General features: G+C 42.5%; 1 protein-coding gene across 2 annotated transcripts; it reads left to right on the top strand.

Annotated features, from left to right (window-relative positions):
- Window positions 1–6,113: 6,113 nt before the first annotated feature.
- KRCC1 (lysine rich coiled-coil 1) lies at window positions 6,114–48,833 on the top strand. Of its 2 annotated transcripts, XR_012904439.2 has the most exons (10): window positions 6,114–6,312; window positions 27,148–27,254; window positions 33,232–33,339; window positions 33,429–33,603; window positions 34,317–34,595; window positions 35,674–35,773; window positions 36,759–37,714; window positions 44,152–44,350; window positions 46,365–46,498; window positions 48,001–48,833. XR_012904439.2 is itself a non-coding variant. In XM_075930960.2 (7 exons), exons 1-7 carry the CDS (start codon window positions 6,168–6,170, stop codon window positions 37,555–37,557), a joined length of 1,713 nt encoding a protein of 570 aa, XP_075787075.1. In that variant the 5' UTR covers window positions 6,114–6,167; the 3' UTR covers window positions 37,558–38,115. The 2 variants fall into 2 exon arrangements, 1 of the variants encoding a protein (XP_075787075.1); XM_075930960.2 differs by lacking the exons at window positions 44,152–44,350; window positions 46,365–46,498; window positions 48,001–48,833 and having other exon boundaries at window positions 36,759–38,115.
- The last annotated feature ends 18,265 nt before the right edge of the window (window positions 48,834–67,098 follow it).

The raw sequence follows: 67,098 nt of genomic DNA on the forward strand, positions 1-67,098 counted from the left end.
ACCCATGGAATCACACTCAGCTAAAAATGTACGCTTCTTTCTGAAATATTCTTACATACTGGTATGTTCTCCTTTATATCCTTTCTCAGTTAGCAAAACTTTTGTGCTTTGGTCCCAAAACTCACTATTGTGCCATACAGGGGGCTTGTGATATGTTGAGGAGTCGGATGAGATGATCTAACAGTCTCGTCTGGCCTTTAAAGCTATAAAGCGCTACAAAACTATGCATGGCACACTGAGCAGCCTCTGATGGTTTCATGTGTAACCTGCTTGATCCCCAGAACTCACACCGAGTGGGGAGTGATGCATAAGGAGCAGCTGAAACATCCCAAAGGGGCTGGCCAGGGGCAGGACATTAGCCCTGAAGGGCAGTGGTAGCTTGTGCAGCACCTCAGTTTATTGGTTAAAGAAGGTCGGGAGGCTCTGATCTCACAGCCAGTCTATGGCAACAGCCAGATAAAACAGGCTGCGGGGCAGTGGCAATCTCACAGACTTTTTTGAGACCCAGAGAGAATTCAGGGTGACATACATGAGAGCGAGGAGGAGCCTCTTTGGAGTTTTCTCCTTTCCTACTACTCATTTTTCTAAAAGGCAGATGATCCTGCAGAGAAGGGAAGAGCCTGTGAAAGATTTGGTACTTACGCAGCCTGATCCACCTAGAACAGGCCAAATCCAAGGCTCAGAAAATACTAGGTTAAGGATGGAAATTTTTTCCCCATCTAGGCCTTTGTCTCCTAGAATCACTGTGGTCATTTGAAGATTATCTTTTTCACTTTCCCTTTTTCCTGCTTCCCTTCCTGTGCTAGCAAGTAAAGGGATGCTCTCTAGCCTCATGCTGGGAAGCCCTCCCAAACAGATGGAGCAGGAAGAGTGCTCAGAGAGTAATCCCCACTGGTGACCTGAAATGGTCCCAGGTCATCTGGAGGGAACCTTCAACCTCCCATCCCTCAAAATCTCAGTGGCTGATCTGAGGGTCTAATGACAGGGAGGAGTCTTTAGATGTTGTTTTCTTTTCAGGCCCAGCAATAAAGCCAGAACGAATCCTTTGATTGGTGATTTGTTCTTCTCTCATTGATTGTCTCTGAGCAGTTCCCGATGCTCTCTAATGTTCTGGTTCTTCTAATAGATTTGCTGAATAATCATTATGAACTGTTGTTGGTCTGTTGCTCATTTGGAATCTCTTTATTCTGACCATTTGCTATGTGAAGCTGCAGGTTGATGGCTAGTTTGAAAGTCCAGACTCTTGTATCCTGTTCCTATCCTTGCCCCCTGACTGGCCGTGTGACCTAAGACAAAACCCTTCACTTTTCTCAGACTTTGTGTCTTTCTCTCTGTCAGGTAAAACAATCCTTTCATACTTGTCTCATGGCGGAGGGAGGTTGGGAAGCTGTGACGATGCATTTGAGAGGGAACTATCGTGTTAATATAGATGACCCATGGCTGCTCTCCCTTCCTTTTTTGGTTCTGCACGAGATCTTGGAAAGCCTTCTGAATTCCATTCTGGCAGGGATGACTGTTGCCTGTGGGAGAGGGGGCGTAGGGAGGGCATGTGTGGACCCATGAATGTCTGAGAGGGGCTTCCCTGGGTTGGTGAGTGGGCAGGACACACCCAGCTACTGCCTGCCCAGATCCTTGTTGGGTTCCCTGAATGGGGACGGGGTTTACCAAGTGCCATCACAAGTCAGGGAGCAGAACCTCCGCCCCTCCCAAAAACTATTGTGGTGAGGTCACATTTTCCTTGTCATGCTGCAGTTTGACTTCCCCTTGGAACAAACCCATATGCTGCAGCCACCAGACCCAGTTACAAAGGACATCCCCAAGGGGAGGGAAATAGACGTTTAGTCTGTCAGCTCCAAAAGCCCCAGGCTGCAAGCAACTAGTTCCAAGAAGCCCCAGCCCCACCTCCAGCCTCATCCCTTCTGCTGAGGCCCTGCCCCTTTCTGGCACATGCCCCCCCAACCACGGGAAGGAGAGGTGAGTGGGTGGGTGCATGCTCACCCCAGCTTCCCTAGCCCCAGGGCACCAGAGGAGGGAGAAGGGTGCGTCGCACAGCCCAGCCCAGAGTACTAGGAGGGTGGGTGCTGGGGGCAGCAATCCTCTGCCCCCAGAACACCTACAACACGTGTTCTGGGAGTAGAGTGTGGGAGGGGCCATGTCCTTCCCCCACCTAGGCTACTGTTATAATTAGCATATGGCAGTGTTTCCCAATTCTATTTGGTCATGGAAGCCCTAGGGTTGCCTAAAAAAAGGCCCCCTACGCTATTTGTTGAGAAATAAAAAAGACCTGCTGCCACTTTTCGTCAAGCAAAAAACAAAAACAACCCAGGTCCTGATGCAAAAAAGCTGTCTCTTTAAGAGGGGGTAGGGGAGTGCCAGCTCCTCATGGAACCCTTACTTTCACTTCACGGAACCCCAAGGTTCCGTGGAGCACCAATTGGGAAACACTGGCATATGGTATCTTTTTCAGGGGAAAATGCAATGCGTTGCAATTATTGAGAATACAGTAGAAAAACAGTTAGTATATGCTCAGACACATATACAGGTCCTGCAGATGGCGCATAGTTACCAATAGTGGCTCAAGTTCGTCTTTCTGGCCAGGCAAAGTTGACTGAATGAGGAATCGGGGTTCCTCTGAGACTCCTCTGAGGTTTGGCTTTGCAGTACTGAACCCAGAGTATTACTGGCAAAAGCTTCCCTTCTTATACAAGCAAATTCCCTTTTGAATCTATGGGTATTGCAGTGTCATGCCTCAATCATTTATCCTTAAAAGGTGTTAAGGACATTTCAAGATTGCAATTTCTTGGCCTTTGCCCTTCTGAGACACTGGTTTCTGTAAATCTGTGTTTCTGCAAGTGTTCCGCAGAATCACTTTGCAAAACACATTAACTGGCCTCCCCGGATCTATCTTAGTGATTAACATTATGTTTTTGTTTGTCTTGTGGTGTTTGTCTTATTGCTAGCATTGTTGTGTATTGTGTTAAAAACAATACTGCATTAAGCAGAAAAGGTTTAATAAGCATTAAGCATTTTAACTGTATTTACAGCAGTGTTTCTGAAAGTGTTCTGTGGAATCACTTTGAGAAACACATTAACTGGCCGCCCTGGTTTGTTTATTTACCGGCGCCACAGCCAAGAAACCTTGCGGCTCCCATTGGCTCCACTTCGTCCTTTGTAGCCAAGAGGAGCTGCGGGAAGTGGCGTGGGCCAGGCCACCACTTCCTGTGGCTCTGTGGCCGCTGCACCAGTAAATAAACAAGCCAGGGCAGCCAGTTAATGTGTTTCTCAAAGTGATTCCACGGAACACTTTCAGAAACACTGCTGTAAATACAGTTAAAATGCTTAATGCTTATTAAACCTTTTCTGCCTAATGCAGTATTGTTTTTAACACAATACACAACAATGCTAGCAATAAGACAAATGCCACAAGACAAACACAAACATAATGTTCATCACAAAGATAGATCCATGGTATTTTAGGGTGTTAAGCTGGTACCAGCTCTTCCTGATTTTCTGAAAGATAAAAAAAAAAGAACATTCTTCCATCTCTTTGGGGGTAGCACATCATAGCTTAAATACTCCTTTCTTTTACAATATCCTTGTTGATTCCTCTGTTTGCCCACAACTAACCCCATATTTACCTATGTTTTTATTCTGTGGGCAGGCCAGATGCTAATGACTTCTGCCCTTTTAGGGTTTAGTGTGAATTATCCCGTTGCTCAATCAGCAAATTCATAAGGTGGTGTACCTCAGTTTCCCTCTTATACTGCAGACCAGGTTTGAAATAGTTTCTCTGCTGTGCTAAGCTTCAAGTTTATTCACAGGTAATAACTGAAAAGTATTACTATGATAGTGATTTTGGTTTTTTTTATCATAAGGTGTGTTTCCAATTACCGTTACGACATTCTTAAAGGTTTTTCTTTTTTTCAGAAGAAAATCATGTGCATTAGACAGCATTACAGAGTTACTCATGAACCTTAAATTTAGCCCAATGTTAAACAGTAACATTAGCATCAAATCTCTTACAAGTGGGTGTTTAAGTATTTTGTTATACCTTGCCCTTTTATTTAGACAATTTAACTTTGAGGCCAGTGTGTTCAATGTCATCTTGAAATCTTTGCAAAGACTTCAGTTTAATTATAGCCTGGGAATTTGTGTGAATTAATAGGTGGGAGTATCATGCATATAAGCAGACCTCCTTTTGTATCCGTTTTCAGGTTTTAGCACTGTGCGTACACACACATTTTTTTCTACTTAGGGTTAACCTCTCACTTTTAGGTTTAACTTTTTTTTAACCTTCCTTTTTGGAGGATCACAATCTGAACTTTTTTTAAAATTTCAGGTAGTTTGTTGACTTGGTATATTTATTATCGTCAGCTCCTTTATGCTGCTATCTAGGTTATTTGCATTTACAGATACTTTCAGGCTTGCTTTTAGATCCAAAGATATCAGTAGCTTTGTCTTAAAAAGGGACACAATAACTTTAACCTTAAAAAGGGATACAATAACTTTTGCCTACACTACCGGATGCCCATGCTGGACTGGTCCTATCAGCTGCATTCTGGGAGAAGCTGAACAGCTGATAGATGAGGAGGTAAGCAGCTGGATAGGCTTAGAAGTGTGAAAGACCTGTGGCCTTTCACCTGTAGGCTATAGACAGTCATTCCCATCCCATTGCCATTCAGACAGCAACAAGCCTGCAGAGGAAAGAGAGTCAGAGCAGGTGCCATTGGGATTGGAGATATATTCACATCTGCAGACAGGATGGGTACAGCTTGTCCCTGAGAAGTTCAGAAGCAGTGCTTTAGCAAGACTGTTTAGTTACAAAGGTTCCATCCCCAGGAGAAGATGCCATTGGCCATTGTAAGGGCAGGAGAATCCCCTCATTAGATCCGCCAGCCTTTCATGGGTGATGGCTGGGGGGGGGGGGGGGGGAGGTGAGGAGTTTGGGGTGTCCCAACTCCCAGCCAGGCTTCAGGGAGAGATGGATTCTCTTAGCACAGTGGCCCCAGCTGGACTGCAGCTGTAAGCTTAGTACATTCCTGCCCTTCCTGACTGATAGCCCTTGATGAACCTATCCTTCATGAACTTAACTGGTTCTTTGTTGAACCCTGTTCCAGTTTTGGTCTTCACAACATTCCCTGGCAAAAAGTTCCACAAGTTGACTGTGCATTGTGTGAAGTTTGGAGGGGGGCACACTTCAGGGAGACACAAGGCCTAGGGCGGTTTGGGGGTTTGCAGGAGGCCTGGCATTGGCAGCAGTGCGCGACCTGACCCCAGCCTGCCCCACCCTGTCTCTTCCTGCCCCTGTAGTGCAGGGTAGCAGCTGGTTCCCCACCGCTGCTGCCTCATGCTGCAGCCTCCTTGCTCCTGACACAGAGCCAGCAGCACCGGGTGGCAGCCAACCCCCCAGCACGGGGGCATCAGCCTGCGGGTAACCGTTCACAGGAACCAGAAAGCTCTGGCTTATCGGTTAACTGTGTAAACGATTAACCTAGTAGAGACCTCGTCTTCACATGCTGCGCTTTCCAGCAAGAGTCCTGGAAAGAGTCCTGACTGTCTTGGTTAAGGGGGTCCAGGAATGGAACACGGAGGGGCTGGGGGCTGGTTAAGGGGGTTCAGGGTCTCAAAGGGGGTGGGTGCTAATTAAGGGGGGGCTGATCTCTTAAATGGGGATTGGCGCTTGTTATGGGAATCAAGATCTCTTAAAAGAGGCTGAACGTCTGTTAAGGGGGCCCCAAGATCTCTTAAAGGGGACTGGGCTCTGGTTGGGGGGCCCAGCATCCTTTAAAGGGGGCTAAGCATTAGTTAAGAAGGCTCAGGGTCTCTTAAAAGTGGGTTGGATGCTGATTCAGGGGGCTTAGGCGCTCTTAAAGGGGGCTGAGCCCCGGTTACGGGGGGGGGGGGCCCAGGATCTCTTAAATGGGGCTCGGCTCTAGTTATGGGAAGCCAGATCTCTTAAAAGGGACTGGGCTCTGCTTAAGGGGGCTGACGGTCTCTTAAAGGGGGTAGAGTGCTAATTAAGGGGGCCCACTCTGTCTTAAAGGGGCTCGGCGCCGGGCAAGGCGGCCAGGCCTCCTTAAGGGGCAGGGCGCGGGCGGGGCTGGCTGGTGAAGGGGCCGGGCAGGCAGCCGGCCGGTCTCTGCGCAGGCGCGCTCGCTCGCTGTAAGATGGCCGGGCGGGGCGCCGCCATCACTGCGCAGCTAGCGGGGAGCGCCCGCCCCACCGGCGGCCCCATGGCGGCGGCCCCGGCGGGGGGGGAGGCGGGGGGTGGGGACAGGGCCGCGCGCCCCGTGCCCACTGCCCAGAGAGAAGGTGAGTGAGGGGCCGGCCGGAGCCCGCCCGCCCCCCGCTCGCCACAGGCAAGGGCCGCGGCCTGGCGGGCAGCCGCACTAGGCAGGGCGGGGAGCCGGGCCTGAGCGGGATAGGCCCGTGCGTGGGGAAGGGCAGGGGCTGCGCTGGGGGCGAGGGGGTCGCACGCGGGGAGGGGACGGGCTGGGGGGCGCACGAGTAATGGGTCGAATGTGGGGGAGTGCACGCGGGGGGGCGCACGGGAAATGGGGAGGTTGAATGTGGGGAGGGGATGGAGTGGGGGGGCGCACGGGAAATGGGGGGGTTGAATGTGGGGAGGGGATGGAGTGGGGGGGGTGCACGGGAAATGGGGGGGTTGAATGTGGGGAGGGGACGGAGTGGGGGGGCGCACGGGAAATGGGGGGGTTGAATGTGGGGAGGGGATGGAGTGGGGGTGCACGGGAAATGGGGGGGTTGAATGTGGGGAGGGGATGGAGTGGGGGGTGCACGGGAAATGGGGGGGTTGAATGTGGGGAGGGGACGGAGTGGGGGGGGCGCATGGGAAATGGGGGGGTTGAATGTGGGGAGGGAACGGAGTGGGGGGGTGCACGGGAAATGGGGGGGTTGAATGTGGGGAGGGAACGGAGTGGGGGGTGCATGGGAAATGGGTTGCACGCAGAGAGGGGATGGAGTGTGGGTGCATGGGAAATGGGGGGGGTTGCACGCAGGGAGGGGACAGAGTGGGGGGGCTCATGGAAAATGGGGTCTTCACGTGGGGAGGAGACAGTGGGGGGTACATGGGAAATGGGGGCCTGCACGAGGGGAGGTGATGGAATGGGGGCATGGCTGCACTGGGCGAGAGTAAGGAGGAAAGATATCAAAGCCACGTGCAGGGGCGTGGACTATATAGAGCAGATAGGAGCTACAGGGACTGGGAGAGGAACAGGAAAGGCCTACACTGTGGGATGGTGTTACATGTGTGGGAGAAGGGCATGATGGAGACTGTTGAGGAATGGGCTCTACACAGAAGGGTGGGGGCACTGAGGAGATGGGGTGGGTGGGGGGAGTCTGTACTGGAGCAGGAAGTCTGACCCTTCCCTTCTGGGTGCTGCTGTAATACACTCTCACACATACATACACACAGAATAAAATGGTGGGGATGTTGGGATAGGGAAAGGACTGGCAAAGGGGAGGGGAAAGAGAGAGAGATGTTCAAGGGGAGGCTGGGGGAAGGGAGTGTTGAACATAAGACCAGTCAACCAGTTCATACCATTTGTCTGTCTTGCTGTGCCTTGGTCTTGGGACAGTGGACAGTGCCAGATGCTTCAGGGGAGGAGAGGACGGAGCAGGGCAATTACAGTAGTCCTTCCTCTATTGTCCAGGTCCAGCTTTTGGAATACAGACTTAAGCACACCCAACACATGGGGCTGTGTCCCTGACCATTTTAGCTGAAACCCATTGATGGACCTATCCTCCAACAACTTATCTAAATCTTTTCTGAGCCCAGTTACGGTTCTCGCCTTCACAGTGTGCTGCAGCAATGAATGCCACAGATTGGCTGTGTGTTTTATGAAGGCTACCTTTTAATGTCATTTGGTGACCTCTGGTTCTTGTATTATGTGAAAAGGTAAACAACACTTTTCTCTTTGCTTTCTTAACACCAGTCATGATTTTATAGGTCTCTAACATATCCTCCCTTTAGTTGTCTCTCTTCTAAGCTGAACAGTCCCAGTCTTTTTAACCTCTCATATAGAAACTGTTCCATATCCCTCACTCTTTTTGTTGCCTTCTCCGTGCTTCTTCCAATTCAAGTAACTTTTTTGAGGTGGGATGACAACTGCAAGCAGTATTCAATGTGTGAGCATACTGTGCATTTATATAGTGGCAGTATGATATTTTCTGTCTTATTATCACTTTCCTAACGGTTCCTGACATTGTTAGCTCTTTTGACTGCCATTGCACATCCAGTAGAGGTTTTCACAGGACTAGCTTCGGTAACTCCACAATTTCTCTTGTGTGTGGCAACAGCTAATTTAGATCCCATCATTTTGTATGGATAGGTGGGATTATGTTTTCCAATGTGCGTTATTTTTAATTCTTCAGCACTGAATTTCATCTGCCATTTTGTTGTCTGGACACCCAGTTTCATGAGGTCCTTTTGTAACTTTAGTTTGTTTTGGACTCCTTGAATAATTTTGTATTGTGTACAGTTTGTGACCGCACTGTTGACCCTTTTACCCAGATCCTTAATAAGTATGTTCAACAGCACTCATCCCAATATAGGTACTTGGGAGACCACACTGTTTACTCTTTCCACTGTGGAAAAATAGCTATTCCTACTCTGTTTCTTATCTTTTCACCTGTTACTGATCCATGAGGACTTGCCCTCTTACCCAATGATTACTGCATTTGCTTAAGAATCACATGGATGACCTTGTCAAAAGTTTTCTGAATGTCCAAGTATACCATATCCACTGGTTCACCTTCATCCACTTGTTTAAGACCCTCAGAGAATTCTAGCAGATTAGAGAAGCATGATTTCCCTTTATAAAAGCTGTATTGACTCTCTCCTAACACATGTTTATCTGTGTGTCTGATCATTCTGTTCTTTACTGTAGTTTCAACCAGTTTGCTTTGTACTGAAATTAGGCTTACTGGCCTGTAATTGTCAAGATCACAATGGAGTCTATTTTATAATTGGCATCCTGTCAGCTAGCTACCAGTTAACTGTTTAAAACAACCATTGTATCTATGTTACACACCACAGTTAATGGTTCTGCAATTTAATTTTTTGAGTTTTCAGAACTCTTGAGTGAATTCCATCTAATCCTGGTGACTTATTACTATTTAATTTACTAATTTGTTCTAAAACCTATTCTATTGACATCTCAATCTGGGACAGCATCATATTTTGTCGCCTCAATGGAATGGCTCAGGTATGGGAATCTCTTCTTGCATCCTCGGCAGTGAAAACTAATGCAGATAATTTGTTTGGCTTCTCTACAATAGCCATGTCTTCCTTTAACACCTTGATCATCCAGTTGTCCCGTGGCCCCACTGGTTATTTGTCAGGCATCCTGTTTCTGATTTATTTAAATTAAAATTGCTGTTAGTTTTTGAGGTGGAGAGAGGCTGGCTAGGCTGGGGTAGAAAAGGGGAGGGTTGGTAGGGAGTGTTGTGGGGAGGAAAAGGCTGTGTGGCGGGGGTGGGAGGGAGTGCTGGTTGTGGAGAAAGGGGATAGACTGATGGGGAATGTTAGAAGGAAGGTAAGGGGATGGGAGGGGGAGAGAGGCTGGCTGGAGTAGATGTGAGAGGGGGAGGTAAGGAGTGGCCACAGGAGTTTTCTGAATGTTCATGTACACTATAACCACTGGGTAGAGCTATGGTGCAGTTTTAAAGCAGGGGCAGGAGGAGTGGTGACCTTCAAACCATCCTGTGGGGAGGCAGAAACTACGTCTAACAAGTATTTGTTACTAGGCCTCTTGAGCTGCGAGAATTTAAATGAGGGAGATTTCAGAAAATAATGCGTGAGATTTTAAATCTCAGTGAAACATGCACAGCAAAACCCTCCGTTACAGGTGAAAAATTCAAATACTACCTTGAAATCCATTCCTTTACCCAGTCTCCCACCCTCCCATTTGAGCAAGTCTTGGCATCAAGCCTGCTTTTTGACTCTGGAGCATAGCAAACCTGTAGTGCATCTAGTGTGTCTGTAAATATATACCATCAGGCCTGCCAAGTCTTATTCATTGGGCTAAAGAGGACTCTGATGTATTTTAAGCTAGAGTTTGAAGTCTTTCCATTGTGAGGTTGGATTTTGTTGTGTGTTTCAGTGAGACATTTAAAATCTCACTCATTCAAATTCTCACAGTTCAAGACTCGTTCTATATTTATATACTTTTTGATTCTGCATAGTCTGTCTTGTAATGAGCTCTACATACTGATTGAGGCACTCTGTACATTTGCCTCCTTGGTAGACAGTTTTCTTATACATACTTACCACTCTTGAGGGAGATAAAAATCTTACTAAGATGAAGAAAATGGCAGGGATGTGGCAGTGCACTTACATCTATGAAATAAAATATTTTCACCCTTTCAATGTCTAAAATCAAATAACATTTAAAACCTAAGGAAGAAATTAATAATGAGCAAGCTGTGAATGGGAGAGTGCCTTGCACATGTTTTGCTGCATGTGAGAAGATGCTGTTCGTGAAAGGATAGCACTGAAGAACAGGTATGATATATAATTAGATCCAAAGTGGTTGACCCAGAATTCCTAAAAATTACAGAAGGGAGACTACCTGTGAGGTAGGGAGAGTTCTTCAAGCAGTGCATATCACTGCCCTGCATCTTCTGGAATTTTCTTTAAATGTCAACAATAAATATGAACCAAATTTTATACATCAGACTTATGAAAGATTCCTGAAACTTAATTTGGGATCCATGGTTTGCCAGGAATTCCCTGACTTCTGCAGTGGTGATTGTAGCTAGTCTAGGGCTCCCTGAGCAGTTTTAAGCCACTGTGCCCCTTTTACCCCAACAGCAGCAGGAGTTTGGATGTGGAAAGGAGCTCAGGGCTGGGAGTTGGGGCCTTGGAGGAGTTTACGACTCTGGTGAAAGTGTAACTGTACAACGTGTATCCGATGCAGCAGTCTGGAGGGAGAGCAGGAAGGAGCCACTTGCTCTCTCCTCCCTCTCCCCCATGTAACCGCTGAAGATGCATTTACTTAATGCATTTTAACACCCATAATAATAGATCTACTATTGACAAAATGATTCCTTATGAGTAACAAAACTACTTAAGTATGGCTGGTAAACAGATATGAAGAATTTTTAAACAAATTCTCGAAGATGAGCATTTACTTCAGATGAGTAAGTTTGAGGAAAACGGTACAAAGTTTTGTGTTCTCATGTTTTTAAGTGTTTTTTCTTTTTTGGGGGGGGGGAGGTTACCCCACATGATTAAAACTAGGCATTTTATGAACTCATTAGCACCAAAACTCTCTCAGTGAAACTGATTACATATTGAAGGTATTTCCCATTGGGAATAGCTTTGCAGCAGCTACTGTAAGAAGCATTTTAAAAATGCTAGAGCTTACTTGTAGTGAAAGAGGCTTCATTCATATGAAGTACGAAGTAGAGTTTTTAAGGGCCCTCAGTTCACTAATGTCCCTTTTAAAATGTTAATTTTGCAAACAGTATATTCTCTAATAAAATCTGTTAGCAGTTATAGGTAAAAATAAGTTATGTACTTAATATAGTTACACTAGTTGTCAGCATAAATAGTGAGGGCTGCTAGTTGTATTTAGACGTGAGCTAACAAAGTGAGAGCATTAATAGCCATGTCAAAGTAAACTTACTCAACTATGAATATCACTTATGATGACACTCTCTGGTTTGGGAAAAGATTCTTCATATATATTTAACATCCAGTTTTTAGCATCGGGGGCCTTTTCTGGTATCTGGCCTTGCCGCAGTCTAAGCTTGGCGTCTTTCATGTCATGTTTAAGTTTCAAGCTCATTTTGATTTGTTGCTAATTGAACAAAACATTATGAGCTCAAAATCTTATCTCTTCTGGTATCACACCCATAACCCCTGTATAAAGAGACACTATGGGCATGTCTACATTATGCAGGAGATTGACACTCCAGAGGTCGTTCTTCTAGCATTCAATTTAGCAGATCAGGTATGGAGCCATACATCGAACACTGAGGGAAGCTCTGACCGGTCGAGTCGACTACTCACTCTCTTCCCCCCTGCACCTCTGATGAAGCTGTCTTAAAGGTTGGCTCCCCCAGCACAGTCTCCATGGTGCCGCCTGCCCCTCCTCTTCTCCCCCCCCCCATGCTGCTGCCTCCATCAGAGGTGGGGGAGGGGGTAAGGGGCAGCCTCACGCTGGTCTGGGACCTACCGCAACTGCATCTCTGCAATTTAAATGTAGTAGGAGCTGGGCTGCCTGCCTGGCTTTTTCTAAGTTTAAACTGCAGAACCTCAGTGGGGGTAGCTCCTGGACCGGCACAAGCCAAGACAGAGCACGTTCCCTTATCAACTAATCGTGTAGCCGATACAATTTGTATTGTATTCACTACACAATTAGTTACCTGCTTCTTAACATCCTTAGTCTGATATTCCTCCTTTTGTGAGGAGTAAGGGAAGCCAAAGGGAGCATTTGCTCCTGTTGACCACCTGCTGTGTGAATGGCGTGGAAACTTGATTTAAGGTAGGTCGATGCCAGCTACATAAGTATCTTCCATTGTAGTGTAGAGCAGGCCTATGTGACATGTCAGTATTTTAATGTTTTTTCCTCTGAACAGTTCATCTCATCTCCCACTAAAACATGTAAAGAGCATCAAATGAGCTGTTACCAATGCTACAACTACACGATTGCTGGAATCCACATTCTGAAAATGATGCACCACTATTTAATGGTGCCAAGACCTAGAAACTTCACTGCTGTACCAACTTAAGAAAAATCTTGTTAGTTTCAATTTAGTACAGCTTTAATGCACCGAGAGAGATGCCGTTGGTTTGATTAGAATATAATGAGCAGCATTTACTGTAACTTGCAACTGGATACACACAAGAGGCAGAAAAATGAAAACAAAAGAACATAGACTGAAATGGTAAAACTGAGGAAGAGAGGGGGACACTGAAGAGTCAGGCAGAGAATCACTTCATAGGTAAGAGTAGATGACTTTATGTTGGGAGGATGACAATGACTGATATCTTGGTCTTAGGGATGTAAATGCCTCTTAAAACAGTTCACCAGTTAAATGATTAAAATTATACCATTTAACTGGTGAACTGTTAGACACTCTTCACCAGGGCTAGGGTCCTGCTAGCCTATGGTCCCACAGCTTCTGTGGCTGCTTCAGGCAGGATTGGAATGGGGCTGCTCTGGCCAGGATCCCACCTTCCAGCCTGGACCACTCAGGTGCAGCTGTGACAGGAGTTATTCCTGCCCACTGCATGACCAGGACCCCACTTGCCTGATGTGGATGCAGCCCATCCCACTGCCCTGACACAGCTGACATGGGTCCAGTGGGCTGGCCTAACGCAGCCATGGCTGCTCTGGCCTGGTGCAGCTGGCCGTTCACTGGGGTCTGTTACCTCGTAAGCATTCGAGTAAGCCTAATAATTACCAGGTGACTAGGGCCAGATCTAGCAGGGCCACAGGACCCTGAGCAACTGCACCTCCCAGCACTCTGCTGTGCCCTGTCTCTTCCCATCCCCTTTCTACCATGTTCCATCCTGATTGCACCCCTTCCCCAAAGCTCCCTCCAGAGACACAAGCCAGGGTATTACTGGGAGACATGGTGCTGGGTGACTGCTGGTGTTTGGGGGCCCCCTATACTCATTGCAGTGGCAGGAGCCACAGGAAGCCAAGTGACCCTACAGCCTGCTCTGCTCTGCTGCCCATCTCCCAGCTGAGTGCCTCCGCTTCACCGTGGCAGCAGAGAGCCCAGGCTGCTCTGCTCTGCTTTGTTCTCCTGAGCCCACAGAGCAGGCTGGGGTCAGGGCTGGTGTGTTCTGCTTTCTGCCATGGTGTATGCCCTCCACCCTACATCTGCTACCACCCCATGCAAGGCCCCTCAGGTAATCCCCGAGGCCAGCCTGGGCCCCACAGTCTAACCTTGATATGGGGGACTGTCCTGTCCATAGGATGATTGGGAGTGGCCACTGCAGGGTACCTCAAAGCTTGGACCCTGGGGTGGTTGCCTTGAACTATTCTATGGACAGGACAGCTCTTTGGGTAACTGATTAACCTTTTACATCCCTAATTGGGCTTTCATCTTAATTTTCTTTAAATTCTAATATTTAACTTTTTGTGTCATAGAGGGCAATGGGGGAGTAGAGGCTTGCTCTTGTCTAGGACAAGTCTTGCTAAAAGCCTGTCCTCCTTGTGTTAAGTGTGATATCTTTTTACTGCTCTGTATATCAAGGTGGACCTAAGACTTGGTCACTTCAGTCATGAGCTATAACAGTGTTTTGTCTAGGTTGTGCAGTCACGATCAAACCATGTTATGATCTGGCTTGGTCAGTTCCAGTTCTAACAGTTCTCCCCCTCCCCCCCCATAACTTGATTTATCAGTATAAACCAGATTTTAGGCCCTTAACCTGAAAGTCCTTGTACTTAACTAGAACTTTTTGCATGTAGCAAAAAGAAATTAGTACATTAATATTCCATGAAGTACTTTTTTGAGCATCTGCATCTGTCATTACTTTAATGGCTGTACCAAACCACCACTCCAAAGGAGGAACAAACAAGTTTGTTATAAGGCTCAAACAAATGCAGCAAAACATGCTCCTACAGTGAGGTAACAGAGAACAGTGTGTCAGTAACTGAATCCTTGTCTCTTAACTCTGCTGCAGACTCACTTGTCCAGCAATATGTTGTTCAACTAGGCTCACATTTTCAAAAGTCCATGTGCTCCCCATCTTAAGCTTCCCTTAAGGAAGGTCCTGATTTTAGAAGATGGTAAGTAAGTACCTCCAGCTTCCATTTTTTCTAAAATATCCGAATTTGGAAAAATGGAGGCACATACATTTAATCTGCTCATGAAAACATGGGTCTTAACATCTCCTTGCTTCTTACTCCCTATATGACAGGGGGTGATGATAATGCAAAATCGAAAAGCATTGGAAGTTCTGTAGATGAAAAGCAGTATATAAATGCTAAGTCTTGCTTCTTACTCCCTATATGACAGGGGGTGATGATAATGCAAAATCGAAAAGCATTGGAAGTTCTGTAGATGAAAAGCAGTATATAAATGCTAAGTCTATTGGGTACATTAGAATGAAATCCTCCTCTTTTGGATGTTGCATTCCCACCCTCAGTGAAGGCTCCATTTGGGCAATAATTGGAGTTCTTCATTATGATCCTGTGACATCTCATCAATATCAGCTGTCTTTATATTAATCTGTAGTATCTTGTGCAGCCTTTCTAAATGCTATCAAATGGCTACTGCTGTAGATCCCTTAGGATCTACACCAGAGCTGCTTTATATTGCCAATTTTAGCTTTCAATCAATTTGCAAACAAAGGGCTCCTGCAGTGCCCATGTTGAATCTACTGGGTGCAGTTCAAGAACATAAATATAAATAGAATAAGGAAGTAAATTAAATGGTTGTTTATGTCAATGAGTCCTAACAGGATATATGTTTGCTGAGTGGAAAAGGATAGCGACATTATTTTAAAACTTAAGAATATTATTTTCAGGAAGTGGAAAAGTAAAAAATTAAGCAATAATATGTTGATTATGGAGTGCTGCTGATATTTGGGACAAGTACTTTACTATTGTTACAATTGGATAGAAAATGTCCTTTTTCTCCGACTAGTCATTTTGAAAAATTAATACACTTCTTATGCAGGTTCCCCAGAAAGTGTTGTTTGTTCTGCTTGCTGAGCATCTGCCATTAACTAGTGTACCTCATTGATAGCTTTTGGCATGTAGAAGAGCCACTGCTCCCAAGAATGACTGGTTTATATGAAGTTGCAGGGGGTAGCCGAGTTTAGTCTATACAGGATAAATTAAAAAAACAGCAAATGGTCTGGTAGCACTTTACAGACTAACAAAACATATAGATGGTTTTATGAGCTTTCGTGGGCACAGCCCAGAAGTGGGCTGTGCCCACGATACCATCTATATGTTTCATTAGTCTATAAAGTGCTACCAAACCATTTGTTGTTTTTTGATTTATATGAGCATGTATCTATTCAAGTAAAATTGGGTCTCTCCACTTCATGGTTTGTATTCACCCTTTTAAGAGTTCATCTGAATTTGTTTGTGATACCCCACTCAGTTGTGGTTAATAATTATGCTGCCCTAGCAAAGGATAATGGGTTCAAGTGGGAAATAATGGATAGTTGCATGCTGTAGAAATGGGCTATTAAGATTAAATAACCATTCATCTCCTCATATTTATTTTAAGACTTTCATAGTGAATGTCTTTTAATAAAGAATAAGGCTCAGAATTTTTCCATACAAATTACATTTATTTTGGGCCTTTAATACAGCAAAGCATAAGGACAACATAGCAATAAATCCAAGCTCATTTGGACCATGAATGTGCAGTTACCTTTTATAAGGATCAGAGAACAATCATTGATGTAAGCAAAGCTAAAGAGTTCAGGAAGTCTGTTTTTTGTGGTAAAAGGAATCTTTAAAAAGTTTCTAAAAGGGATCATTACCATCATTAATATATTTTCAGCATCTCTGGAATATTATTCCTGTCTTACTGATGAAGAAATTGAAGCAATGAGGATGACTTATGAAAGCATGAGATTTGGCTCAGAGCAAATTTAGGATCTGAATATTTTGCATCTGACTCTTGGCTTCAGATTATTAGACTTCTCTCTCTGAGTTGGGCTCAGAGGGTGTGTCTAGACTACAGGGTTTTGTTGACAAGAGTGGACTTTTGTCAACAAAACTATACCTGCCACCGAGTTCTGTCGACAGAACACGGCAGTTTTGTCAATGGTGGTAAACCTCATTGTACGAGGAATAAGGCCTTTTTGACAGAGTTCTGTCAACAGAAGGTGCTATTGCATCCACACTGTGCTTTTTCAAAAAAGAGCCTCTAGACTGTCGAAAAAGCGGCTTGCTTTGCCGACAGAACTGGCTGTAGTCTAGACGCTCTTTGTCGACAGAGGCTTTGTCAACAGTATCTGTTGACAAAGTCTCTGTCGACAAAATCCTGTAGTCTAGACATACCCAGAAGGTGAGATCATAAAGGGGAACAGTAGTAGATCATAATGGGGAACCCAAGGTAGTGTAGAGAAGTTTTACACCAGAAAGCAGAAGAGCACTGAATTAGGGGGTGGAATTTTGTTCAACAAATACAAAAAGAATGACTTTCTCTCAAGATGAGTTAATGGGAAGTGATATTAAAAGGAAGAGTGTATGTGGTTTTTCCTCGTTGCTCATTTTGCAAATTCCACTCTTGCAAATTTGCTTAATGTTCCCTTCACCTGCCATTATCAATGATCTCTAACTGTGCATTGAGTAAAAACTATATTGACTTTGTACCTTTTGTACTTGGAATATCTGTTTGCTAATGAAAATTCAAACTATTTTAATTGAGTCTGAAATGTAAGAGATGCTTAATCTTTCTAAGCATCTGACCAAAGCTGGACATACGTCCCTGTTTTAGAGAGGGAGCACACTGAGTTAAATGTTCCAGCATACACTACTCCTTGATGAATCAACGAGGAGTCCTGTGGCACCTTATAGACTAACCGAAGTGTAGGAGCATAAGCTTTCGTGGGCAAAGACCCACTTCGTCAGATGCATGCATCTGACGAAGTGGGTCTTTGCACATGCATCTGACGAAGTGGGTCTTTGCCCACGAAAGCTTATGCTCCTACACTTCGGTTAGTCTATAAGGTGCCACAGGACTCCTCGTCGCTTTTGCAGATTCAGACTAACACGGCTACCCCTCTGATACTTGATGAATCAAGTGGCCTCTGTTCCTATCAAACTGGATCATTGCATGATGGGACATGTAGTCTCCACAGTCCACAGCTTCATATTAAACATGGGGATGGCTACAATCTGCGTATTTCATGCCCACTCCAGGAAAGCTGCTAGTGTGGTCACTATACATGAGACTCTTCATTGCCAATAGTATATCCAGTACATTTAAAAAAAAAAAAACGTAATCTTTAAAAGAAAATACTGTTTTTTAAAAGCATAAAGTATCAAAGGAGTCATGTGGCTGCTCTCTGATCTGTCTGCAATGTGTGTTTTGGTCCATTTCCTAATGGAGAAGTGTCCATCTTCTCAGGTGTCCATCAGGGATGTCAAATAGACCTCTTTCTGTGTAAGTCTCTAAACCAGCTGTGTTTCATCTCCTGAGTAATTAGGCTGGAAGAAACAGCTTTCAGCTCTTTCACTTAAGTATTGTCAATCTTGAATAGTCAAGTAGTGCTAGTGTGCATACATTGGTATTGTATGAATATTTTAATTCGGAGGAGTTTACAGAGCGCTTCTGATCTTCAAAGCACATATGCACTTGTTTTTAAGACAATTACTTTAATGTGAGAGATCGTTAAAATTTGGACTCAATACTATACTGCAAGGTATTTGAGTTACATTTACTCCAAAAACTAGGATAATTCTTTCCGCTTATCACATTCATCTGGTTGAAGATCTGTAAGAATTCATACTCAATTGAAAGACTTATCTTAATCTCGCCCTCATGAGGTTGGTAACTATTTGTTCTCATAGTACAGATGAGGAAACAAATTTTTATGCTTAAAGTGAGGTCCCTAAATATAGTATGAATTTAGATAGTTAGAAAATTGGTTGCATTTGAACGTCTTTGTTAAAGGGAAATGTAACTTACCCAAGGTAACAAGCCTATGGTGGAGCTAAGACTAGAACCAATCTGTCCTGATGAAAGTCCTGTGTTTTAACCATAAGATGATTGTTTTTCCTCTTTAAATACCTGTAGTTCCAGTTTAATTTACCCTCGTATGTCCTCTTTTGCATATATTTTGCATATTTTAAAGTACATCACACACTGATGTGAAATGTCTTACTTTTATCCTGTTGTCACTAATGTGCAGTTCTCTTTAGAGCATTAGCACACTCAGATTTACACTATCCACTAACACACACTGATATTTATACACACATTTAGTAATCAATTTTTAATACAGTTAGTAGTCCTGGTAGTAATTTGTGTGGCGTGTTTGGTAATGGGATCTGGAGCACTTCATCTCCAGATGACCATTCAAAATGTGGTCAGAATGGACAAAAATCTCTTCAGAAAGTAGTCCTATGGCACCTTAGGGTACATCTGCACAGCAGGGCTCAAGTCAAATTAAGCCATGCAACTTCAGCTATGTCAATTGCATAGCTAAAATTGAAATAGCACTAAAAGCCAAATCAAGCTATCTACAAAGCAGGAAGTCGAAGGAATAACACTCTTCGTTTTTCCTTACTCCTTGTAAAATGCAGCTTACAGGAGTTGGAATAAAAAGTCCGCCACCTCGATGACATTTTGAAATAAAGGCTTCTCTCTGCTGAGAATGCTAATACAGTGCCACTTACTTTGGTCTCAATACCAAGAGTTTACACAGTAATTCTGGATCATGAACTCCTTTTACACAGGCTTCTGAACAATCCTTAACTGAAGAGATTTTTACAGAGAGAGCAGAGTGCAGAATTGGCCTTCATATGCAATTTTAACAGTTTTCCTGAGCTTGAACAAAGTCATTAACTGGATGTCTCATTAGAAAGTCAGCCTTCAATGCAACACCTCATTCACATCAAAAGCTAAGTATGGGACACTTTCAGCCCGTTCAATTAGCGTCATTAGCACCAGCACTATAATGACGTATTTTTTTTTCCCCTTTCCCTACTCTTTTCTGTTATAAATTCTGGGTTCCTGTTTGTTTCCAGCTCATCTGCAGAAGTGGGTTTTGCCCATGAAAGCTTATGATACTATATATATTTTTGTTAGTCTCTAAGGGTATGTCTACACAGCAGCGTTAGTTTGGAATAACTGATGTTATTCCGAAATAAGTGTTCATCTACACTATTTTCCAAGGAGTAATACATGTAAAATCCCATTTTAATTAGCTAATTGGTTAAACATTAGGTGCAACTGATTGAACGGGACTGAAACAGCTACCTGGAGACTGCTCTCGCTGGGCTATAGCACCCTTGCTCGCAGCACACCAGGGCCGTGCCCACTGTGGTCAGCAGCTCATCTGGCTGCGCTTGAGTACCTCCTTCCTGTGGCAGACACTGCAGGGCTGCTGCAGCCCCCACTGGTTAACCATAATCAGTAAGCCCCAGGTATTAAGGGTGAGGCCTGCTGATTAACCATTAACATCCTTATTTCACAGTAGCATACTTTACAGGTGACTACAATAAGGTCCAGCTAAACTCGTTTAATTGCACGTTTTGCCTTAAGCATAAACCCATTGGTTTGGTCCAATGGGTTCTCCTTATTAATGTAGAGTACCCTGAAAAATGTAATAACTGACTTGCATGCCAGAATTCTGAGTCTGGGATATATATGAATTGAGCCATGGCAGCACTGTGTTTCTCTGGAGTCATCTCAGTGCCGTTGTTATTTATCAGCCTTTAAGCGCTCTTCCTTGCAACTAGCTTTTACATGTCCATATCCACTGTTATTACAGTATCAGTTCAAGTCTTTTCTCATAACTGGGCATAGAATCATAGAACTGGAAGGGATCTTGAAAGATCATCAAGTCCAGTCCTCTGCACTCATGGCAGGACCAAGCACCATCTAGATCATCCCAGTCAGGTGTCTGTCTAACCTCTTAAATATCTCCAGTGATGGAGATTCCACAACTTCCTTAGGCAATCTATTCCAGTGTTTAACCACCCTGACAATTAGGAAGTTTATCCTAATGTCCAACCTAAACCTCCTTTGCTGCAATTTAAGCCCATTGCTTCTTGTCCTATCTTCAAAGGCTAAGGAGAATAATTTTCTCCCTCTTCCTTTTAACACCCTTTTAGTTACTTAAATTGCTATCATGTCCCCTCTCGGTCTTCTCTTTTCCAAACTAAACAAACCTAGTTCTTTCAGTCTTCCCTCATAGGTCATGTTCTCTAGACCTTTAATCATTTTTGTTGCTCTTTTCTAGACCTTCTCCAATTTCTCCACAACTTTCTTGAAATGTGGTGCCCAGAACTGGACACAGTACTCCAACAGAGGCCTAATCAGCACAGAGTAGAATGAAAGAATGACTTCTCGTGTCTTGTTCACAACACTCCTGTTAATGCATCCCAGAATCATGTTTGCTTTTTTTGTAACAGTGTCACACTGTTGACTCATGTTTAACTTGTAGTCCACTATGATCCCCAATCGCATTCAGCAGTACTCCTTCCTAGACAATCACTTCCCATTGTGAAACTTAACTATTTGTTGTTTTTTAAGTTTTTCTTTGAGAACAGTTATCCAGCCAGTTATGCAGGGAAAGGTGTTGTCATTGTTGGTGTTTTGGCCAAACTTGAAATAAGTTACGCGGATTGAGCTACATCAGTTGTGTAGCTTATTTTGAAATAGCTTTATTTTGAGTTTTGGTGCCATCTACGCAGCACTTATTTTGAAATAAAGCGCTCTTTCTCCAACTTCCCTCACTCGTCATAAAATGAGGGTTACAGGAGTCGGAGAAAGAAGTCCTCATAGCTTGACAGTATTTCGACATTATAACTGCCCGCTGTGTAAACATGAACTATGTCATTTCAAAATAACACTAATTATTTTGAAATAATGTTGCTGTGTAGACATAGCCTTTGAGACCCGATTCAACACATTGATATCTAGTAAACTTCAGTAACAAGGATGTAAAAAGGCAGTAAATATTTTGGGTGAATAGGCCATCCATGTAGTTATATCTACATTAGAAGCACAGCAATGTGTGTGCTCATAAATATTATTGTTCATAAATTGCATGCAGGGCATGATGCCTAAGTCAGTGCTCAGTCAAGTAGAGCTGAAGTTCAGGATGGCATGTACTACAGGGTGTCAGTGTGCTTAAATTGTCCTTCGGGAGTTGTCATATTCTTTCATAGCATGGAGCACAGTCACATTTGAATAGGTGTTGGGAACATGAACGCTCTCATTCACTGTCATCTAATCCACATCTTCTCTCATCACAATTGCACATTCTTGGTGGCAAGTAGAACAACTAATTATAGGCCTATGTCCTGCATAGGAGCTGCTAAGGAGAGTCTGACTTATCTGAAGAGTGAGGAAAGGGGTAAGCAATTCTGGAAATGCACCTGAAGGAGGGGGCTTCGGGCATTCAGCCAATGAAATGCAGATTGGAATTTCAAACCAAGAGTGAGGGGATTTTTTTTCTTTCTTTTGTTTGAGATCAGAGCAGTTTTTCCCCCAAGTAACAAGGGAGTTAGCTCTCCTAGGAATGGACTCCTGGAAATGTGTAAGTAGGGAAAAGTTTAGATAGTCTGTCAGGTTTTATTATTTTCCTTGGTTGTGGGTTTGGAAATCATCTCTGAGCTGGTTAATTGTTTTTCTCTTTTGTAATTGAGGATTACAACCCAGGGATTTCCCCAGAGTCTAATTCACTCCATGGCTTTTAACACCCAGTCATTTACTATGCTTGCAACAGTAGTTCTGTTTTGATGATAAAAGTGTTTTCCGTCTTGTTGTGATTAACCGATATTGGTTGATTGTTGTGTCCTTAAGCCTACCTCCCTGAGTTACCTGGAGGAGCAGAGTCCCATCATTCTCTGCACATTCCCTCTGTTTGTTTTCCCAACTCCAAGCAAAATGGAGGTTGGGACAGTGGGGAGAGCTTTGCCTTAGGGAAGGGATTTCCCTGGAAAAGGGTTTATTTTGTATTTTTTTTTAACTCTGTTGTGTGGTGGCAGCAACCAATTTTATGGGTCTCAGGAAAACTGAGACTGGACAAGTTTGTCTCTGGGGAGTGAGTCAGGTTCTTACAGAGTTTATTCTGCTAACCAGCCCCCATATCTACACTTGAAGTGTCAGACTGGGGAACTGAGCTGTAACAGCATATGATATAACATCTACAAACTTCGGAGGAAGGTTAGCAATGTGCAGTTAGCCAAATCTTTGGAGTCCATTGCCAAGTGCTCACTGTTGAAAGACAGCTGTTCTGTTCCTTCCATTTTCCTATGGTTCTGTTTCTCTGCTAGGCCCCTTTTTAAAGAGTTTTATTAATGTACCTGCCTCTGGATTATTCAGCAATAATGAGGAAATACAGAGCAGACTTTCAGTAATAGTAAATATTTCTGCTCTCATTTTCTCACCTCTTTGCCTCTTCTGAATCCATCTCTAGATTCATCTTTTCTTTCTGCTTTAGGACTCCAACCCCTTCTAATAACTTATTTGTGGGACTTGGGGATTTAAATTTATAGCATTTGATTAGTTTCAACTGTTCTGCTGAAATGCACAAATATCTAACATTATACATAATTGAATCAACACTTGGATTTTTTTCTTCCTGTGTGTGACTTTTAGATCTTTTGACACTGCTATATTCTTTTTGATATATAAAATAATGACAGTAAGCATTTAATTTAATTGGCCAGGAGCCTTTTTTTTAAATGTAGACCCACCGTTACCTTATGCAACCTTGTATTCCTGTAACTGTCACAGTTGTCTTCATGCCCCTTCCATTGTGTTCTACACCCATGTGTTGTGTCTAAAACCAGCTCTGTGGTAGCCCAAGAAGGTCAGCTTAAGATACATAACTCCAGCTATGTAAATAACATAGCTGGAGTTGACGTACCTTAAACTGAGCTTGGCGCCGTCTCCACAGTGGGAAATCAACAGGAGTGAATGCTTCCATTGGCTTCCCTTTCTTGTGGCAAGGAGTAGGAGTGCTGGCGCTAACAAGGGTGCCTTCAGCATTCAATTTAATGGGTCCTTACTAGACCACTAAGTTGAACACTAGAAGATTGATCTGCGGTGCAGCAAGTGAAGATCGTCCAGGTTTCTCTGTTCAAAGCAAAAAGATTGCAAATATTTTCTCATGGGGAAATAAAGTAGCCATTGCCTGTGGTAGTATCTCACATATTCAGTTACATTCCAGTTTGTTCTGCTTCATATATATTTCCCTAGTGTAGATATTCCCTTTATAGTTCAGTGCTTTTGCCAATTATGTAGAATAAAGAGCCTTAAAGCAAACTGATCAAGTTTTGTTGAAAGTTCATAACTTTTTTAGGTTTAAGGTAGGCTTGTACTAAAGTGCAGAGCTGAGAATCATAAAATCTTGGCTCTCTTCCCAGCTCTTCGTTGGACTTCTTGTGTGGCCTGCAGCGAGTCATGTAACTCTCCATTTGACAGGGATGAAACTAAATACATCATGAATCTCCAAGTGCTTTACGCTTATTGGATGGATGGTGCTAGAAAAAGAAAGCATGATTAGAATTAAGCATCTGGCCAGAATAACCCATGAAAAGTGTTTTGAAAATAAAGTTTTTCTTTGGAAATAGTATTTTGAGTCAACAGCTGGTGGCGTGCATCTTGCTGAAGAGCAACATTTGACATATAGCCTTTGTGGAAACCCAACCCGAGAGACTCACCTTTTTAAAGGTCTGTACTAAAGGTGAAATTGCAGTTATAGATCAACCAATGGGTGTGTGCAAGGCAGGGCTGTTCATGTGCATAGATAAAATAATACAGACTTGTGCATCTGCAAAGCCTCAACTTGAGTGAGTGCATTGAGACTTTGTTGTAGAAGCTTTTCTTTGGGATTGTTGAACTGATATTAAAGCAACATGGAAAGTGGTTTTATAGTCACATGCTTCAGGTTTCCATTCTGCAAGAGTCCCGAATGATGTCCCTTTTCAATGAGGAGACTGCAACTGTGTCAGTTCAGTCCTAGGTTGTAGATGAATACTTGATTACTAAAAATATTTGAATATGTCTAAAAACAATCATTTTAAAAAGGGGTATTTTGACTAAGGACATTACATATTGTGTAATTGATTAGTTGTGTAACTGCATGAAGTCTTAGCAGTTACACAACTATTCGATAGTCTCCAGGGGCAGGGCCAGCAGCCAGTGAGCTCCGAGCTCCCAGCTCCACTCCCAGGCAGTCCCCTGTCACCTCACACTACTGCCTCGCTATCAGAGGCAGCAGTGTAGGGTGTCAGGTGGAGCTGGTCCATGTGCTCCATGCAAACCAGCTCCCCATGCAAACCATCCGCCTGCCACCCCATGCTGCTGCCATTGGGTCCGTTGCACTCTTTGCAGCCAAGTAGAGCAGCAGGAAGCGGTGGCCCGGCCCACACTGCTTCCCGTGGCTCCCCATGGCCACAAGGAGCGAAACAGAGCCAGTGGGAGCCGTGAGGCTCCGTGGCCACAGCGCCAGTAAATAAACAAACTGGGGTGGCTAGTTAATGTGTTTCTCAAAGTGGTTTTGTGGAACACTTTCAGAAACACTGTTCTAGACCAAACACCTCTCCTATTATTTGTGCCCATAGAGGATATCTGGCTACCCACCTGGTCTTTTAAATCCCCAGTGCTCCTGGATATACTGCCTCAAATATTGCATTCCTTTCTCATGCTCCCCTGGATGTTCCTTTCCTGTCGATGAATGGCAGCTGCAGATTCACTGATGGCTCAAATCCCCAAGGGACATTTCCTCTCTTTATGAGAGCACCCCTTAGTGGAGACATTAAAGCTTGCTCCTCTTGTTTTCTTCAGTCTCCTTACTGGGATCTTCAGGGCCCTGCCAGTCAGTTCCTGGCACTGCCCCACAGTGTCTTCTCTATTTCCTCCTCTCTTCTTCCCAAGCTACCCTCTTAACTGCACTTGTTATATAGGGTTGCCAGATGGTTGAAACAAAAATACTGAACACCCCCCCCCCCCCAAAAGGGAAAATATTATGTTGAAGGGGGGGGGGGGAGAGGCCAAAGTTGTTGAGCAAAAGAAAAAAAAGAAAAAGGACTCCAAGGACTTAAGCCAAAATAAAACAAAACAGCATGTCCCCTTTAACAGTGAGTGCAGGGATAGGAACAGCGGCGCAGTTGAGCACTAAGACCCAGGGGAAGCCTTGCTTCCCCTAGGTCTTTTGGTCAGCAGCCATTTTGTGCCGGAATCCTTGGGGAACCAGGTAAGCAAGGGTGTTGGGGGCCAGGGAGGGGCTCGAGGGGGGAGGGAGGGGAGGCCAGATGCTGAATGTTTGTAGGTTGCCAGGTGCCCGGCATTTTCACCTCCTGGCCAGGGAAAAATTCAGAAAATACAGGACATCTCAGGTGTCCAATATTCTCTGAATTTTTTTTACCAGACAGGAGCCGAAAATTCTGGACTATCCAGGTGAATACCAGACACCTGGCAACCCTATTGTTATATCTTCTTCCTTGCTGCCACGTAAGAGCTTGTTGACACAAGAATCTTGAAACTGAGATGTGAATTTAAGCCCATTTAGTGAAACCAATGTACCCTGCTGTTATGACAGTCTTACTTCATTTTCAGAATGGCTTTTTTGTTGTTTAGTTCAAGAACTTATCTGTACTTGATAATTCAGATTTAGCTAAAGTTTGAATTTTTAAAGCACAGTCAACCTTGGATTAAGCTAAACTGGCGTAAAATACTCTTGTTCTGAGACAAGTGTGTCCACACATGGAACAGCTACTGTGCTTTAAATTCACACCCCAACTCAATCCAGATTTACTTTCAAGTGTAGACCAGCCTAAATCAACTAGGAGCAGGGTTAAACTAAATGAGAACAAACCACTCTTAAACTGAAAATAATATTTACGTATTTGTTCCAATTTAACAAAATCGGTTAAAAAAACAAAGATAAGCTAGTGCAACTTTCCTACTTTGACAAGGCCTCACTGCCTTCCTCTCTTCATATATCTAGCAACTTCATCTTCCTTGATGGCTCTCCTTTAAAATGTGCTTCTTTTGCTAACACTTCCCACACAGAGGGCTAGAACAGGACTTGCGTATTACTTGAGTGCTATTTAAGTGCCTCTTCTCATTCCTTTCCTTTCCAGGTCAGATGGATTGGAAACAGTTGGACTCAAAATACCTCAGGGCAGAGTCTTTTCTGTCTCTTTGTTTTTATAAGAGCCAGGTACACTAACGGTTTTCTGTAACTAGTACTTTGAAGGTCCCCTATACCAGCAGATTTGTGGATGAGTTGGTTTAGGCAGCTTTCCAATAGTCCTTTGAAAACAACCAAGCTCTGTGTGGTGGATTTTTTTTCTTTTGCTTTAATATATCACAGTTCAATAAATGGCTCTTTGTTTTATCATCTCTCATTGGATGTAATTATGTGATCATCAACAGCAGCTGGAATTTTTCTTAAGTAAAGGAATGGAAATCTTGGCCTAGCTACTGAATGCTTTTCTCTTTAACCTTTGATTTTAGGTGTTACCTTGGACGAGGCAACAAGAAAAGACCTTTTCACAGACACTTTCTGTAAAGTGTGTGGAGCTGTGCTGCAGTTTGAGTCACAAAGAATTTCACACTATGAGGTAGGCCCCAAGGATATCTCAGTATTTTCCTGTATAATACAACCTGTATTTTTTTTTTTCAATGCTGATTGTATTGCCTAAGGGTCACTTACAGATTTTGTAGTGTGTTATCCAAGACCTACCATCATGATTGAATGGTGACCAGAGTTGAATGCTGTGACTATCTGGATCAGTTACTGCAGCTGAAGGGTTGTATGCACGCTCTGCATAGATCACAAAATATACAGTGAACTACAAATCATGCCAAAGACTATTTATCTTGGAACTAATAAATACTTTGGGTGAATATTGTATAGGTCATACAGTGTACTTCACCTTTACACAAGATCCCTTGTATGTGTAGAGGTTTCCAAGCACTCTTATTTCCTCCAGTTTCAGCCAAAGCAATACATCCTCTTCACAAGTTAAAGATGTTCATAATGTCAACTTCTTTGACAGTTCCTTATTGTTATTTACAAGAAACTTAGGACTTGGATTTGTCCTTTACTCCTGTTCATTTCAGTTGGAGTCCAAGTTACTCAGCACCGCATCAGAATCAAGCTTCAGCATGAGTTTCTCAATTTGGGGATATGTCTTCACTTAAAAAAAAAAAAAAAAAAAAAAAGTGTGTTCTTAACTCGGGTTCAAATAACAATGAAGACATGGCAATTCAGCTTTTGTCTTAGATTAGCAACTCAGCTTAAAGCTTTTATTGGGGAGCTTGGGGTTGAACTGCAGCTCTAACCTGAGTTGCTGCATCTTCACTGCTCTTTGAACCCAGATAGTTAATGTCAGCTAAGAACCCACCATTGCTCTGGATTTTGCAATCCTTTGTTGAATCTGCCTCAGCTGAGGATGGAGACAGTATCCTCAGGAGTCCCTAATGACTTCACCATTGCAAGGGAAAAGGCAACTTCACATCCTGAGAGTGTTCTCTTAATCGATGTTTCAGCCAACATCGAACTTCTGCATAGCGGGATCTTGTTCTCTTTGGTGGCAGCCTGGGGATTGTTCCTCTGAAGCCGTGACATCTATTTGGATAGTATCAACTCAGAGCAAGCAAATGCCATTTTGGCCAACAGGTGACTACTGTATCATGGAACTTACCAGGACAGAGTGTGGTGTGGGACGGCACCTGAGAATTAAAAAGGAATAGGATCCTTCTTATTGTGAGGCAAAATGGCCTTGTGGATAAGCCACAAGGCTGGGAAGTAGGAGAGCTGGGTCTTAGTCTTCATTGTGCAATAGACATTCTCTGTGATCCTATGTTTGTTTCTAAGACTGTCTAGGCTTCAGGAGCCCCATATTTTATAGAGAGATGGAAGAGATGCTTTAATGCACTAAGGTGAGGATTAACTGGTAACTATATGCGTTTAGATCCTTGAATGGGAGTCCCTATAAAAGTGCTACGTATTAGCATTATTTATTAATAAATATTATACCAACAGTCTTTGTCCATGTCAAGGCTATTCCCCTCTCTTAAGTACAGAAGGTGGGGGCCTGCAAGAGACTTTAAATCTACCTTGCCTGTATAGGCTTCTGCTTAAAAGCTCCCCGGTGTCACTGATTCCCTGGTCTTTCGAGATAGGCTGTCACCATCAAGTTTAAAATAAAAAGCCTTCTTCTTAGACCCAGGAACAAGAGCTTCAGCTTCCCTTGGTGTCTCCAAGCTCTTTTACCACAAGAGAGCATGAAGAAAAAAGAGAAAACAAACTGCAGTCTCTGATATCTGACCTCTCATGAGGGTACATCTACACTGTGGGGGATTTCCAGGATACCGAGAGGTGTCCCAGAAAAACTCTGCTGCATCCAGGGAATGCGTTTACTCTTCTGCTTTGGTGTTGGGTTTTTTGTTTTGTTTTTGTTTTTGTTTCTTTTTTTGCGTCAGTGAAAACACACTCTTTTGGAAGCCCTGTCTTCCTCTTTCCATGAGGAAGAAGGGATGTTCCAAAAGAGGGGGCGTTTCCAAAATTTGGCCCAGTGAAGACAGGCCAAATTCTGGAAAAGCCTCTTCTGAAAAAAAAAATCAGAAAAAGCTATGCAAAATGCAGAGCGCATTTTGCATAGCTTTTTCCAAAAAACAGCTGTAGTGTAGACCTACTCTCAGTCTTAGACATCCGTACACGGACTTCCTGTTACCTTCCAGGACATACGAATCAAATCATCTCCTTAAAAAAGGTGATTTTATTAACAAAACAAAAAGATATACTTGATAAAGCATACTTGGTTGCTAGGTGTTACAGAGCAACTGAGAAAAGAACAGATTAAAACAGAGAAAAATGCTGTTGCAGGGCTACAGCTTAGATACGGTGTATGGGGCGGCACATAGACTTAGTACAGAGAAGTTTAAGCAAACAACAAGACAAAGAAAATAACCTGATCGTGACTAATTAAACATTTTCCTGTCTACTCACTATCTGTGCTTCAAGGTCTAGTTAATTTCCATTACCTTGTAGGCATGGTAGTTCTGCCTGGTTCAATTCATCTTGTTTCCTCAGCTTCTAGCTTAAAATTCCCACAAAGAAAAACAGCAAGCAGGTATATCTTTTCAATTCATATTTCAACACCCTCTCCTATTGGCTCTCCTGGCTCCCTGCCAACACATAAGAATGGCCATACTGGGTCAAACCAAAGGTCCATCTAGCCCAGTATCCTGTCTTCCAACAGTGGCCAATGCCAGAAGCCCCAGAAGGAGTGAACAGAGTAGTAATCATCACATGATCCCTCTCCTGTCATCCATTTCCAGCCTGTGAGAAACAAAGGCCAGGGACACCATTCCTACCCATCCTGGCTATTAGCCATTGATGGACCTAACCTCCATGAATGTATCTAGTTCTTTTTTAACCTTGTTAAAGTCCTGGTCTTTACAACATCCTCTGGCAAAGATGACCCTGCATGAAGAAAAACTTCATTTTGTTTGTTTTTAAACCTGCTACCTATTAATTTCATTTGGTTCTTATGTTATGGGAACAAGTAAATAATTTTTCCTTAATCATTTTTCCACGTCAGTCATGATTTTAAAGACCTATCATAATCCCCCTTAGTCTTCTCTTTTCTAAGCTGAAAAGTCCCATCCCAGTCTTTTTAATCTCTCTTCATAGGGGACCATTTCAAACCCTAAATACTTTTTGTTGCTCTTTTCTGAACCTTTTCCAATGGCAATACATCTTTTTTGAGATGAGATAACCACATCTGTATGCAGTATTCAAGATGAGGGCATGCCATGGTTTTATACAGAGGCAATAAGATATTCTCTGTCTTATTCTCTGTCTCCTTTTTAAATGTTTTCTAACATTTTGTTTGCTTTTTTGACTGAAAACATCCACTCAATGTGCAGTAGCCGAGAACTATCCACAGTGGCCCCAAGATCTCTCTTGAGTAGTTATAGCTAAATTAGTTCCCATTTTTGGGATTATTTTTTCCAGTGTGCATCACTTAACGTTTATCAAGATTAAATTTAATTTGCCATTTTGTTGCCCAATCACTTAGTTTGGTGAGATGTTTTTGAAACTCTTCACAATCTGCTTTGGTCTTAACTATCTTGAGCAGTTTGGTGTCATGTGCAAATTTTACCACTTCACTGTTTACCCCATCTCTATATCATTTATAAATAGGTTAAATAGGATTGTACCCAATATGGACCTTTGGGGGATCCCACTAGTTACCTCTCTCCATTCTGAAAACATGCCGTTTATTCCTACCCTTTGTTTCCTATCGTTTAACCAGTTATCAATCCATGAAAGGACGTTCCCTCTTATCCCATGACAACTAACTTTACTTAAGAGTCTTTGGTGAGGGACCTTATCAAAGGCTTTCTGGAAATCTAAATACTCTATATTCACTGGATCCCCCTGTCCACATGTTTGTTGACCCCCTCAAAGAACTCTAGTAGATTACTAAGGCATGATTTCCCTTTACAGAAACCATGTTGACTTTTCCCCAACAAATTATGTTCATCTATGTGTCTAACCATTTTATTCTTTTCTATCGTTTCAACTAATTTGTCCGATATTGACATTAGACTTACCAAAATGCAGGACAATGTAGCACTTTAAAGACTAACAAGATGGTTTATTAGATGATGAGCTTTCGTGGGCCAGACCCACTTCCTCAGATCAAATAGTGGAAGAAAGTAGTCACAACCATATATACCAAAGGATACAATTAAAAAAAATGAACAAATATGAAAAGGACAAATCACATTGCAGAACAGGAGGGGGATGCAGGGTGGGGGGGGGGGGAGAGGAAGAAAGGTAAGTGTCTGTGAATTGATATTAGAGGTAGGAAGAGTGGGATGTTTGTGAGTTAAAGGTATTAGAGGTGATAATTGGGGAAACTATCTTGGTAATGGGTGAGATAGTTCAAATGTTTGTTGAGTCCTTTTTGGAAAGTGTCGAATTTTAACATGAATGACAGTTCAGAGGATTCCCTTTCAAGTGCAGATGTAAAAGGTCTTTGTAGCAGAATGCAGGTGGTTAAGTCATTGAGAGAGTGTCCTTTCTGGTTAAAATGGCAAGAAACTGTTTTCTCTTTGTGATCTTGTCTGATATCTGTTTTGTGTGCATTAATCCTTTGGCGAAGTGTCTGAGATGTTTGTCCAATGTACAAAGCAGACGGACACTTTCGGCACATGATAGCATAGATTATATTTCTGGATGCGCAGGAATATGTGTTCTTGACCTTATAACTCACTTGGTTAGGTCCAATAATGGTATCAGCAGAATGAATATGTAGACAAAACTGGCAACGGGGTTTGTTGCAAGGGAAGGTACCAGGGTTGGTATTAGTGTGGTATGTCCTGTGGTGGTTGGTAAGAATCATCTTGAGGTTAGGTGGGAGACAGACCCATAGTCTCCTATAGACAACCACCTAACCTCATTTTCAGAGTTACTGCTTCCCAAGATAGAGTTCCCCATTCTATAAATATGGCCTGCATTCTTTGTTCGTAGATGTATACATTTATATCTGCCGGATTTAAAACACACATTGTTTTCTTGCATCCAGTTTTAGCAATCAATCCAGATTGCTCTATATCAGAGATTTGTCTACTTCATTATTCACCATTCCCCAATCTTTGTGTCACCTGTAAACTTTATCAGCAGTGACTTTGTGTTCTTACAGATTAACAAAAAATGTTAAATAGCATGGGTCCAAGAACCAATCCCTGCAGGGGCCCACTATAACGTATTCACTCTATAATGATTCCCCACTTACAATTGAATTTTGAGACCAGCTTTTAACCTATTAAGTACTATGTTAATTTTATATTCTAATTTTTTAATTAAAAGGTGGTAGAAGTCCTTCAACACTGTTATCTAGTGGCCTGCTGATTTTAATATGCCTGTCATTAGTGGCTGCTGTTTAATGTTCTCCTGAGATACTAGTTGAATGGAACAAGTGTCATTGTTTGATATATGACTACATCCTGTGTTTTTCCCCAAATATGGAACAGATCTTTATTGAACAAGTCAGCTTTTTCTGCATCATTATTGATAATTCTACTATTTCCACCTAGTAACAGACTGGCACTATCATTAAGATTATTTGACAAATCTGGAAACCAGTTTGACCCTGAGCAAAACCAATCTGCTGAGAAGATTATCTGAACCACATCAGAGCATCAGGATCTTCTCTCCAGCTGTGGTCCATCCCTGATATTTCAGAGGAAGGCAAAACAAAAGACAAAAAAGCAAACATTCGCCCCCAACCCAGAATACATCTGGCCAGTTGTGATTTGAGGATGAGAAGGAGCAGGATTTCTTCCTGGCTGTCACAGGCGACCAGCTAAAGCCAGGAAGCATGAGATTTAGATTATAATCATTGCCTTACTGCTGAGCTGCAAGTGTTCTGAGCATGCTGAGGGAAGTGCAGAGCTTCCTGTTCTCTCCAGGGTCCATGAAGGGGCATTCTCAGATTTTGACTGAACAAATCTTAATTTCTGCGTAAGTCAGCACATGGGTCCTTGTTAATGGGCGAGAAATAATTCTTCTCTTTTCAGGGCAAAAAGCATGCTCAGAAAGTTCGCCTTTATTTCCAAATGCGCAGTGAACAAGAGGACGTACAAGAGCCTGGCAAACAGAAGAGACCAGATTATGTGAACTTTCAGGTGACTTTTCCTCTTCAGATCTGTAGCTAAGATGTTAAATGAGCCCTTCATTGTTGAACCCTTGTAATTGAGCTTGCTATTGGTTTCAGATTGATGGGAGTGGAGCAGTGGACAAAAACAAATATTGCAGTCTCTGCAACATGATTTTTACTTCTCCGGTTGTTGCTCAGTCTCATTACCTGGGGAAAATACATGCCAAAAAGCTGAAGCAGTTATCAGGAGACCAACCTCAGATGCCTGCACAGACCACTCAGTCACAAACAGGTGAGCACTAAGTGGGTTCTGTATCCTACATGGTGCATGTATTTTACTGTCACTTCTCTGAGCCAGATAAAGTGAAGAATTGATCATCTTCCCAGCCCTACTACTTCTCTGTGCCTTTGCAGTGTATTGAAGTATGGCAGATGGTGTGACAACTCAAGATGCAGCCAGGAAGTAAAAGAATGAAGATGTTATTGCTCAGAGAATATAGCAAAGGACTGGGAGCCAGGAACCTTTGAATTATAATCCCTGCTCTTCCACTGATGGTGGCTGTAGGCAGATGTCTCCATTTCTCCATCTGTGAAATGCAAATAACACTTGTATTCTTGGGGTATTGTGAGGGTTGATTGCAGCCCGCAGCAGGCATTATACTAATTGCCAAAGTAGTGTTACTAATTATTACGCAAATCAATCCAGGAACATGTACTAACACCTTGAGCAGGACCCAGGATTGAAACCTAACACACCTTTCTTGTTTCCATGCCACCCACTCAGTATACCTGCAAGAGCTGAAAGTAGGTGATTTGGTTGTGAGAGAAAGCTCAATTCTCCTTTGTGAGATGAGAGAGCTTGAGGATTATGTTCTCTCTTGAACAGGGTAGTCTGGAAGCCACAGGGCTGCTGCTTTCACTTTTCGGCTGCAGTAGTGTAATACTCATATTTACATGGTTCCAAAGAACTGTTTTTCAGACTTTCATTTGTTGTGCTATTAACAGGTTCCCCCTCTGGTCCTTCTACATCTCTGGCACTACCGCAGCCCACCACTGAGAAGCTCTCCCAGGATCCGGATGCTGAGGAATCCACGTCATCCTCTAGTATTGCTTTGGATTTAAATGATCCAGACAAGTATTGCAAGCTCTGCTCCGCTCCCTTCAATAACCCACTGATGGCCCATCAACATTATGTTGGTAAGAAGCACAAAAGAAATGAAGCACGGAAGAAGATGATGGCGGAGATGGGAGATGAAGCTATTCCTGCTGAATCCAGTGCAAATGGTATGTAAGCTATGGGGAATTATTCTAGGGCCTTCATTGATTGTAGGTGGGTGTTTGGTATTGCCAAAAATCACAGTCGGATTTGTGCTTTGGACTTAGTTTATTTTCTCCTTTCCCTTTGTGCTGTGCGCTGCTAGATTTTATGGTCTCTGAACATCTTTGATTTGGAAAGTATTTCGTAGTGACGCTGAGGTCCAAATCCAGTTGAACTCATCAGCAAAACTCTCATTGACTTTAATGGGACTAGGATCTGACTGTCTGTGAACCAACTGTCAGCCCTTTCTATACTAGAATTCAAGAACCAGATCTGACCCCATTCCAGTATTACCATTTATATATTCCAGACCTCCTTAAATTAACCAGGCCGTGGTCATAAATAAACTCAAGGAATGCGCTTTCCAAATAATAGCCTGTCGGGGAAGGGCGTGTGTGCTGAATTTGTCAGATAGATAAGGTGGTTGGCTTTTGGGATGGAGCATTTACTTACTGACTTTTGCTGTATTTGGAAATATTGATGCTTCAGCTTGTAAGGTGGGGAAATGACGTAACTTAGTAAGGCACAAGCCTTTCCTCCTCAGCTCTTACTACCTGTTCACTCCAGGCTACGTGTGTTAAGCCGTTATGTACCACATTGATGTTTTTCTAGGCTTTATCCAGCATTCTCTACTCAGATATCCTTGTCTAAGCTAATACTGCAGTATTTAGACTGAATGATCCAGTTTATATTGTGAATGCTTATGCTCGATCCACATGGCATATTTACAATAATACTTCAGTTTCCAGCACAGTTATCCTTTTTGCCAACATTTAAGTACCAAGAAATAAAGACAGAAAGATGATCATCAATGTCCTTAAATAATCTGCTACACGCTAATCATCCCTACGCTGTTCTATATGCTTGGAGGTATTCTTTCGCAGACCCCGGTTCTCTTGTAACTGTAACAAAACAAAATCAGTTTACTGCATAAGCTTTGAGAAAAATGTCCCAATAAAAGAAGTTGCATAAAGAAATAGACAAAATGTGGTTTGCATTTTCCTGTTTACAATCTCTCTAACCTGTAACATTCTGTTCTTTCAGCATTTGGAGTTGGTAACTACATCTGTCCTATATGTAACATCACTCTTACATCTATAGAGATGTACCAGTCCCACATGCAAGGAAATAAACATCAGATTAAGTAAGTCTTTTGTCACTGTACAGCGCTGCTCTGCTGGTTCATGTTTCTGTTACAGAGCAGAAGTGGTGGAGGGGGTGCATGTCTTGTGCAGCATCCTCTGACAGCTGCTCTAAGAAATGGCTTTGACATGGCATATTTATTCTACTGGCTAAAATGGCCAACTATTTAAAAACCATATTCAGATAAAAAATGTTACCTAACATAACAGCCTCTCCCTCCCTTCCCTGGCCTCCAGATCAGCTTACAGAGCTCTTCCCTCCCCCTTAATTTTAGAGGTTCCCTGCCCGTGGAAATGGGCTGCCCAGTTTTTCCTTACTTGTTTTGTGGAGGTGGTATTTCGTACTTCAGTAAGGAGCCAGTCACACTTGCAGGGAATGGTCTGCAATGTGAAGTCGCCATTGCCGTGGCAAATTAGGACCTGACCCCCATCTCCAAAAATGTTGAGAGCCACAGTTCCCACTGACCTTCATGAAAGGTTGGGCACAGACCCTTTCAATATTAAACAATACATGGAAATATATAGTAAGACCTACTCATTTACAGTATAGACAGAAAAAAACCCTTTAAATCTCTGACTAGTTTAACAATGTGTAGCTTAAATCTCTCTACATTCATATATGCTATAATCTTTTAATATTTGGATTCTGTGTCTCAGAAAGCTGGGAAGACAGAGGATGTCTCTTTTTCTTTCTCTTCCCTCACCATTTTTCCTTTTCTTTTCCTGTCTTGTACCATCTAGCTATTCCTCCAGTTACATCTTTAAAAAAACAAAACTTCTGGTCATAATAATCATACTAGCACTTCTGTAGTGCTTTTCAGAGCATTTTCTCCTCTCAGTTAATTTCCTATGTATAAATACACGCGTTTCTATGTAATATGCCACATCTAAGCCAGGAAGACACTCATGTCTTTACCTGAAATTCTATCGTAATTCAAAAAAGTAGATTTGTTTTAGTAACCAAGATTTTATATCCGATTCTTGCAGAGAAACCATGGTTGTAAACCTCATTAAGAATTCAAAGAAAACCTACGACTCCTTTCAAGATGAATTAGAAGATTACATTAAAGTGCAAAAAGCTAGGGGACTGGAACCAAAAACTTATTTCAGAAAAGCAGAAGAAGAGTTTGAAAACTATGAGTTAGAAGCTGTAAATGATTGTGAGGATATTGTATCTTCCAGGGTTACATTTGAGCAAGGACAGCATTCCATCTTCTTCTCAGAAACATATATGTCATCATGTGGCATTGAAAACAGATCGCCATGCTGGTCACCAGCTCATGAAAATAGGTTAAGACTAGAAAACATGGCTCAGTGTCAAGACAGCAAGGAATATTGTTCAGAAATGCAAACATCTCAGGTGACCTCTTTAAAAAATGACAATTACAGCCTGTCATCTGCAGAATCCAGTGACTGCTACAAGAACATCTCTTGCGATAATAGCACCCGCTCCTACAGGAAAGGCCGAAAGCTTCGAGAGAAACATGAGGTGGGGGAAAGACACATTGGGGAAGAAGAGAAACACAACAAAGAAGCCACAAAGCAGAAGAGAAAGGGAAACAGTGAAGAGAGAGATTCTGGAAAGGATAGTGAAATGCAGAAGCGAAGAAAGATTGATATAGATTCCACTCATGAGAAAAAATCAAAGCACAGTAAAGACAAAAGAATTAAAGAAATATCCACTGAGAAGGAGAGTAGAAAGCACAAAAAAGATAAAAGGAAACCACAGCCTGATGGCAAAACAGAAGAAGAAATGCTTTGGGATGAATCTATCCTGGGATTCTAATAGAGGTTTTGATTAACTTTACGAAGTCACTATTTTTGTAATCTCTCTTAACCATGGTGTACTATGTTATGACTCAATAATTTTTTTTAAAGCAAAATTTTTGTCTCACTCTGTGGAAGCGAGAAAAAGCCTGGCTTCTGAAACTATTGGGTAGTAGGTATGAATCAGTTTTTAATAATCTCCTTCATAAACTGTCATACAACAACATGAATCAAAAGCCTATAATCTGTTCTGGAATGTACTGCAAATATGGGTCAGTAGCTATATTAGCTTCCTTTTAGAGTTTTATCAAAATGAATGGTCTCTTCCAAATCGTATTATTAGCATTAATATGGAGAATTTTATTATTCTTCCATTAGTGTACAGAATTTTGTAAAATAAATGACAAGTACACAGTACCCCCACCATCCCTGTACCAGTTTCACTAAAGACTTTTAAAGGGGAATGTAAGAAGTAAATAGGTTTTTTGGTTCCAATTCTTATTTACAACTGTTATTTTTTTCACCCAGTTTGAGTGAAAAAGGAAAGAGTCTATTAAACACATAAATGATTGTCAGACATATGTTGTCCAGTATATTTTTCCTCATAGCTGTGATCCAAATTTTTAATTTAGGAAATACTGACAAAATACCGTATGCAAAATCAATTTCAGTGGGTAATTCCAGGCTAAGTAGTGTTTCTTACTTTTACTCAAGATAATTTACTTAAAATCAGCAACTAGCTAGCAGTGTTAGACTAGAGCTTGATTTGAAATACAAACAAACAGTGCTTAAAAAATTCAAAAATAACTTTATGGGTAGAGGGTTAGAAATAAAACGTTATCAGCTCCTCATTGACAACATGGAACTAAATCCTTTTGATAGAGAACTCATGTCATGTTTAGTGCTCCACTATGGTACATGAAATGAGTTGGTGTCCTCAGACTGCCTTTGTGGTAGACTCACTGGCAGCCTCAGGTACTGGGTTCAAGAGGCCATTGAGACTGAAACTACCTTTGCAGCCCTACTGATGCTTTTTCTGTGGCAGGGTTGAATTACTTTAGCAAAAGGGTAGTGGGAACATGCACCATGTCTGCCTATGGCAGTGATTTTTAGTCTGTAGACTTGAGATTTCCAAAGGGGTCCATACCTTCATTTGACATTTTTAGGGGTCTACAAAGGAACAAAGGTTGAAATCATTCGTGTATGATGTACAGGGTCTTTGGCTAAAGGAGGATTTGAGTTTCCCTTGCTGTCATTCTTTCACATTTAGAAGCATTACATTGACTCTAAAATGCAGTTCTACTCTGAACAGTGACTTAATAGTATTATGGAACTCCTTGTTTATTGTCTCTTCGAGATGCTAGATTAAAACATGTTCAGGTTACAAATAAAATGTTATTTTTAAAGCCAGCACTTGGGATCTGAAAGTCTCAGTGTGTTCTTTCCTCTTCATACAGCATCACTCAAATAGAGGTTTTGCAGATTAGTCTATGCCCTCAGGTCACCTGTGCAGACTTGTCTTTATTGGATTTGTGCAGGTGTAACCAAACTAGAATTTAAACAGTTCTGTTGATGTTGCCTGAGAAGGTTTAGAGTACAGCTCAACAACAACTATGACTGAATACACAGGGAACAGATTTCTTGAAAAAATTTCCATAGTCACTTTTCAGAATAGAACTGCACTGCGGGGACAGGAGGGTAAGCACTGCTCTGAAAATATATTTAAGTCGTCAAAGTACTGAAACATTTTTTTCCTTAATGAGCACATTTATAACTAGCTCCATTCCATGGAGTTATCCTGTACCATCTGTTGTAAAGTGTTTGCTACAAAAATTGTAGAATAGCTTGAGATCCATTTGCTTGGCATCAGCTATAATTGAAAGATATTAGACTCCAAAAGGAATGATATAATAGTACGTTAAGTAAATAGGAATGAATGGTAACTGAAAGAGCAATTGGTCTGTCATGTAAATGGGTACATGCTACTTGTCAAATATTCTCATCCAGTATATGTGATCTGGATTTCTATTTTATATAGAGGCTTACAATTTTCTAACCATTCATATTATACAACCGGTTAAAAATATAACTCTGTAAAGATCCATTAAAAATCTTAGCAGTTACACGCACTGCAGGCTCTGTAGTATAAAGTTTATATATGAGCTTTATGCTGCAGAACCCATAGCGCAGCCAGCTCCCCAGGAGCGGGGCCAACAGCTGGCAGCCAGCTGTGCTGCAGGCTCTGCAGTACAACTTTATAACCAGGAGTAGGAGCCAGAATGTAACCGTTATAGAAACTGATAAGCTAATGCTTAATCAACCATTTGAATGGTTACACTTTTATACCCTAGTACCCACATCCCCGGATGCCAATGTGGATACCTGCAGCCCGTTTTTTTTAGATGCAGGTGCACATACAGATTTTGTATCCACACAGGGCTCTAACCCTCTGTATTGTCTGGAACAGTCAACTATCATATACTTTTTCTCCTCCATAGCTGCAAAAAAATCTAGATACTGTTTATACTAAAGGAAAGTATGCAAATTTTGAGTTATTAATCAAATTGAAACCACAAAAGCATGGGAATTCTGCAGTGAGGCACAAGCTAAGGCCCCAATCCTACAATCAGATCAGCACAGATGGACAATGACAGCTGCATGGAGACCCATTCAAGTCTGTTGTGCTCCATGCAGGCTCATAACTACCTGCACAGTTCTGATTACAGAATCGGGAATTTAATCTGTAACACGTTCTCTTCTAACCCTATATGTTAGAAAAGAATGAGTTATGCTTTAAATCAGGGCTACTCAACACGTGGCCTGTGTGTTTGCAGCCCGCTGTGCGGTTTGGGCTTACGCAGGGCTCAACACGCGGCCTGTGGCTGGGAGCCAAAACAAAAAAGCAATCAATATGATGGTCTTCTGTTAATATGTGTTTTAGTAGTTAAATTCCTGGACTGTCATTGCTCATTAAAAGTGCTGTCATATGGGTGGAAATCCAATAAATATTGCATTTTATTAATATCAGCAAAACCGACTTAAATGGGGCATGTATGTTGTGTAGTCTTGCCTTAATCTTTGTATTCATGCCCGTCAGTGTGAAAGAAGCTTTTTGAATATATTTGCATATATATTTGCACATACATGCAACCACACTTAAGTTGCGACCCTCGGCATGTGCTGTGAGTATCTTTGTGGCCGCTGAGGCTTCCAGAGTTGAGTAGCCTGCTCTAAACAGACAGCTGCTGGATATCAGCACAGTATGAGTGAGGTATAGGCAGATTTTCAGTCTTAACTCTGGACTTTATTGTTGCATTAACACTGCTTGAATGTAGGTTCAATGTGATGCAGGATAATCTAACAGCACAAGAGACTGGGAATCAGGACTCCTGGATTCCATTCCCAGCTCTGCTATTGGCTTGCCTCATGATCTTGCCTAAGTCACTGGTGCCTCAGTTTCTTCATCTGTAAAATAGGTATAATAATATTTACCTTGAAGAGAGGGATTGTAAGTTACATTGTTTGGAAAGAGATCCTCAATTTAAATGTACTGTGTGAGTATGACTGTGCATCTTTTGGGATCTTTTGGGTGGGTTTTAGTATTTCCTGTGTCCACCTGTCTTTTCTCCCTGGTATGTGGTACATTTAAAATATTGTAATATCCAATTCAGATATGCTTGAAAAAGGCTATGACTAAATAGGACATCTCTCCTGCACTTTCAAAAGCAACAGAAAGGCGTGGTTGACTATGGAATACAAAATGTAGCAGAATTATTATCTGAATGTTTCAGTGTACAATTTGAAGATAAGGGTGAACTGAAACTACCCGGCTCAGCAAGATACATTGTGACTAATCACATGCTTAAACTTAGTTATGCACCTAACCTACCTTGCTGAGTCAGGGTCTAGACCTTTAACATTTCTCCAGAAGATATCTCCTAGCAGCATCAATATAAAGTGAAGATTAAGAGGTATTCTAGTTAAAATGTAGAATAGGGTCTGAATACAATGCCCTTACTAGTTCCCATTACTATATAATTCAAATGTATATATTAGACTAACCCAGAAATGAAAATATATTACATTTCTAATTGCATAGGGATGTTACCATAGATATAAAGTTATATTAAGTGAACACATTTCCAGAATGTTTAAAATATCAGAATTCAGGATGTTAAATTTTGACTGATCAGCTAATCGAGTAGTCGATGGAATTTCCATCAACTACTCAATTAGTCGATGAGGAGGAGGGGAGCACTCACTATCCCGGCTGTGCCTCTGCCTTTGAAATGTAATACAGGCCACCCACAGCTCTTGCTACATTTCAAAGGCAGAGGTGCAGTGGGGAACCTGCTGCAAGCGGGAACTGAAGCAATCTCTGCTCACGCTGGGATCCCCGCTGCGTCTCTGCCTCCCCTGTCCATCCCTCCCACCCTGCACCATGGAAATGGTGCTGAGGGGGATTGGCTTTTAAGCTGGCTCCCCCCAGCACCAGCTCCTGCTCCCCTCCCCTTGTTGCCTCTGATATAGAGGCAGCAAGGGGGGAGAGGGAATGCAAGTAGTCAACTCGACTGCCCCATAAACCTAGGCTTATCGGGTAGTCGACTATTTGACTACTATTTTACATCCCTAATCAGAAAAAGACATTAATTTGATGATTAAGCATTCCCTAAGTTCTTGTAAGTATTATTCATGTTATTACTCATGTTATTGTGGTTAAAAATGCGTACTAGTATTTAAAAAATGGGACCAAATTGCAGTGAAATCGTTGTCAATTAGTTTAGGGTTTTCTCTCTCTCTTGTTTATTTTATGCTCTATTGCTTTTAGTAATACTTCTTTAGAATAGGGTGCATATAATTCTAAATATCCTGAACCTTTGAATCATGAAATGGAGCCCACCACCTTCATTACTCTAAAAGTGAGTGACTCTTGGTTTAAAAAATGTGTTTATCCATCAGAGAGTACTGAGGTGGAGTCATCAGGCTATGATTCAAGAAATCTCTGTTCTCTTCCCAGCTGTTCAGACTTTCTGTATGACCTCTGGGCTTTCGTTCCCCATTTGTAAATATGGAATAATAATAGTTTAATGGTGTTGTGAGGATAGATCCATTAATATTTGTGAGGTGTGCAGATACTATATTTATAGACTTATAAAATGCCTATAAAGAAAGATATATATATATATATATAGTGATGGCCAAACAGGAGTATAAATGCCACAATTATTTTCCCTTTCTGCAGAAAGTCATAAAAACATAGCAGGGTCTGAAGGAAGTGTCTCTATTCCTTCTAGAGAAGAGTCAACTTAAAAGTGAATGCCAAAATGAATTCATTTTTCTGTCACTACTGTCAGATTAAAAGTTAGGTCTAAAAACCATCTCCTGATAAATTTTCAATAAATGCAGAGTGTCTTAAATTCGGAAAGCTATAGGAAAAGCCTGTAACCAGCTTTACTGCAGTTCCATGCAAGATGAGTTGCACTTGATAAATTGGAGATCAGTCTAGGCCTAAATTTTTGACTTGTGATTCGGGGGTTCAAAGTAGAGACCTAACAGCCCTGATTTTCAGAAAATGCTGACAACTTGCCCTCTCAAAATCGGGCTCCATCAAGGAGACTCAGTTTGGGCTCACAGAATCACTACTCACTTTTGAAAAGATTGGGCTTTGTGTGCCAGCTCTTTCACTCTAGACATTTGGTCTCTCCTAGTTGCGTCCCAAGTCAAACTGAACTTGCTGGTTTCGTCTTAGAATGTGAAATTCTCTGCAGCGCTTACTCCCTGCACAAACAGGTTCCCTCCTCTAATGAGAAAAAGAGGGAGTGTTGCATGTCTGGACATGATGTAAAACTTACTCAGAACCTTTCTGCGCATACATAGTGCTTTCTTGCACTTGCTTAGCCTGCTCTCAACTTCAACATCCTTAACCACTGTGCTTAATAAGTCACCTGATAAATCAACCCCTCTACATACAACCAAGCTAGTTGTGGCTTCATTCACATGATGTGGTTAAGACCCCACTCCTACAAGGTGCTAAGTGACTACAATTCTGCCTGAAGCCTCCAGCCAAGTACAGGACCACTCCAATGAGAGGTAAGGTTGCTCAGCACCTTGAAAGATTAGGCCCTTATACCCAATCCTGCTCCCTTTGAAGTCAGTGGAAGTTTTGCTAAGTTCACCTGGATCTGGATCAGGATCAGGACCTAAGGATTTAAGGGACAGGGATGCACACTCTTTGCATGTCTTTCTCTGGGTGTAATGTGCCATACAAAGCCAAATCAGGCATACACATCTATGCATTCGTAGATTGATCCAAGTAGGTTTTTGAGCTAGAGGGTTCAGTACCGTCCTGAATTATTAGTAGATGAAAACTCTCAAGGCATAAATTTTATTTATGCCAAGGCCCCTTGATGCAACTCTGGCAGGTATGCAGGTAATACGCCTTAAAGCGGGCATACTTTACACATACCTCCCTTATCCAGTGCTTTGACTCCCAGAGTGATGAAAAAGTGTCCTATTGTAAATGAGAATCAAGCCCTCAAATCTGAGGAAAAGATGTCACCCTAGATCTGTAATTGGCTGCTGTATGTTTTTTTGCATCTCTCTCTCTTTGTAGATCAACAGATGAAAGGAAACAATCTCTCATCCCAAGAAAAGAGGAGAGCTATGGAGCAGCACACCTCAACCACACTCCTCTCCCTCTACTGTCTCCTCAGCCATTCATGTGGCAAAGGTGTTATGTGAGCTAACGTATTGCAAAGCTCTGTACGCAGGATGCAGCTGGCTGAAAGCAGTGGATGCTTGAAGGGCATTGGGTACGTACAGCATTTGGTGCATAAGTAGCCGTGGTGGCATACCTCCTGCTCTTCTCTTCATATGTGACAAATCAGGCAAGCTAATGTCGTAAGTGGGGAATAAGAAATCCAGAATATACTTACGTGCTGATGTCCAGGCTCTGTCTTCTGTATAATGCCTGTTCTGCTTAGTTTTCTTTATCCTAATGTATTATTTTATACCAATATCTATGGTAGTTTAGTACAGTTTCTCAACCTTTTTTTATAAAGTACCCCTTTAAAAAAAAAAAGACCCCCAGTACCTATAGTTTTCAGACACGCAATTTCTTTAAACATTTCTTTAAACAACTTAATCATAGCTGGGCAGGTGATGACATTTTTGGGTGTAAAAAGTAATAAAACACTGTAAAACTTAAAACAAAAATTCAGTTTTCTCCAAATTTCAGTTGTGTTGACATACCCCCTAGACGTCTCTCAAGTATCCCTAAGGGTACTAGTACCACTGGTTGAGAAACATGGCTGCTTCTAGCCTTACCCATATCCCACTGGCAAATGGATTGAAACTGCTAGTCAATCCATGGAAAGTCATGAAAGAGGGCAGGATTGAAACATATATATGTAACAATATAACATATTCGACCCAGCTTTTTATCTGTCATAGGTAGCATAACTGTAACAAACATATTTTTATTGATCTGTATACAGCAACTGTGTGTGGTACATATAAAGAGCAGCTGTTAACCAGGTAAATAAATGACTTACCTGTCTATGCTCACATGGAGGGACTTCGTTGTTATAGCAATTTCTATAAGTGCAGAGTAAGCGTAGTGTAATGTAATCACAACAGCTGGATGTATGTTTATCACATATGGTCTTGAATGTGTCCATGTTGCATTGGCTGGATTGCAGGAAAATATAATCTGAGCCCCAAACTTTCTAACCCTCGTGCTTAAATAATGATTTGTAAAAATGTAAGCACCTAATTGATGGGGTGTCTTTGTTTTCAGAAGTGCTGATCGCATGCAGCTCCAGTTGACTTCACTGGTAGTTTTAGGTGCCCAATTAGGTGCCTACAAATGGATTTGAACAAATTTGAACACTTTGACTTTAATAAAATCATAGACTCATAGAACTCGAAGGGACCTCGAGAAGTCATCAAGTCCAGTCCCCTGTTGTCACATCAGGGCCAACCACCATCTTAGACTATCCCTGACAGGTATTTGGTGATTTTAAAGAGCAGGTTAGACAATGATCGAAGTTCCAGAACCTCCCTAGGCAATTTATTCCAGTGTTTAATCACCCTGACAGGAAGTTTTTCTTGCTGCAATGTAAGCCCATTGCTTCCTCTCCTCTTTATAACAACCTTTTAGGTACTTGAAAGCTGTTATCATTTCCCTGTTGGTTTTCTCTTTTCCAAACTAAACAAACCCAATTCTTTAAATCTTCCCTCATGTCCTGTTTTCTAGACTTTTAATCGTTTTTGTTGTTGTTCTTGAGACTTTTGCCAGTTTGTCCACCTCTTTCTTGAAATATGGCACCCAGAACTGGATACAATACTCCAGCTGAGTCCTAATCAGTGCGGAGAAAAGGGAAAGAATTCTCATGTCTTGCTTACAACACTCCTGCTAATACATGTGAGAATGACGTTTGCGCTTTTTTTTTTTTTGCAACAGTTACAATGTTGACTTTTATTTTGCTTCTACTAGCATCTATTGCTTCCCCCCTCTCCACAAGGCTTATTACCCTGTCAAAAAAGCTATCAAGTTGATTTGACAAGATTTGTTCTTGACAAACCCAAGCCAACTGTTACTTATCACCTTATTATCATCCAGATGTTTGCAAAGGGATTCCTTAATTATTTGCTCCCTTATCTTTCCTGATAGAGAAGTTAAGCTGACTGGTCTGTAATTCCTAGGGTTGCCCTTTTATTTCTTTTTTTCAGAGATAATAGCTAAGATCCAGGGTAGCTGTGTAATGCTGCAAACGTAACGACTTAAACTCACTCACTCTACCCTGTTCTTGTTTGTTTGTGTAGTGGGCCCATGAAAATGAAATTCCCACCACTTACTATGCTGTGCTAGCTGGTTTGGCTTGTATTCACCATGGAATAATGCTGGTGTCTGCTTATGGAGTATGATAAGTGCATTGATTTCCACCTAACGGGATATGGTAAGTCTGTTGATTTCCTCCCACCCGTATTGTGTGGTAGTTACAGGTCTCTGGTAGTTTTTTTTATTCCACTACACACTGAAAAGGGTATTTGAATTAGTTCTGCTTACTAGACTAGCTGGATAAAGTACCTATCTCTTCCAGTTGTTCATTTACGTGCTACGAATGATAGCTAATGGGATGATCTACAATCAGACTGATTCCATTAGGTATAACTTAAAAAACAACAAATAGTCTGGTAGCACTTTAAAGACTAACAAAACATGTAGATGGTAACATGAGCTTTCATGGGCACAGCCCACTTAGCTCGTGATATCATCTACATGTTTTGTTAGTCTTTAAAGTGCTACCAGACCATTTGTTTAAGTTTTTCCTGTTACAGACTAACTCGGCTACCCCTCTGAAGCTTTTTATCCATTAGGTATGTGTGTCTTTTGAATGCATTTACAAGGCTAATGCTCTGCAGGAGCATTTTTTTAAAAGAGCAACTCCCAGCCTCTCCACATCATGCTGGTGGTGGCCACATCCTTCAGAATAGTTGCAGGTGTAGTGCTAGAGAGGTCTGCCTCCCTGCATGGTGCTTAGAATGACTGGCATATTTACAGTAGATAGATGACTCCATCCTTGATTCACACACCTGTGAAGATTGATGACTGCAGTCTGAGTGAGGTGCACAGATGTCCATAGGGCACTGCACAAGTGTGAAATTGGTCAGCACGGATCAGATTGAAGGATCGGGGCCACTGTATATATAACTGCCTGATCTCAAATCTCTATGTAGGCTGGACTGAGGAGAGTGAGATAAAGTGGAAACATCACTTACCTCACCCCAACCCTGTTGATTTATGTTTAATCTTGTCATTATTGCAAGGCATGCGGTAAAAAGAAGTTAATTTTAAAACATTTTTTAAAATATCTGTACTAACAGCCCTGTAAACTCAGTTTTCATATTAAAATCTAAAACCTTTCCACCAATTGTACTCTTTCTAAGCTTCATTCAACTTGAACAGAGAGAGTGGCCTCATTGATTTCAGTTTCTGCTTTTAATCTGTTGTGGGTTTTGCACACCAGTAAAGTTGCTGTTGGAGTGAATGCCCAAACCTGTAAGGGGAATAGCTAATCTTTTTATGCAGGTTTTTTAACTGAAAATAATTTTATTAATGTTAGGCTCTGCAAAGCCCTCATCTAAACAACATGGCAGAGTTCCTTAAATATATTTTAAGGGGATGTAATTTTTATTTTTTTCAGGGTTTAGGATAGAAAATATATGAATTGATAAGAGGTCACTGTGTCCTTGTCTTAAATATAATTCCAGTCATTCAATTCCCCAGTAAAAGCAGGCTGAATGTGTTTAAATACTCTACAGAGGAAAGGGTTCTTGAGTTCTCAATGTCAACGCTGAATCCATCTGCCCTTCCTCTTTCTGCCATATGGAGTAGCTCACATGTCAACCTTCATGTTGAGTCCAAAAAGATTTCAAAAGTTTCTTTTGTGTTCTGCAGGTGTACAAAGCAGAGAAACGACACAGGCAAGAGGCTCTCTCAGCAGCCGAAATGAGTTACCCAACTTTCTGCCTAATTCTTCAGAGAACATTAATCTAGTTAATCTCATTGGTTCACCAAGCAACAGCCCTCTTTCCAGTCCCTATTAAGACTCACTTCTTCTGTTGTGCCCTCAATAAATGATCTCATCTACCTGCATATAATACCTGTTGACCAGCCATGCCATGGAATTTATTGGTGGGGATTTCTGAAGGCCAAAAGCATCACTGTGTTCAGAAAAGATTACATAAGTTCCTGGATGGTAGGTCCATCAATAGCTGTTAGCCAAGATGGTCAGGGATGCAGCCCAATGCTCCTGGTATCCCTGCACCTCTGGTAGACAAGCTGGGATTGGTCGGAGGGGGTAGATCACTCAATAAATTGCCCTGATCTGTACATTTCCTTTGACACATCCAGGGCCACTGTCAACAGACCAAACACTGGACTAGATGGACCATTGGTCTGACAAATGCATATATACATTTGTTTGTATCATCTTTATCTGTCTCTTGATTAACAATTAGTTAGTTGAGAAAACTTAGTCATCTGCAAAAGTGTTTACAGGATTGGTCACCTTTGTTTCTTGGCTAGACTAGCATTGTAAATGAGGACTTTTTCTCCAATGGATTTTCCTTGGTTGAGTGAAGTTTTTATTACTGTTTTTAACAGTAATTGCAATGCTGTGGTTTTCAATATGATTGACTTTTGCCTTGTGCATTAAAACATCAGTTTCACTGACTGTAATAAATGTTATATAGATGGTTTTAATCTGCAAAATAAACATTTAATTTTCATTGGACTGTTTAAGTGTGTGTTATATTTACATAACAAGGCTTTAAGTAACTGTTTTACTGTTCCTGAAATGGATATACAAGTCCATATTCCATTCTGTGATGGGGTGTACCAGGCTCTCTGAGGCCCCTCCCACCACACCACACTCCAGGAAAGGAGCAGTGAAGGTGGGTCCTCCAGCCCTGACTAGAAAGGCTAGAGAGAAGCAGCCAATCAGAGCACAGCAGTCTCAGCTAAAAGGAGCTACAAAGTCTGAGCTGGTCAGTTCCTGGGTAGGACCAGGAGGGTGAGGTAGACCCTGGAAGACTGAAACTTCAGGTCAAGGAGCACTGGGAGAGCAGGGACTAGGACAAAGAGAACCTAAGGTAATGGGTGAAGATGATGGGACTGAGTGGGAAGCAGCCCAGGGAATGCAGCAACTATTAAAGGAAGCAAGATACGGCTGCTATTTACAGGGTCACTGGGTTGGGTCCTGGAGTGGTGGGGCCTGGATCCCTTCCCTGGCCGGGGGGGCGGAGAGAGTACTGCCCTAAATCTGAAGAAGCAACAAGACTCCTTACTAAAAACCCAAGAAAAGAGGCTAGATTTAAAGGAACCTAAGAGAGATGGCACCTGCAGACAGGAGAGACTGTGTCCAGCTTGAGGCAGGGAATTGGAAGACTTTTGTTTGTGTGTTTTGAACGTGAGTATCCCAGAAGGAGTTCATTCAGTCTGACTGTGTGACTTGGCTGGAGTGCTCAGCCACTGAAGACCTGCCTAGTGAGGTCAGCAAGACTACAGGAGGGGCCAAGAGAAAAAAGAAGATTGCAGCACCACTCCCAGCTGACAGGAGATGCTCATGAGATGGGAGTGAACCGTGTCGCACATTCATACAATAGCATACAGCTGTGGTGATGATGAAGATGATCATTAATACAAGGCCCCAAAATGCTCCAGGACCTGGACTTGAATATCCAAAGTGGAGATCTCCCCCATCAAGAAGCTGTCCTAGGTTTTCATGTCCTTTAAGAGTTAGCTAGTGCCAATGCCATTAATTATTTATCTAGGGCTGTTAATGTTGCGTGGCATTGAACAAAGTATGAATGTGCAGAATAAAGAAGAGCCCTTGCACATCATAGTGTAAAGTCTAACGCCACAAGTGAGTGTGATACAGAGCAATACACAACTCTGAGTGCAGAAGAGAGTAATTCGGTTCCTCTGACGTCTGAGTGCTTCATGGAACTAGCAGGTCTTCTGGAATTTCTTAGAAACAGGGAGAGAGGCTGACGCTAAGCTAGAACTATTCAATATAGCTGCTAGTTGCTCACCCAAACACAGTCAAGGAGTTGTTGCTGTGCAGCTTAGTTCAGTATGTTCATATAAGGCTTCTGCTGATGTAGGAGGCAGCAGAATACAGAGAAGATATCTCCCAGTACCTGTCCAGCTGTATGAAGAATGTGGAGGAACAGTCAATAAACACCTCAGCAGTAGTGGTCTTTTTTCTCTTCCTATGGTGGTGAGATCTTCCATGCTAACTACATAAGTGAATAGCTGAATGCTGTTATAACCAACCATCTCTTCTCCACATGGGCCAGGCAATACGCTCCTTTCAAGTCTGAATTATGCCCAATGAGGTACATCGAATAGAGCATAGACCCATGGAGGGCAATCTGCAACCCACCGGCCACATGTGGCCCATTGGGATTCAGTGTGTGGCCTGCCAGACATTTTGTTTACTATTACCCATGCACAGGGTTGCCAGATTCTATTAGTTTCTGTCCATGTTGTTTTTTCACTGTCCGTATTACTAAAGTAACATGTATTTAAAGCAAGGGTATGTGAAGTGACATGCATGCTGATTGTGCATAATATTGACTGCAAAAACCATGTGCTTCCTCTGTATCCAATCACAGCATTGCTATGTGCAGTTAGCACACCCCACAAATTCTAGGTGTGCAAGCACTGTTAGCAAAACTACCTTAGCCCGGGAGACTGTCCTGATTACAACAATCTTGCGGCCCACTGAGATGAAGTAGGGCCAATCAAGTGGCCTGACTCACTAGTCTAGGTGGCCCATCACTAGCATAGACTTGCTCCCCGCCGGCCAGTTCCCCCCCAGCCAGCCCTGCTCCTCCCAACCCCCTCTCAGCTAGCCCTGCTTCCCACTGGCTGGTTCTCCTCCCCCTCCCAATCTCCCTCAGTCAGCCCCACTCCCTCCAACCCTATCCTGGCCAGCCCTGCTTCCCCCCAGCCAGTTCCCACCTCCCAAACTCCTCCCAGCCATCCCTGCTTCCTGCCAGCCGGGTTCCCCCCCCCCCCAAATCTCCCCCGGTCAGCCCCACTCCCCTCCCAGACGGTCTCCCCTCCCGCCATCCTGTTCTGAGATCATGTGTGTCCAGTATTATTATTTTTTAAACCCAGCTGGTAACCCTAGTTAACTTAACTCCTGAATGCAAGCTATAGTTGAAGAGCTTGTCTACATGTATCCAGGAAAGTTAATCTGAAATAACTAAAGGTATGAATTTTGAAGTGGATTAGTTAAACTGCATTAACTAATGCAATGTGAATGCCCTAATTCAGAAATAAAGTGGCCTTAATTTGGGTTAGCTTAATTAATTTCCAAAGTGAATTGTACTAATTTGAATTCTGGCCACTTTAATTCTGAATAGCAGCATTCTCACAGGCATTTAGTGCAGGGTAACTAATCCACTTCAGATTCCCTTCTTTGGTCAGTGGGGATGAAATTTCCCCAAGACCTTTAGAATTCAAAGGGTTAACACAAAACTGCTGCTGCTAAACTCATTTCTTCAATTCTTTTCCACCTACTGTGGCCAGAACTAGAACAATGTGTACTGTTAGTCTGTGAATATTAGTGCCAAATGGAAATAAATGTGGCTTAACTACCCTATTTTCTGTGGGAATTTTACCTGGTCAAATGGAGGCAAAGGGACTGGTACGTTGCATGCTGCTAGGGTGTTGGTAATGGGGCCTCTTCCATGCATCCGGCTCTCTGGCCCGGTCTGGCAGAGTAGTCACAGAAAAGTGTTGTCATTGGATGGTCTTCAGTAGCCTACAGAAGGTGGTTTGATGGTTTCACTCCTGTGGGCAGATGTTCACATCACAAACCCCAACAACGGGGCTACCTCAGCAAAAAGTGCAAACAATGAGTGGATCAGAGGGACTGAATTGCCCTCTGACCCCTACAAATAGTTTCTCTGGGTCAGGTTTGAAGCAGGAGTGAAACAGTATGGGGAAAGCTTCGGCTTCTGCTGCCTGCTCTCTGGATCAGCAGAGGATTCCAACCTTCAGAGCTGTTCGCCACCACCTTTTGCCAGTGCTAAATTCCCTTTAAAAATACCAGCTAGTAAGCTGTATTTAGTGCCTTACTAGATATATAGCATAAACTTAAAAAACAACAAATGGTCTGGTAGCACTTTATAGACTAATAAAACATAGAGATGGTATCATGAGCTTTCGTGGGCACAGCCCACTTCTTCGGATGACCAGAGTTTTGAGTTTAGAATGGGTAGATCCAAAATAAATAAGGGGAGAAGGGGGTAGGAAAAAAAGGAGGGGGGTGTGAAACAAGGAGCAGAGGGTATGAAAATAATAAAGGGAAAAACAAGTAGGCAGAACTGGCAATCTGTAAGCACCTGAAGATTGGATAGTTAAAAAGAAGCAGATAAGGATCAAAGGTCAGCAATAGATAGGAAGGATACTAACGCAATAATCTACAGAGATAAAGAGCTGTTTGCCCCTGAATACATTGCTTCTACAGCATTTCCAAATCTATGTGCATTACTGGTTTAGGCCTATAGATGGCAGCATTCTTTTGCAATTGCAGAGTCTGGGGCTTTCAATGTTTGCTGTACATTCTGCTACACTAGGGATTTGCAGGGATACTACAAGTGAGATCTAAACTTGGGCTTTAGGAATTCAAGAGCAATGTCCTCTGGCTTGGTTTAGGCTGATAACAAGCATAACCTTGCCTTTGACTACCTTCCATTGCCTGGGGCTGCCACTTGATTCACCTGTGCTAGTTTGCCCATCTGTAAAATGGGGTTAATAGGAGGTTCTGAGGCTTAGTTTAAAGATGTAAGTGCACTGTATAAAGGGATAAATATTCACATGATAAGAAGTTTATAACCAATTACGTGCAGTAGGCATTCGTGTTTATTTATTTTCTCATGTGAACTGTAAATCAATCTACTTCAAATTACATTTAAAAAATACCATCAATTAGGCTTTTTTTCCACTGGGCATTTTATTTTCTATCGTGTCTATGGTGCCTGGGTGCCACTGGACTCCTTGTTGTTTTTGCTGAAACAGACTAACATGGGTACTTCTGAAGCCTATGCAACTTTTATTATGATTTACAGTAAACTTCCGATAATCCGGCACCTTTAGGACCCAGGGGGTGCCGGACTATCAGAAGGGGGGGCTATGAGGGGTCTGGGGTGGGGTGGGGGGGATGCTACCCCAGACCCCCTCATAGCCCTCCCTTCTTATAGTCTGGCTCTGCCCCAGGAGTCCCCGATTCAGCCGCTGCTGGTCAGTTTCAGCAGCGGCTGAATCGGGGATGCCTGCAGCAGAGCAGCTGGGGTGCTGCTGGGTTGGTCCGGTAGCGCCGACCCTTGGCGCTGCGAGACCAACCCCATAGCACCCCAGCCGCTCTTGGGGACGCCTGGGGCAAAGTAGCTGTGGTGCTGACGGCTTGGTCCCGCAGCGCCGCTCCTAGGCGCTACTGGACCAACCCAGCGCACCCCAGCTGCTCTGCCCCAGGTGTCCCCAAGTCAGCCGCCGCTGATACTGATCAGCGACTGACTCCAGAAAGCCAGAGGCAGAGCTGCTCTGCCCCTGGCTTTCTGGAGTCAACCCTGGTCAGTTTCAGCAGCGGCTGAATCCGGGACAGCTGGGGTGCTGCTGGGTTGGTCCCGCAGCCCCGAGGGGCAGCGCTACTGGACCTACCCGGCAGCACTCCAGCTGTTCTGCCCCCTGCTTCCCGGATTCAGCGCTGGTCAGTTTTAGCAGCGGCTGAATCGGGGAAGCTGGGGGCAGAGCAGCTCCAATGGTCCGGCTGCCCGGAGCACTTCCGGGTTCCTGCTGGTGCCGGACCATCAGAGTTTTACTGTACTTGGTAAATTTTATGTGTAATTTTCATTGCCCGAATTATTACTTTGCATGAAGTGTCCGATTTCTGCATTAAAGAGTAATGTATTTCTTAAAAGCACTATATTAAATATTTCCATTTGTTAAAAGCCTCCAGCATGTGTAGATCCCGAGATGACGGCACTTTGTTCTTCCTAGATGTGAGTTAGTAAAACAAGTTCTTTGAGATCATTTCAAGAAGAATAAATTAAAGCAATACCCATGGAGCAAGCATGGTTGGGTTGGAACTATTGCTTTTGTAGCCACTACTGTTTATTACTCCTGTGCATTCCATCCCCAGCTTCCAGAGTTGGCTTGTTCAATCAGGATGAAGATGTTTATACTGAAGCCAACTACCAGTAACAATCTGTGTGACTGAAATGGCCAAGTGTTTCTTCGTTGCCATGGTAAAAATGACCACTAAAACCTTGCAAAAGGGTCATTCTGGCATCCTGTGGGTTGGTGGCAAAAGTGATGGATCGTGATGGTATCAATGATGGATATGAAGTGGATATGCAAGAAGATAGCCGTAACCACCTCCCCAGAGATAGGTCCATTTGGGATTGGCTATGATGATTTAATCTCCCTTCCTCCATCTCTGTCTCCTACCTGTGTGGTAAACTGTTTAGTGCATGGACCTATTTTTCACTGCAATGCGTATAAAACTACTCCTGAATTGCGGGCACTTTCCAAGTAGTAACCAGCAGCACCAGTATGATTTATTTACTACTCAGGTAATGCTCTAGATGTGCATGGCAGCACAAATATAGACTCATTCTCTGTCTGAGGATTTGACACACTAAGGCCCTAGTCTTGCACCTGGCTGTGTGGAGGGACTCTGGCCCCGATATAGAGCTGGGAAGATGTCACTGGAGCTTTGACCGGATTCAGGGACTGACACACGGGTTCCAATGGGTGAACTGATGTAGCTCTCTTAAAGTTGGGGTAAATATGCCGATTTGTGCTAGCTGAGGATTTGGGCTTCCTAGCCAATTATGAGATCAGGCCCTAAGTTGAAACAAGACCTTGAGGTGACAAACACCAGAAAGAATAACAAGTAGTCCCGTGGCACCTTAGAGATTAACAAAAAAGAACAGAAAACTGGTAAGTAAGGCAGCGCTAATGCAGCCACATAGGAGGCTAATACCCTAGGATAGAGGGTCTCACAAGCAACATTTGTTATGGGGTTTTATTTTTGGCAAATTTAATTTTAGTGGTACTGGGTGCAAGGGAGACTTAGAGACATGAGAGTGCCAGTGCCTCAGAGTACCAATAGAAATTTGTGCCCAAAATAGCCAAGTTTATTTTAACATTTATGTTTTAAAACAATTGAAACTCTAACCTTTCATCCACGTGGCAGATCTCATATCCACGGTTCCGCTCTTCCTAGAATCCTAGAGCCCCTGGATATTGCACCTATTGCATAACATATCAGTGTTTCAGAATTCTGTGCACGTAGGGAGACCTAGAATAGCAGCTCTGAGATCTATTCTGTAGAACAAAATGGAGACTTTTCTGTCTTGGTGAACATTTTGCAAAAAAGCAATTCATTGGTGGTGGCTCTTATAAAAGCTACATCTGTTGGTATGTTCTCTCTCTCTCTCTCAATTTAAAAGCTGTAATTGCTTTCCCCAAGTATCAGTTGCACCCTAAATACCTCTATTTGCATTATCATTTTTAAGCATTCACATTTTAACAGCTGTTCTTCAAACTAAGATCACAGGCAGGGCACCGGATCTCATTGTGCAGCTTTCTATATCCGCAGTCCTTGCACCTGTCACCTGCAATAAACACAGAGGGTCTGAAGTGCTGTTGTGTAAATCCCCCATGTGTATCTTGTATGTTTGATCCTACTGGTAAAGAAATCCGCTTGCAAGTTTTCTAGTAGAGCTCAGTAAAATTCATATGATTTTCACTTGTGATGCTTTTAATTTTTGACAACATTTCATTGACACACACCAGATTTTTTTATGCTAGCCCGCAGGGTGAAATTTTGTACCTACAATTATGTTTGCCTGAAATTTAGCATAACTCAGCTGTTTAAGTCCCTGATATACAATGACCTAAATTTTTAGTGCAAAACTGCACCTGCATGAACATGAACGAAAATGAACAAAAACAAAAAATTTTCTCACAAACTATGTTTGAGCTCAGAACAGCATAAAAGGAAAAGTTATTGGTTTTTCTTCTTCCCTGTAAAAATAATCACAAATGTAATTCATTGAAATAGCAGCGAACAATTTTTGACTCCTGTCTTTTTTGTATAAAAATTCTCTCAAATTTTAAACAGTTCCTTTTATGACAATAGTTTACTTTAAAAGTAAAATAGGAAGCTTTTAAACACAGCTGGTCAGGCATTTTCCAATGACTTATTTTTCAACAGGCAATTCAGATTCTGCAAAACTGTTTTTTTTTTAATTTTTACATACAAAAAATTGACATAGTTCATTAAATCAAACAAAAGCATTGTTTTCTGGATCAGTCTGACACATGCTTGAGCAGTTGTGGTGCTCTATGTGAGCTGTAGCTTGGGTGTCTTATGGCCCTATTCTTCTCAATGGGCCTGGCTTGCTGTCTCCCATGATGCACTACAGTAAGTATCTCTGCTGATTGAACTCACCGTGCATCATGGGTGTCACATGGTCTCATCCAGGCAATTTGAGACAAATACAAATGTCAAAATATCAGAATCTCCCCCAGAATGGAATTCCAGTGTCCAGCCATCTCTACTTATGAATAGTGTCATGGGGCTGTTTAATTGTGGTGTAGACATTGAGGCTCTGATCTAGGACCCTGCGCCCTCATTTATAATTAAGAATGTTTTTTCTTAGTTATAAATTCCCTCATGAAAGGGATTGTCTACTTAGACTGCTGGCTGACCAATTTCTTTCAGTTAACCTTCATTAAGACAATAGAGCTTTATTTGTAACTGGAAATTATTTATGGACTCTTTCATAAATTGTTTCAGAATAATTCTCTAATCTCATAGTTTGTTTTCTCTGAATGTTCACTACTTATGTTATATGATAAGTCACTGAGGACACCAGGCATTTGTGACAAGTGTGGAGTTGCTCTTTAATCATTATTAATAATGTATCTGGGTCTATCACTAGTGTATATCTGTACCATACAATGAAATGATATTTAGGTATCCTAGGGAAAGAGCCTCTTAGCAGCTTGTACAACACCATAGCAAGTAGCTTTACTGGCTTTAACCCTCACTCAGACTCATTGACTCTGGGTATGACAGAGCAATTAAAAACATGCGGCAGGTCCAAGTCAGATGACTTGGGGGCTCGGGTTAAGCACTGTTTAATTGTACTGATGGTTTCAAATCTTCCTCTAATTTCAAGCCTGAACTTACAAATGACCAGTTTATGTCCATGTGTTTTTGAGCCAGCATTGGCCTTTTAATTTAAATAACTCTCCCCCTCCCAGGTGTTCAGTCCTTCTGATGGCTTTAAAGAGAGCAGTCATATTCCCCTAAGCCTTCATTTTGTTAGGATAAACAAGCCACATTCCTTATGTATCATCTCATAATGAAGATGACCATCCTAACAGCTCTTCTGCGCACCTGTTCCAGTCTGAATTAATCTTTCTTCCCACAGCCAAAGACATTAATGAAAATATTAAATGAGGGAGGTCCTGAGACCAATCCACTAATAACCTCCTGGACCAGGAGCTCTCCTTAGTAAGCATTGTTATTTTAAAATACCACGTCCTCTGATGTTTTGTTCCAGTCACTAGATGTAAACACTTTGTTTTAGGAAAGTTGTTGGTCACTATTACTGGGAGAAAACACGGGGCTTAAAAAAGAGCTAGCCCAGTTAGCCCTGCTCTGAGAGTGAAATTACTGTGAGACAGGTGAGGGAAACAGGGAGGGGGCATTCGGAGAGACCGGCAGGTCAGGAGAGGTGCAGCTAGCCCTGGAACCTGCCAACATCATGTCTGAAGAACAATAAACTCCCATTATAAATGTTCAGACCAGCAACACTTCATGCTAAACCTTTTTAAGCTTTCACAAACCTTTTCACGTGTACGCTGTGGTCACCCCAAATGTTCATGAATAGCCAATTGTACAATCTTGCAACACATGACCAACCGTGAGATTCTCAGGATCTTCTGAATGTCACCAATATTGGGCAGACAGGCACACTCTTGCGTGCTGCCTGCTCACGAGTGACACAGGGAGGAAAGGGGAGGTTACATCTTCATAGGTCATGGTTCCAACCCCAACAGTAATAGCCCCAAACAGTGCTGTCATGCCACTATTATAAGCAATCAATTACCAATCCTGTAGGATATTGTAGTACTTCTTTGTAATGGGTTGTCAAATAGCTTAACATGTTGCCCCCTTCGTAAGTGTTTTCGAGTAGTAACACTATTCAGATCTAGGCATTGTTCATTTAACAGTAACAGCTGAACTGTGTACACATGGTGGTTTCAAAAAACTGATTGACTATAACATTCTAGTCCATGTTTAATGTGTTAAACTCTTATGTTGCAAACTCCCCATACAACTGCATTCTATAGGTGTCATGATCATATTCAGGGCTTGCTACTGTGGAAGAAAACAAGTCCTCACTCTGAGTATGTAAGCAACAAGTCAGAGGTAGTTTATTCGAGCAACTGCAAGGGAAGATTGCAGTCAGACAGAGAGTCTCCCTTCCTTAGGCAGCTCTTCAAAATACAAGCCGTAAAAGGCAAATATATATACTTTCCCGTTACATGAACGGCTAACAGTTATTTCTTTGTTTCCAGATGCTACCTTATCTCAAGGTACCTTATTGCAAGGATTCTGTTGGTACAAAGGGTTCCTGATCAGCAATGGAAGGGCTCTAGGGGCTACTGTAATACTAGCAATAAATAACAGTAACACCTTCCTGCCTTCAGATAGGCTGGCTCTGAAATTTGAGGTACGGGGAGAGGGAAATTAACCCCTTCACTGCTGCTTTTACAGGGCTATCCCAGTGGCTATACCTTAATTCAGTTTGTAGGAAAATTTATTCAGAACGTTGTCTTTGTTGAAGAGATTTAAATCCCTCTTCCCTTTCATTGTCCCATGGTTTAGTTGTACCTAATTCCTCTCATTATTGCAACAGCTGCTTTAGCCCCAGTGACATTATTCTAGGATTTCCATAGAAAGGGCTTTCACTTCATTCGATTTCATCGATTTTAGGGCCAGAAGGGACAATAATGATCATCCAGCCTAACCTCCTGCATAGAACAGAGTCACCGAATTTCACCTAATGATTCCTGCTTCTAGGCCAATAACTACATTCAATGGGCGGGACAAGGGAGGGATAGCTCAGTGGTTTGAGCATTGGCCTACTAAACTTGGCATTGTGAGTTCAATCCTTGTAGAGGCCATTTGGGACAAAAATTTGTCAGGAATGGTACTTGGGTCCTGCTGTGAAGGCAGGGGACTGGACTTGATGACTTTTCAAGGTTCCTTCCAGTTCTAGGAGATAGGCAATCTCCATTAACCTTAAAAAAAAATACATTGCGTTCTTATCTTTTAATTCTGTGTTTGCGATTTGCTAATGCAACTAGTCTGGGCAAAGTTTAGTTACCCAACCACCTTGGTGAACTGATCAATAGGACACTGGCGGGGGGAGAAAAAAGGCCTATGGGATGACAAATCTCCCCAGCCACCAAGGGTGGGAAAGAAAAACCCATGGGCTTCCTCACCCTACTCATTTCAGTACTAAAGAACTCATTTCCATAAGTGAAGCTGATCACACTTCTGCCCTGAGTTCTTAGAGGTGCCCATGCTCACAGGGCAAGTGCATGTGTAAACATAGCACATCCCTTCCTTTCTGTGGTGAGGTTTGCAGGTGCTCAGATACTATGGTAACGGTGGGACCAAATTACCTCAGCTAGCTGTAGCTGTTTGCAAGCACTGCAGCCTTTACCACATGCATGGGCTCCATTTGCCATGCCACCTGATATTTAGTCCTTCCAGCAGATATTTGCTCTCCGATTCTTATACCCACCCTGACTGAACTGCTGAGGGGTGAGGGAGAAGAAGCTGCAAGAGTGTGACAGGATGTTCTGAGAGAACTGACAGGGTTATCTTAGCTGAAGAAGCCACTTCCTTCATAGCCACATGTCTCTCTGTTCATCACCGGACCCTAATAGAGTGAAAAGCGAATATTACAAATGGCAATCATGAGAAAGTGCATGCAGTCTCAGACCTCAGGTCATGTCCTTCACCGTTAGCCCCCTAAATTCAGACTGTCACTCAGTTCTTGGGCTTCTTCCTCCATCCTTTCCTCCACTTCCCTATTAGATATGTACCTTAGTTATCTTGTGTGTTAAGCATGGCAACGTCTTGGTCTCTGGATTTCTTGTATTTCTTCTCTGCAAAACCACTGTTAAGATCAGTCTCTTCTTCCCTCATCCTCTACATCACTGTACTTAGCATCCTCTCATTTGAGTTCTGTCTTCTACCAAAAAGAAAACTCTCTCATGACAACACATGGCATTGGGATCCTAGGAGATTTTGGGTCAGGCTATCACAGACTTGCTGTGTGACTCTGGACAAGTCTTTTGACGTCACTGTGCTTTGGTTCTTGATCTGTACAATGGAGCTCACATTCCTTCCCCACACACTCGCTTTGTCTAGCTATAGGCTATAAGCTCTTGGGGGTAGGGCCCATCACTTACCATGTGTCTGTATGTTGCCTCACACAGTGGCGCTCAGATCTTGGTTGGGGCAGCCAGACACTCCTGTAATCCAAACAATGTATAATAAAAATAATCTTGCTATATCAAATTCAAGGCTTTTGTGCACAATTTCACATCAACAATAATATCTAGCTCTTCTTATCAGTGGATATCAAAGCAGTTTAGAAAGGGAGGTAACTATCATTCCCCATTTTACAGATAGGGGAAAAAGCAATTTATCTAAGATCATCCAGCAGCAGATCTGAGACAAGAACCCACCTCACCTAACTCCCAGTTCAGTGCACTAGCCATCCCTATATTGCCTCGCTCTACACAGCCATTTCCTTCCTATTTCCTTTGTTTCAACCCTAAATTAATTCTCCTTTCACCTGTTTCTGCCACTCCCAACTATCGACCTTGTTTGCCTGAAAGATCAATTCACGAGATGTGCATAAGAAACTTTGATTACTAGGTTTTAAAATGACTTTAAATAATCTTTCCAAGATGCTCTTACTGCCACAGCTTTCCCCTTACCAATTAGAGCATGAACTATCTTATATATCATATTTTTTGTGTGAAATAAACCATAAGGCCTTTGGACAAGACTCTTCTTCACACAGCGCATAGTCAACCTGTGGAACTCCTTGCCAGAGGAGGCTGTGAAGGCTAGGACTATAACAGAGTTTAAAGAGCAGCTAGATAATTTCATGGAGGTTAGATCCATAAAAGACTATTAGCCAGGGGATAGAAATGGTGTCCCTGGCCTCTGTTTGTCAGAGGCTGGAGATGGATGACACGAGACAAATCACTTGATCATTGTCTTCGGTCCACCTGGCATTGGCCACTGTCGGCAGACAGGCTACTGGTCTAGATGGACCTTTCTAATGTTCTTATGGACAAGGGATCTTGTCTTAAGTATGTTTAAAGTATCCAGTGTGATGGAAATTAAATGATAAATCTTCCCTCCATGTATTACTTGAAAAGAGAAGCTTGAATGAATAGAAAGGTACAAGCAGGAAAGAGTAATGGTCCTGATTCTGCTTTCATTTTTGGCAGGATTAAACACCATGGCTATGTCTGCACTCGTGGCTTCTTGCGTCAGAAGTATGCAAATGAGGTTAAGCATGGAATATTGCCGAGCCTTGTTTGCATACCTAATGAGCTGCCGTTTTGCAGAAGAGGTTGTTACGCCAGAAGGAGCTGTCTACACTGCCCCTTCTTGCTCAAGAAAAACCCTCTTGCGCAATGCCCTTACGCCAATTATTTTCAGGAATAATGGCATTGCGCAAGAGGGTTTTTCCTGCGCAAGAAGGGGCAGTGTAGACAGATCCTTCTGGCGCAAGAACCTCTTCTGCAAAAATGGCGGCTCATTAGGTATGCAAATGAGGCTCGGCAATATTCCACGCTTTGCCTTATTTGCATACTTCTGATGCAAGAAGCCACGAGTGTAGATATGGCCAATGTGATGACACTGGAAATGTTCCCCATTTCACATACTGTGGTAGGAGGTTCAAAAAATGACGTCTTTGCTGCTGCCGCCATATCCCACGTAATGCCCAGCTTCAAATAAAATCTCAGATGTGCCATTATATTGGATACTTTTACAAATAGCTCTTGATACATTCATGCAGGAATCAGCCCTGGAATGCTAATATGTCACTCTAAGCCAGGCTTAATTTGTGCCAGGGCTTGCCAGGGCTGAGCTCTGGCACTTCTAGGCTTGGCAGTTCATAGCCCCAGTGCCTCTGGCCTTGCTGCATCACTCATAGAATCATAGAATACTAGCACAGGAAGGGACCTCAAGAGGTCATCGAGTCTAGTCCCCTGCCCTCATGGCAGGACCAAGCACTGTCTAGACCATCCCTGATAGACATTTATCTAACCTACTCTTAAATATCTCCAGAGATGAGGATTCCACAACCACCCTGGGCAATTTATTCCAGTGTCTGACCACCCTGACAGTTAGGAACTTTTTCCTAATATCCAACCTAAAACTCGCTTGCTGCAGTTTAAGCCCATTGCTTCTTGGTCTATCCTCAGAGGCCAAGATGAACAAGTTTTCTCCCTTCTCCTTATGACACCCTTTTTTTTAACTCATGAAAGTAAAAAAATTGCTAGAGCCCCACCACCTCTTTCATTACACATTACCATTGGTTCCAAGACATTTGGAGGGTAGTTGTGTGGGGGGGTGCAGGTTGAGGCCGGTGTCTGTACACTGAGTAAAATTTTCAGAAACGCCTCTGTGAGTTAAGACTCTGGGTCGCTTTGCAAATCAGCACTGAGGCATATCTGAACATTTTACCCCCTCCTTCTATGAAGTTCTGAATGCTTGAGTTGAGCCTGACTAGAAAATTTGATTTCACTTTGATTTCACTTGAGCTCAGCATCAGACACAAATTAAGTCCTCTCCAAGTTCTGAGAAATCCACCTTATAATCAGGCAGAATCCTTCATTACAGGAATGTTATGAATGCAGCTGATATTCTTCAGAACTGCCCAAGAGATACTATTCTTTTTTAATAAGCCTCTGTGCACAGTGTATTAATAGTGGGGGTGTCACAACAAAAGAAATACTCTTCCATCATTAACAGAGAAAGGAAATAAAGAAATGGAATTTGTCAAGGGCATGCTCCTTCCACAGCTGAAATTCAGACAAAGAAACATCCAAACTCAAAAAGATTCAAAGTGTGTGAAAGTAGCCAAACAAGGACCAACTTCTGTTGGTTAGAGACAAGCTTTCGAGCTCACACAGAGCTCTCCTTCAAGTCTGGCAAATGTACTCAGTGTCCCAGCTAAATATTCTCCCACATTTATTTAACTGTGACATTCTGAATATGCTTCTCAGGCCAGGAGAAGAGCTCTGTATAAGCTAAAAAGCTTGTCTCTCTCCCCAATAGAAGTTGATCCATAGAAGCTATGTCCTCACTCACCTTGTCTCTCTCCTCTGCTGGGACCAATACAGCTGTGAAAACACTGAATGCAACAATGACAATAGCCATATGCTAGAGGGCCAATTCCTCAGCTGATGCAACTTAGCATTCTGTGATTCTATGGCTCCATGAAGTCAATGGAGCACCGCTAATTTACAGCACCCGAGAATCTGACAGGTGGGAGGAAAGGCTGTTGGTTACTCAATGCTTTTCCTGCACCTTGGCTCAGCTCTCCAAATTGGTTCTGAAAGCATATTTAGTTCCGCAGCTAGCATTTTTGCCACAAATTTGAAAAGAAACTTCTTCTCACAAAGTCAAACCAGCACAAGTAGGAAAGTACTAGGATAAAGAACAGTCTGAGATTCAGTTTATTTGTGATCACTGTGAGGTAATTCAAATGTGCTGATAATAGCACAATAAACTGAAAAGTTTTGTTTGGTAGAATCAGCTCGCTCTAGCATTGCAACTGATTGTATAAATGTAAAAAGAATTCAGCAAAATGGGGTTATCAGCCAAGAAAATTAATCTTCAACAATCCTTAAATCCCCGAAGTTGTTGTTGGGTGCTAGAACAACTTTTATACAGGTTGAACCTCTCTAGTCTGGCACTCTCTGGTTTGGCAACATCCATGGTCCGGCATGATTTTGTTAGCTGGATGTCCACTTATGATGGGTGTGGCCAAGTTTCCCCTCAGTCCCATAAAATTTGTTTACAGCCACCTCTCCTGGCTCTCAGTGTCCTGTGCTCTAGTTTATCCCTAAATGCCTTTTAAGAGCCCAATAAGCAGTGGAAGTGATGGTAATGCTGCTAGACAATATTGATCTTCTGTGATCCAGCAAATTCTCTGGTTCGGCACCAAGTCAGGTCCCGAGGATGCCAGACTAGAGAGGGTCAGCCTATAGTGGGGGTGCATGGAGTCACTGAGCCAAATTGTAAATCCTGTATATAATGGAAACCCCTTCAAACCACAGGGTGCTGCAGCACCCCCAGCACCCCTAGTTCCAGCACCTATGATCCCTTAAATTTTCTCTTGGCTCTCAAAATACAGATGGCAGAATTGGACACTGTATAACCTTCACTCATAGATTAAACAATGTCACTGAATTCAGGACTTGTGATGCTGAAATATCCAAATTTTTGTTTTCATCATAGCGAAGAACTGAGAAACTTTTTAATGGACACTAAATATCATGCGATAGCACATATCAAGAAACCCAGGGAAAGATTCTCTCCTCTCATGTTTGCAGATGATTCAGCAGGATTTCTCCAGGTGCAAGAGTAGTGTCAGGTAAACCAGCTGTGACACTGGTTGTGCCAGGTGCTATTTCATGCCCAGATCCACGGGTCTCCACTAAACATTGGCAAATATGCATCTGGAACTATTTGGGCTCTCCTGTGTGTTAGTAGTAGAACTGTAAGAATGTATAGAGATGTTGATGAATGCTTGTGAGTTGCTGTGTCATATAAACTCTTATAACATTTGTGTCCCACATTGTAAGGTAAGGTTTGAGCATTTGAGCTGTAAATCTCTGTTACTGTATATATCAGCAGACAGGAGAGAGACATTAATTAGTGTGATGTGCTAATGTCTAGAAGAAGGCGATATGTCCTGCCCAAAAAGGAAGACCCAATGACACCAGACAGACTAGAGTGGAACATTGAAAGGGACCAAGACTTTATTGTTTATTCTTCCCATCCATGAAAATGAGATTTGCAAGTGAAGACTTTGCTGTTTTCTAACATGAAACATTCTCAAAAGACATTGTTTATGCTTTCTTCTACCACCACCATGAAGATGAGCCTTGCAAAGGAATTCCTCCCATCAACTGAGTTTGCAACTTGAAGCAGAAGGGGAAAAGGGAATAAAAATCCTTTAAAAGAAAAACTAGATCTGTATACAGTCAGCCCCCGACTTACAACGCGATTGGTTCCCAGAGAAGTGTCACAAGTTGTGGGCATCGTAACTTGAACCCTCATTTATGATAGGTGCCGCACGCCATCGTAAATGCAGGGCCGACGACGAAAGTCAGGGGTTTCCGGCTCCTTCTGTACTTACAAAAATGGTTGTAAGTGCGGGGAGTCATAACTCAGGTTGTCGGAAGTCGGGGTTTCCTGCACTGCTTGGATTCTGCAAGGATTACTGGGCATAAGCCAAAGATCCCCAATGCTTAGCCTGTGTTAATCCTAATAGAGAGTGTTTTCTTATTATAAAAGGTTCTATTACTTTTTTTTTTTATTTTTAAACTTACGATAGGAACTGCTCTGTGCAAAGGGGCTGACAGAACTGCCAGGCCCCTGGGCAAGATGTGGCGGATCTGGCTCCGCAATCCTGAGAGGGGTAGGGCTCCGGGTGGACGGGGCAAGATGGGGATGGGGCAGCCAGCCCTAAGTGCCACGCCGCACCCCACCTCACCTACCCTCAAAGCTGCCTGGAGCATGCTGCCTGGTGTTCCAGTGGCAATTTAAAGGGCCCAGGGCTCCGATTGCTGCTGCCTATCCAAGCCCTGGGTATTATGAATTGCCGGGTCATGTGGCATTTGCCCTCTTTGCCGCCCTTTATTGACAGGCCTGTATCTGTTTAACTGCTTTAACCTTGTAAAGAACTCTCATTTCCTCTTCCTATATAACAAACCTTTAGATAATTTATTATAAAATTGGCCACAAGCCTTATCTTCAGTGTGAGATTTAAAGTGTATGTGTGCTGGGGCTGGAGTAACCAGAATATTGCTAAAATATGGTGTAAAGAATCATCTATCCCAAATACAGGCTTACCAAGCTGGTAAAACCCAATGGCTTCATCTAGACTGGCATGATTTTCCGCAAATGCTTTTAACGGAAAAGTTTTCTATTAAAAGCATTTGTGGAAAAGAGCGTCTAGACTGTCACGGACACTTTTCTGCAAAAGCACTTTTTGTAGAAAAGCGTCCATGCCAATCTAGATGCGCTTTTCCACAAAAAAGCCCCGATCGCCATTTTCACGATCGGGGCTTTTTTGCGCAAAACAAATCTGAGCTGTCTACACTGGCCCTTTTGCACAAAAGCTTTGCGCAAAAGGACTTTTGCCCAAACGGGAGCAGCATAGTATTTCCGCAAGAAGCACTGATTTCAGACAGTAGGAAGTCAGTGTTCTTGTGGAAATTCAAGTGGTCATCATAGACAGCTGGCAAGTTTTTCCGGAAAAGCAGCTGCTTTTGCGGAAAATCATGCCAGTCTAGACACAGCCAATTGGAATAGTCTGGGGGAGACGGGGGAGGGGGCTGTGTGTGACTCCATGTTTAGGCTGCTATAGTGCCTGTGGGGTTGGTGCCCTGTCTCTGACCAACCTGCCCTGAGACCAGTACTAACTCCTGAGTCACTGCAGGAAAGCTTGACGCCAATAATACCATTTTCACCCATCGCTTCATGCTATCACCAATTAGCATGAAAGACCGTAAGCCGACGTGCAGTTGAAAATGTTCACACAAAGTTTCTTCCTTAAAAAAAACAAAAAAACAATTGGACTGTTTTCAATAAGCAAAACTTTTTATGAAAATGTGGCTACA

Source organism: Pelodiscus sinensis, chromosome 4 (genome assembly GCF_052426305.1).
Source record: "Pelodiscus sinensis isolate ZL-2025 chromosome 4, ASM5242630v1, whole genome shotgun sequence".
In the NCBI taxonomy this organism is placed as follows: Eukaryota; Metazoa; Chordata; order Testudines; family Trionychidae; genus Pelodiscus; species Pelodiscus sinensis.

Excerpts from the sequence above, each read along its gene's own strand:
- KRCC1 (XM_075930960.2), top strand. The coding sequence starts at position 6,168 with ATGGCCGGGCGGGGCGCCGCCATCACTGCGCAGCTAGCGGGGAGCGCC. Across the intron at positions 27,255-33,231 it reads AAAGAATTTCACACTATGAG|GGCAAAAAGCATGCTCAGAA; the intron begins GTAGGCCCCAAG and ends TTCTCTTTTCAG. Across the intron at positions 33,340-33,428 it reads CAGATTATGTGAACTTTCAG|ATTGATGGGAGTGGAGCAGT; the intron begins GTGACTTTTCCT and ends TATTGGTTTCAG.